Below are 72,089 nucleotides of genomic sequence, written 5' to 3' on the forward strand. Positions count from 1 at the left end.
TAATAATAATAATACTATATGCTTATTGTTATCTGATCAATGATGCTTCAGAGTACATCATTCGCCTGTAAGAAGGGTAGGGGCCAAAATGTAAACATGGTTTGGTGCAACAGACCTCTGTGTGGTGTGCTCCCTGCCTTGGTGTTGGTAAATGTATGGTCCTCAACACTGGTGTAGCTATAGGGGTTGCAGCGGTCGCAGTTGCAGTTGCAAGTGGGCCCCCCTTGCCAGTGGTGCAGTATATTACCCTTTATAAGATGCAGTGCATCTTATAAAGGTAATACTAGTGAGCGCTTCCATTATCTGTAACCAAAAATGTTATCTGCCAGTTAAAACTAGATAGCAAGACACCCTTTTTTATCTGTTTTCGGATTGTAGATTTATTTAATCTATTTCCTGAACATGTTTATAGGGGCGGCCATCTAGCCTGAGTTGTTCTTAACAGCATTTAGAAAGCATTAAGAAAATCGCTTTACGGCAGCCCCATGGGCCATAGAAACAATGGTCAGGAGTAGAGTTGAGCGAACACCTGGATGTTCGGGTTCGAGAAGTTCGGCCGAACTTCCCGGAAACGTTCGGGTTCGGCATCCGAACCCGACCCGAACTTCGTCCCGAGCCCGAACTCCATTGAAGTCAATGGGGACCCGAACTTTTCTGCACTAAAAAGGCTGTAAAACAGCCCAGGAAAGGGCTAGAGGGCTGCAAAAGGCAGCAAAATGTAGTTAAATCCCCTGCAAACAAATGTGGATAGGTAAATGAATAAAAATAAAAATAAAATAAATAAAAATTAACCAATATCAATTGGAGAGAGGTCCCATAGCAGAGAAACAGTCTTCATGTCATAGCAGAGAATCAGGCTTCACGTCACCCAAAACTGGAACAGTCCATTGTCATATATTTAGGCCCCGGCACCCGGACAGAGGAGAGAGGTCCCATAACAGAGATTCAGGCTTCATGTCAGCAGAGAATCAGTCTTCATGTCATAGCAGAGAATCAGGCTTCATGTCACCCACCACTGGAACAGTCCATTGTCACATATTTAGGCCCAGGCACCCAGGCAGAGGAGAGAGGTCCCATAGCAGAGAATCTGGCTTCATGTCAGCAGAGAATCAGTCTTCATGTCATAGCATAGAATCAGGCTTCATGTCACCCACCACTGGAACAGGCCACTGTCAGAAATTTTTAGGCCCCGGCACCCAGACAGAGGAGAGAGGTCCCATAACAGAGATTCAGGCTTCATGTCAGCAGAGAATCAGTCTTCATGTCATAGCAGAGAATCAGGCTTCACGTCACCCACCACTGGAACAGTCCATTGTCACATATTTAGGCCCAGGCACCCAGGCAGAGGAGAGAGGTCCCATAGCAGAGAATCTGGCTTCATGTCAGCAGAGAATCAGTCTTCCTGTCATAGCAGAGAATCAGGCTTCATGTCACCCACCACTGGAACAGGCCACTGTCAGATATTTTTAGGCCCAGGCACCCAGACAGAGGAGAGAGGTCCCATAACAGAGATTCAGGCTTCATGTCAGCAGAGAATCAGTCTTCATGTCATAGCAGAGAATCAGGCTTCACGTCACCCACCACTGGAACAGTCCATTGTCACATATTTAGGCCCAGGCACCCAGGCAGAGGAGAGAGGTCCCATAACAGAGATTCAGGCTTCATGTCAGCAGAGAATCAGTCTTCATGTCATAGCAGAGAATCAGACTTCATGTCACCCACCACTGGAACAGGCCACTGTCAGATATTTTTAGGCCCCGGCACCCAGACAGAGGTCCCATAACAGAGATTCAGGCTTCATGTCAGCAGAGAATCAGTCTTCATGTCATAGCATAGAATCAGGCTTCATGTCACCCACCACTGGAACAGGCCACTGTCAGATATGTTTAGGCCCCGGCACCCAGACAGAGGAGAGGTTCATTCAACTTTGGGTTGCCCCGCAATATAATGGTAAAATGAAAAAAAAAAAAGGATTGAATGAGGAAGTGCCCTGGAGTACAATAATATATGGTTAAGGGGAGGTAGTTATAAATGTCTAATCTGCACAAGGGATGGACAGGTCCTGTGGGATCCATGCTTGGTTCATTTTTATGAACGTCAGCTTGTCCACATTGGCTGTAGACAGGCGGCTGCGTTTGTCTGTAATGACGCCCCCTGCCGTGCTGAATACACGTTCAGACAAAACACTGGCCGCCGGGCAGGCCAGCACCTCCAAGGCATAAAAGGCTAGCTCTGGCCACGTGGACAATTTGGAGACCCAGAAGTTGAATGGGGCCGAACCATCAGTCAGTACATGGAGGGGTGTGCACAGGTACTGTTCCACCATGCTAGTGAAATGTTGCCTCCTGCTAACAAGTTCCGTATCAGGTGGTGGTGCAGTTAGCTGTGGCGTGGTGACAAAACTTTTCCACATCTCTGCCATGCTAACCCTGCCCTCAGAGGAGCTGGCCGTGACACAGCTGCGTTGGCGACCTCTTGCTCCTCCTCTGCCTTCGCCTTGGGCTTCCACTTGTTCCCCTGTGACATTTGGGAATGCTCTCAGTAGCGCGTCTACCAACGTGCGCTTGTACTCGCGCATCTTCCTATCACTCTCCAGTGCAGGAAGTAAGGTGGGCACATTGTCTTTGTACCGTGGATCCAGCAGGGTGGCAACCCAGTATTCCGCACACGTTAAAATGTGGGCAACTCTGCTGTCGTTGCGCAGGCACTGCAGCATGTAGTCGCTCATGTGTGCCAGGCTGCCCAGAGGTAAGGACAAGCTGTCCTCTGTGGGAGGCGTATCGTCATCGTCCTGCATTTCCCCCCAGCCACGCACCAGTGATGGGCCCGAGCTGCGTTGGGTGCCACCCCGCTGTGAACGTGCTTCATCCTCATCCTCCTCCACCTCCTCCTCATCCTCGTCCTCCTCGTCCTCCAGTAGTGGGCCCTGTCTGGCCACATTTGTACCTGGCCTCTGCTGTTGCAAAAAACCTCCCTCTGAGTCACTTCGAAGAGACTGGCCTGAAAGTGCTAAAAATTACCCCTCTTCCTCCTCCTCCTCCTCCTCCTGGGCCACCTCCTCTTCCATCATCGCCCTAAGTGTTTTCTCAAGGAGACATAGAAGTGGTATTGTAACGCTGATAATGGCGTCATCGCCACTGGCCATGTTGGTGGAGTACTCGAAACAGCGCAACAGGGCACACAGGTCTCGCATGGATGCCCAGTCATTGGTGGTGAAGTGGTGCTGTTCCGCAGTGCGACTGACCCGTGCGTGCTGCAGCTGAAACTCCACTATGGCGTGCTGCTGCTCGCACAGTCTGTCCAGCATGTGCAAGGTGGAGTTCCACCTGGTGGGCACGTCGCATATGAGGCGGTGAGTGGGAAGGCCGAAGTTACGCTGTAGCGCAGACAGGCGAACAGCGGCAGGATGTGAACGCCGGAAGCGCGAACAGACGGCCCGCACTTTATGCAGCAGCTCTGACATGTTGGGGTAGTTGCGAATGAACTTCTGCACCACCAAATTCAGCACATGCGCCAGGCAAGGGATGTGCGTCAAATCGGCTAGTCCCAGAGCTGCAACGAGATTTCGCCCATTATCGCACACCACCAGGCCGGGCTTGAGGCTCACCGGCAGCAACCACTCGTCGGTCTGTTGTTCTATACCCCGCCACAACTCCTGTGCGGTGTGGGGCCTGTCCCCCAAACATATGAGTTTCAGAATGGCCTGCTGACGTTTACCCCGGGCTGTGCTGAAGTTGGTGGTGAAGGTGTGTGGCTGACTGGATGAGCAGGTGGAAGAAGAGGAGGAGGAAGCTGAGTAAGAGGAGGAGGAGACAGGAGGCAAAGAATGTTGTCCTGCGATCCTTGGTGGCGGAAGGACGTGCGCCAAACAGCTCTCCGCCTGGGGCCCAGCCGCCACTACATTTACCCAGTGTGCAGTTAGTGAGATATAGCGTCCCTGGCCGTGCTTACTGGTCCATGTATCTGTGTTTAGGTGGACCTTGCCACAGATGGCGTTGCGCAGTGCACACTTGATTTTATCGGACACTTGGTTGTGCAGGGAAGGCACGGCTCTCTTGGAGAAGTAGTGCCGGCTGGGAACAACATACTGTGGGACAGCAAGCAACATGAGCTGTTTGAAGCTGTCTGTGTCCACCAGCCTAAATGACAGCATTTCATAGGCCAGTAGTTTAGAAATGCTGGCATTCAGGGCCAGGGATCGAGGGTGGCTAGGTGGGAATTTACGCTTTCTCTCAAATGTTTGTGAGATGGAGAGCTGAACGCTGCCGTGTGACATGGTTGAGATGCTTGGTGACGCAGGTGGTGGTATTGGTGGTACATCCCATGTTTGCTGGGCGGCAGGTGCCAACGTTCCTCCAGAGGCGGAGGAAGAGGCCGAGGCGGCGGCAGCAGCAGAAGAGGCCGAGGCGGCAGCAGCAGAAGAGGTAGCAGGGGGAGCCTGAGTGACTTCCTTGTTTTTAAGGTGTTTACTCCACTGCAGTTCATGCTTTGCATGCAGGTGCCTGGTCATGCAGGTTGTGCTAAGGTTCAGAACGTTAATGCCTCGCTTCAGGCTCTGATGGCACAGCGTGCAAACCACTCGGGTCTTGTCGTCAGCACATTGTTTGAAGAAGTGCCATGCCAGGGAACTCCTTGAAGCTGCCTTTGGGGTGCTCGGTCCCAGATGGCGGCGGTCAGTAGCAGGCGGAGTCTTTTGGCGGCGGGTGTTCTGCTTTTGCCCACTGCTCCCTCTTTGTCTTTTGCTACGCTGTTGGCTCGGTCTCACCGCTGCCTCTTCCTCCGAACTGTGAAAGTCAGTGGCACGACCTTCATTCCATGTGGGGTCTAGGACCTCATCGTCCCCTGAATCGTCTTCCACCCAGTCTTGATCTCTGACCTCCTGTTCAGTCTGCACACTGCAGAAAGACGCAGCAGTTGGCACCTGTGTTTCGTCATCATCAGAGACGTGCTGAGGTGGTATTCCCATGTCCTCATCATCAGGAAACATAAGTGGTTGTGCGTTAGTGCATTCTTTGTCTTCCACTGCTGGGGAAGGGCTAGGTGGATGCCCTTGGGAAACCCTGCCAGCAGAGTCTTCAAACAGCATAAGAGACTGCTGCATAACTTGAGGCTCAGACAGTTTCCCTGATATGCATGGGGGTGATGTGACAGACTGATGGGCTTGGTTTTCATGCGCCATCTGTGCGCTTTCTGCAGAAGACTGGGTGGGAGATAATGTGAACGTGCTGGATGCACTGTCGGCCACCCAATTGACTAATGCCTGTACCTGCTCAGGCCTTACCATCCTTAGAACGGCATTGGGCCCCACCAAATATGGCTGTAAATTCTGGCGGCTACTGGGACCTGAGGTAGTTGGTAAACTAGGACGTGTGGCTGTGGCAGAACGGCCACATCCTCTCCCAGCACCAGAGGGTCCACTAACACCACCACGACCATGTCCGCGTCCCTTACTAGATGTTTTCCTCATTGTTACCGTTCACCACAATAAGAAAAATATTATTCGGGCCAATGTATTGAATTCAAATTCAGGCCTTTTTTTACAGACACCTAACACTATCTGTCTATCTATTTAGGTACCGTATTACACTAATACAGGCACACCAGTAATGACAGATTTAGCTGAATATAAATTTGAGGCCTATTATTTAGGCGCTGGGTGACAGGTATACGTTTACAGACAGAATTAGACTTGGATCTGCACTGTAGTGTGTGTGTGAAGTTCTTGAGAATTACCCTATCAGCACCTTGAATCTAATATACCCTTTTAGGGATAGATTTAAAGTAGGCCTGATACAGCAGAAACCACTAATTTTGAGAATTGCAAAATTGGGAATTGTATTTCAACCCAGAACAAAAACTGTGCTTTGACGGACACTAAATAACTTGACCAGCTAAAACAGTAATGACAGATTTCGATGAATATAAATGTGAGGCCTATTTTTTAGGCGCTGGGTGACAGGTATACGTTTAATCACAGAATTAGACTTGGATCTGCACTGTAGCGTGTGTGTGAAGTTCTTGAGAATTACCCTATCAGCACCTTGAATCTAATATACCCTTTTAGGGATAGATTTAAAGTAGGCCTGATACAGCAGAAACCACTAATTTTGAGAATTGCAAAATTGGGAATTGTATTTCAACCCAGAACAAAAACTGTGCTTTGACGGACACTAAATAACTTGACCAGCTAAAGCAGTAATGACAGATTTGGATGAATATAAATGTGAGGCCTATTTTTTAGGCGCTGGGTGACAGGTATACATTTAATCACAGAATTAGACTTGGATCTGCACTGTAGCGTGTGTGTGAAGTTCTTCAGAATTACCCTATCAGCACCTTGAATCTAATATACCCTTTTAGGGATAGATTTAAAGTAGGCCTGATACAGCAGAAACCACTAATTTTGAGAATTGCAAAATTGGGAATTGTATTTCAACCCAGAACAAAAACTGTGCTTTGACGGACACTAAATAACTTGACCAGCTAAAGCAGTAATGACAGATTTGGATGAATATAAATGTGAGGCCTATTTTTTAGGCGCTGGGTGACAGGCTCAACTTGCCCCTGATGTAGTATATGGCCAAAAAATAACCACACTATTGATGGTTAAATGCACTTCATGACAGCTTGACCCTGATGTAGGATATAGCCAAAATATTACCACACTATTGATGGTTAAATGCACTTCATGACAGCTTGACCCTGATGTAGGATATAGCCAAAAAATTACCACACTATTGATGGTTAAATGCACTTTGTGACAGGCTCAACTTGCCCCTGATGTAGTATATGGCCAAAAAATAACCACACTATTGATGGTTAAATGCACTTGATGAAAGCTTGACCCTGATGTAGGATATAGCAAAAAATAACCACACTATTGATGGTTAAATGCACTTGGGTGACAGGCTCAGCTTGCCCCTGATGTAGTATATAGCCAAAAAATAACCACACTATCGATGGTTAAATGCACTTGATGAAAGCTTGACCCTGATGTAGGATATAGCAAAAAATAACCACACTATTGATGGTTAAATGTACTTGGTGGCAGCTTGTGCTGGCGCACCACAAGCTACAAAATGGCCGCCGATCACCCCAGAAAAAAGTGACTGAAAAACGCTCTGGGCAGCCTAAAAACACTGAGCAATTGAATAGCAGCAGTTCAATGATCCACAGCTGTAGATCGATCACTGTCTTAAGTCTTTTGGAGGAGTTAATCACTGCCTAATCTCGCCCTAACGTCGCAGCTGCAACCTCTCCCTACACTTGTATCAGCAGAGTGACGTGCAGCGCTACGTGACCCAAGCTTATATAGAGGCTGGGTCACATGCTGCACTGGCCAATCACAGCCATGCCAATAGTAGGCATGGCTGTAATGGCCTCTTGGGGCAAGTAGTATGATGCTTGTTGATTGGCTGCTTTGCAGCCTTTCAAAAAGCGCCAAGAATGCGCCGAACACCGAACTCGAACCCGGACTTTTACGAAAATGTTCGAGTTCGGGTCCGAGTCAACTATACAGTTCGGGTTCGCTCATCCCTAGTCAGGAGGCCACCTCATTGACTTCTATGGGAGATGTTTCTAGGCAGATGTGTCATGTGCAGAGGTCATTATACAAGGGAAGAATAGATAAGATTTGACAATCACCTATTGTGAGTGGTGGACCCTGTCTTATCTATACACAGAGGTGATATCTCCTTATCATTACAGGCATGATTAGAATGACAGATAAGCAGGTAACTGCAGTAAAGTGATCCGTACAGACCAAGCAGTAGTGCCTATTATTAGGCTTAGTGGCAAGTGTAAAAACTGCAGGATTTTATGGTTGTTGTTAAAATATAGATGCATGGAAAATTAAAAATAACATTAACATCAAAAATTATAAAAAAATATGTTAAACATAAAAATGTGATTCAACCCCTTCACGACATCCGCCATACATGTTGTGTCTTTAAACATGGCGCCCGCTTGTGCATGTAGCAGGCGCCATAGTCACTGGGTTTCTGCTGTCTAAGGCCTCTTTCACACGACAGTATGGCTTTTTCAGTGTTTTGCGGTCCGTTTTAAACGGATCCGTTGTTCCGTTTTTTGTTTCCGTTGTGTTTCCGTTTCTGTTCCGTTTTTCCGTTCCGTTTTTCCGTATGGCAAATACAGTATACAGTAATTTCATAGAAAAAATTGGGCTGGGCATAACATTTTCAATAGATGGTTCCGCAAAAAACGGAACGGATACGAAAGACATACGGATGCATTTCCGTATGCATTCCGTTTTTTTGTGGACCCATAGACTTTAATGGAGCCACGGAACGTGATTTGCGGCCAAATATAGGACATGTTCTATCTTTCAGCGGAAAGGAAAAACGGAAATACGGAAACGGAATGCATACGGAGTACATTCAGTTTTTTTTTGCGGAACCATTGAAATGAATGGTTCCGTATACGGACCGTATACGGAACGCAAAAAAAGGCCCGCAAAACGGTCGTGTGAAAGAGGCCTAAAACAGCAGAGACCTGCGCCACAAGTATGCGATCAGCTATACATTTCCCCCCTCAGATGCTGTGGTCAAATGTGACCACAGCATTTGAGCAGTCCGGAAGTGGAAGCCACACACTCTCGCTCCTGTAACAACGTTCTCAGGCTGAGATCAGGGAACCTGTTACAGTACACTAATAGCACGAAGCCTCAAAGAGGCTCCGGTGGCTATTAGAGTAATATACTATAACAGGCCACCAGGTGGCAGCACTGTATTGTTATATTGAAAATTAAGTGTTCAATGATGGCTATATAGCCATCAATGAACACAATGGGCAATCTAATGATAAAAATATAAAAAAATATAAAGTTCACCCCCCTTTCCTTAAAATAAAAATACTTAACCAATAAAAAAAATAAACATCATGGGCATCGCCGCATGCAAAAATGCCCATACAATTAAAATATAACAATATTAATTCCATACAGTAAATGGCGTAACAGAAAAAAAAAAACATGCAATTCGCCATTTTTTATTCACTTCAGCACCGCAATAATTTTTAATTAAAAAATTATCAAAAAGTCACACACACTTCAAGGGTATCACTGAAAAGTACAAATCTAAGTACAAAATTGAGCCCTCACACAGCCCTGTACACATAACTACAAAAAAGTTATAGGGGTCAGAATATGGTGACGAAAAAAAAAAAAAAAATTTTTCTCAAGACTTTTATTTTTTTTCATTATTAAAACGCAAGAAAAACTATACAAGTGTGGTATCGTTGTAGTTGTACTGATCTGGAGAATGAAGGTAACAGGTCAGTTTTACCGTATAGTGAACAGTGTAAAAAATAAATAAAAAACTCAGTCACAATTGTGTTTTTTTCCAATTCCACCCCATTTGGAATTGTATTCCCGCTTCCCACTACGTTGTATGCAACCGTAAATGGTGCCATTAGAAAGTATATTTTGTCCTGCAAAAAATAAGCCCTCATAAGGCTATGTGAACAGAAAAATTAGGACTCTGGGAAGGAGGGGAGTGAAAAACGAAAACTCCAAAATGGAAAATCACAAGGTTACAATAATCCACTTTCTGATGACACATTTCCTTTAAAACAGTTAGATTTGTATCTACCGTACTCATCTTTTTTATCTCACCTTCAGACATGCCTGACAGGAATGCCATGGTGGCAACTCCTATCCGAAAGGAGTGTGTAGTAAAAGCATGCTTTGACAAACCTGCCTGGCAACAACTGGAGGGCAACATATGACAAAATTGTTATAATGAGAAAGATGAACCATCTTTGTAAATGTACAGGGAGCCCTGTCTATGAGGCCTAACTTTCAGATAAAGCCATAGGTTGTACACTGGGCAAAAGGGGCCATTAATTGCGTATAAGAGAATGACCTGACTGTGTCTCTCTTGATCGGTTGAGCAACCAGGTCAGCACGGCATCAGACAAAAGAAGGACATTGGGGGTCATTTACTAAACTGAAATACGCCTAAATTAGGCGTATTTCAGGCGCAGATGTTGGTGCTCATGCCAGTTCTAAAATTGTGGGTGTGGCGTGGGTGGTGAAGGGGACGGACTGGCAGGCCCATCTCATTTACCATTTTTCTACGCCTGTTTAAGGCATAAAAATTGGCTAAATGTAAGGCAGCTGTCTTACATTTAGAACTGGCGCTGGATGCACCAAAGTTATGGAGAGGCCTGTTCCTCTTCATAACTCCGGCGGATCCACCTCTAGCTATGAGCCTTTATTAAGACCACCATATAAAATGCCATTCTTAATAAATATGCCCCATTGACTTTTAGCAAAACGCCCGGTAAGGGTGGGTTCACATCAGCGTTATGGATTCCGTTATGGCTTTCCGGTATAACATGGTTATAACGGAAAATAACGGAATCCATAAGATGGAAGTCAAAACGGAAGCCTTTAAGAGGCATTCCGTTTTGATCCTTCATAATACAAGTCTATGGGCAGCATAACAGATCCGTCCTGGTTTCCATTAGCAGGAGTCCAGTCCTGCATAACGGAAACAAGACGGATCCGTTATGCTGCCCATAGACTTGTAATATGACGGAATGGAAAACGGAAGCCTTTAATAGGCATTCCCTTTTGCTTTCCATTATAATAGAAGTCTATAGGAATCATAACGGATCCGTCTGGTTGCCTTAATAGGTATAAAGCCTTATGTAAAGAAAAGATAAGTGATGGATAAGGTGAAACTGGTTGAGACACTTTTAGGGACTTCGTCTAAATGTAACACTCTTAAACTATGAAAGAGGGGGGGTCCAGAAAGGGGCCCCCCATCCTGCAGTTCTTGCTCTAACTTCTTTTGCACTATGTCTGAGTGGTCCTTAGCTGATTTTAGGTTATCAGCAAAGCACGGGTCGTCAAAAGGGACAAAGGGGATCCAAAAATCCACACCTAAGTGTAACAGCGGCTTACCGCTTACCGCCGCAGTCCCGGGCGCCGTGTTCAGCTGTGATCTGCGGCCAGTACTTCCCATTTACCGCTGCAGTCCTGGGCTGTCTGTGTATGTACTGTTGTTCTGGGATCCGCTCCACAGTTTCCTCTCAGCCCTGGCCACAGAATGCTTGCGGCTTGTTTCCTGCAGCACTTCCTTAAGGCCCCTTTCACACGGGCGAGTATTCCGCGTGGCACCCGCACTGAATCCTGACCCATTCATTTCTATGGGGCTGTGCACACGAGCAGTGATTTTCACGCATCACTTGTGCGTTGCGTGAAAATCGCAGTATGCTACTCTTTGTGCGTTTTTCACGTAACGCAGGCCCTATAGAAATGAATGGGGTTGCGTGAAAATCGCAAGCATCCGCAAGCAAGTGCGGATGCGGTGCGATTTTCACGCACGGTTGCTAGGAGACGATCAGGATGGGGACCCGATCATTATTATTTTGCCTTATAACATGGTTATAAGGGAAAATAATAGCATTCTGAATACAGAATGCATAGTAAAATAGGGCTGGAGGGGTTCAATTTTTTTTTCAAATAATTAAACTCACCTTAATCCACTTGCTCGCGCAGCCCGGCTTCTCTTCTGTCTTCTATTTCGCTGTGTGCAGGAAAAGGACCTGTGGTGACGTCACTCCGGTCATCAGATGGTCCGTCACCTGATCTTTTACCATGGTGATGGATCATGTGATGGACCATGTGATGACCAGAGTGACGTCACCACAGGTCCTTTTCCTGCACACAGCAAAAAAGAAGACAGAAGAGATGCCGGGCTGCGCGAGCAAGTGGATTAAGGTGAGTTAAATTATAATTTTTTTTTTTTTTAACCCCTCCAGCCCTATTGTACTATGCATTCTGTATTAAGAATGCTATTATTTTCCCTTATAACCATGTTATAAGGGAAAATAATACAATCTACAGAACACCGATCCCAAGCCCGAACTTCTGTGAAGAAGTTCGGGTTTCGGTACCAAACATGCACGATTTTTCTCACGCGAGTGCAAAACGCATTACAATGTTTTGCACTCGCGCAAAAAAATCGCGCATGTTCCCGCAACGCACCCGCACCTTTTCCCACAATGCCCTTGTAAAAGAGGCCTAAGGGCCGGCGCGCGTCACTTCCTGGGCTTTATGGGTTAGATCACGTGACCTCGCTGACCAATCCTTGCCCTCCTGCACATATATAAGTGGCTAAGCCCCTTTTCCAGATGCCTCAGTGTCAAGGTCCTTGTGTTCTGCTAAGGTTCTTGATATCCGCTTGTGTTCCTGACTCGTACTTGTGTTCCTGGTATCTCCTACCAGTTTAATCCCTGCCTGCTTGCCTTGACTCTCCTGTTGCCGATCCGGATTGCCTGACCTGTACCTGTGCCACATGCCCTGACCTTTTGCCTGTCTGACTTCGCCTCTGCCTCATCCTTCGGTCCTGCACTGTTGCTCCTGGTAACTCCCTCGTGTGCCTATCCTCCTTAAGAGGTAGCGACCTGGTGTTCCCCTCGGGAAAGTCTATCCCCACCATCAGGGGTACTGTGAGGATCGAGGGGTTCACTTAGAGGAGGTAGGACACGTGGCACAGTGGGTTCACACCTGCTGGTTCGTGACAGTACACTGAGGCCATGGACCCCGCTAGTCACCCCAAGCCTGTCGTTTAGGAATTGTTACATGAAGTGAGGCGTCAGAGCGAACGTCAAGATATCATGATGCAGTTCATGCATAATGTTGCTGCTCGTCTGGATACCATGTCTTCCCCAGCTACTGCAGGTTCGCCAGTGTCTGCTACTCCTGCAATTCCCACACCGGTGAATCCTGATTTGTGTGCCGCTGGTGTGCAACTCCCTCTGCCATCACGCTATGGTGGAGATCTAAAAACCTGTCATGGATTCCTGAACCAGTGTCTTATCCACTTTGAGTTGCATGGGCAGAAGTTTCCGACTGAGCAGTCCAAGGTTGCCTTCATTGTGTCCCTGCTGTCTGATAAGGCCCTTGCTTGGGCAAATCCTATTTGGGAACATGGAGGTCCAGAGGCCACTAATCTGCAGTCTTTCCTGGCTACCTTCCGGCTGGTCTTTGAAGAGCCTGGCTGCACTTCCTCCGCTGCATCAGCTCTGCTGCGTCTGCAAAAGGGTTCCTAGTCTGTGGGTCAGTACGCCATCAAGTTTCGTACCCTGCATGTAACTTGCATGGAACAATGAGGCTCAACTGGCGGTGTTCTGGGAGGGCCATTCTGACTGGATTAAGGATGAATTAGCTGGTCGCGACAGTTGTCTACTCTGAATGACCTGATCACTTTGGCCACAAGGATAGATATGCGTTTCAGGGAACGTTCTAGGGAGGTCGCAGGCACCAGAAGACCACCCCGTTTGGTTCCATTATTCCAGAGGCCGGTTCTTCCTCTATTGTCCACCCCATCTGAAGGGCCCATGCAAATAGAGCACCTTCGATTGTCTGACCAGGAACGTTTAAGCCGCAAAGCAGAGAACCTGTGTCTGTATTGTTGAGGCAAAGCCCACTTTGTGTGTAATTGTCCACAGAAGTCGGGAAACACCAATGTCTAGGATCAGTTGGAGAGGTGGTCCTAGACAAAGAGAAGTCCTCTCCGAAACTTTCAGTTCTGGTGACTCTTTCTCACAAGGGAGTCACACTGTCTGTGCCTGCATTGTTGAACTCTGGGTCAGCCAGTAACTTCTTTCAGCAAGCAAGGTCCATCAGTACCGGCTTCCTACCATCCGTCTGGAAAGGCCTCTGTCAGTAGCTTCCATAAATGGACTGCCACTCCCTGAACCTGTGCTCTCTGTTACTATGCCCCTTAAGTTGCAAATAGGGGTTCTGCATTCAGAGATGATTTCCTTCTATGTGCTGCCAGTGTCTGTGAATCCTTGGTTATCCTTGGTCTTCCCTGGCTGTGTCAGCACATTCCAGTTCTGGACTGGCACTCCGGTCAGATTCTGCGTTGGGGATCAGTCTGCCTGCTTATCAGAGGTCTGACCTGCTTCCTCGCCTACTGTACCTCAAGACCTGCCTGGACTTCCACAGAAGTATGCCAGTTTTGCGGATGTCTTCAGTAAGAACGAGTCCGAGACCCTGCCTCCTCATCGTCCTTATGATTGTACGATTGACCTTCTGCCTGGTGCCACTCCTCCTCGTGGTCGAGTCTACCCACTCTCACTTCCTGAGATCCAAGCGATGTCTGATTACATCAAGGAGAATCTCGAGAAGAGGTTTATCCAGAAATCTACTTCACCAGCTGGTGCCGGTTTTTTCTTTGTGCAGAAAAAAGATGGATACTTATGGCCCTTTGTCCAAATACCTGTTCTACCTGTCCCTCTGGTGCTACCCACTAATGTTTCCTGACTTGACTGGGGCAACATCCTTTGAATGGAGACTATTCCGAGGGGTAGCAGTCTGGTAGCCCCTACAGCAAGGCTCAGATCCCCGTACAGGGATAAAAGGGTGAATGCCTGGGGTTTACTTGAACAGTGCCCGTAGCGGGTGCCCAAAGTCAAATCTGTTCAGTGGAACAGTGGGTTCACACCTGCTGTGTTATGACTTGATTGTAGATAAAAAGGTAAGAAGGCGGCACTCACCACTAAAGTAGTAAATCTTCTTTATTTTTCCATGTGGATACACAGTGCAGTTTCTAGGTAAAATTTCTCTCAGGGAGAGTGTCAAAAAAACTCCCAGCCATCAAAACTGCTCGATGAAATCATATCAGAAGAGTACTTGCAACCGTCTCACCATATATTTTTTTTAATTTTTTTTATGCTTAACACAAGATTTATTGAGAGCAAAAGAAAATCATAAATTACTGCTTATACTGCTAAATGTTGCAGGCAGAGTGGTACAGGAGAACTGCAGTATAAAGGAAGGCAATAACCTTAGAAGAGTAGTCATGAAATTGTCACAACCAGACAGCGGAGAAGCTCTGACAGGAGCTTTCCAGATCCTCCTCCTTGAGTTTCTTTGTTTTGGTTAAGTTCCTCATCTCGTTAGTCTATCTCAGCTGTCATGCAGTTGGACTGATTGCTTCCCTTTAAGTTCCTCCCTATAATGCAGTAGTGTGCGGCTTATACAACTCCCTGGAGTGTGTGTGCATGCTGTTTCTATTCCTCAGTCCTCTGCAAGATAAGTGCTGTTCCTTTATTTGTGATTTTCTGTCTGCTGGATTTTCAGGTGACCCTGACTCCCTCCGTGTCTTGTGTAGGGAGCCGGTGGTCGTGTCCCCTCACTATGGTAGGGTCTTCAGGTATTAGATAGCCGAGGTACGTGGATATGCGCCCATCCACCTTTGGGGTGTTTGCATAGGCTGAGCAATTAGGGAGAGTGGCAGGTCTCATGTAGGGGTCTCCCTTTTGTTCCTTAGTTGTGGATCCAGTGAGTCATTAATTGTATTGCATTGTCTTGTTTCCTGTACACCATCCGTGACATTATAAGCCGCCAAAACCGTCTCAAGCATGGATCCGGTTTCACTTTTGGCTGAGCGCTTCCAGGGTCTTTCATTGGAGGTAGCTGATCTCCGTAAGACTTTTTCTCAGTTTCAAGTGACCGGTTCAGCTTGCGTTCATGGAGTTTGTTCTGAGCCTAAGATCTCGCTCCCGGATACGTTCTCCGGGGGTAGTGAGTATTTTGTGCGTTTTAGAGAGGCTTGCAAACTCCATTTTCGCCTTCTTCCCCATTCCTCTAGTGATGAAGAATGGAGGGTGGGGATCATTATATCGCTGCTCAGGGGTAACGCTCAATCCTGGGCCTTTTCGCTGCCGGAGGGGGCACGGCCCCTCTGTTCAGTGGATGAATTCTTTTTAGCCTTGGGTCAGATATATGATGATCCGGATCGTATTGCTCTGGCTGAGTCTAGACTACGTCTGTTATGCCAGGGTAAACAATCCGCAGAGATATACTGCTCAGAATTTCGGAGATGGGCAGCTGATACTGGTTGGAATGATGCTGCACTCCGAAGTCAATTTTGCCATGGTCTTTCAGAGGGATTGAAAGATGCATTTGCCTTTCATGAGAGACCTATCTCCTTGGATTCTGCTATGTCTCAGGCCGTTCGTATTGACAGGTGTCTTAGAGAGAGAGGAGAGATCTCTCCTTCCTGTCCTACTCAGTCCCGGGACAGTGCAGCGGTCCCTTTCTGTGCGCAGGGGTCTCAGTCGCGGTCAGCCCCTTCTGAGCAGGAGCCCATGCAGCTGGGGTTGATTGCCTCTGACAATAGAAGATTCAGCCCGCATGGGAGGGTTTGTTTTTGTTGTGGAGGTATAAATCATTTGGCAAATGTTTGTCCCTCTAGGAGATTCAGGCAGTCTTCTGGGAGTAATAAAGAAACAAAGAAACTCAAGGAGGAGGATCTGGAAAGCTCCTGTCAGAGCTTCTCCGCTGTCTGGTTGTGACAGAAATACAATCATCAATAATGTGCAAAACCAAAAAACTGTCATGTTATCATTTAATAACTAACTAACTAACTAACTAACTAACTAACTAAAACTCAATTACAGCAGGTCTCAACTAGCACACGCAAGTAAATGTACAAAAACCAAGTAAGGCTACTTTCACACTTGCGTTTCACGGATCCGTTTGAAATGCATTTCAAACGGATCCGTCAATAAACTGACTAAACGGAGACAAACGGAAGCCATTCAGACGGATCTGTTCAAACGGATCCGTCTGTATTGCGGATCCGTTTGTCACGTTCGTTTCCGTTTTGCCATCCGTTTAGCGGATCCGTTTTGGAATGAGTAGCATCTCTAGGTTCCATCTTCATGTATTCAGATCCCTAGGGTTGTAATGCTCCTATATTTCTCCAGGGCTATCTTGTTGAAATTCAAAGTTGGTTTGAATATGGACCACACCTTTCGGACTCTTGTACACGACTACATGACCTTAAAGATGTATAGTGTTCGTTAGCGGGCCATATGTCCCTGATAGTCCTTGATCGTGCGTACGGGAGTACAGAGCATCATGATGCTGACCATGTTGTGCCGCAAACTGGGCTATTGTCCCGCACTCATATGATCTATTAGTGCAAGACTATATCCCCGCGGGCATAATTTCCCATGACCCGTTCTCTAGCATGATCTTGAACTCATGCAACTGCTCGGGCGTCATTGAGTCCATCAAACTGATCATGCTTAGCCCATAATGGTAGTTTGGGCTGCGTTGAAACGCCGACTCCGCCCCCTCCCAGCGGCGAATCAAGTCAGCACCAAACTCCATCTGATGTTGGGCAAAACCTTCTAGAGCGTCGGAAACGACCTCTACAAGGTTCGCATAATCAGCTCGATTTGGCCTACCGGATCTCTCCCCTTCTCACCAGGGCTCTCAAATTTTGGCGAAAACCTAAGAGCCTCTGTTGAGCGGAGGGATTCGGTAGGGGACCCAGATTATCCTGAGCCGATACATGAGGGACAGGAGGGCTGGCGCTGGCGATCTGTTCCGGTTCCGCCTCAGGAGGTTGTTCAGGCTCCCGAGTGCTGCTGGCACTTCTGTAGGAAAAAAATAAGGAAAGTTAGGAATTGTTCTTTAAATAAAACATCCATGTTCTATGCTATGTCTACCGTATACTATAGGGGGCTGGCCAAAACAGGGGAGCCAAATGCTCCGCTGTCTCAAACAGCCCCTTACACTCAGACGGAGCGAACAGTTGCCCCTCTGACTGTCGGCGGCTGGCCAAAACAGGGGAGCCAAACACTCCGCTGTCTCAGACAGCCCCTTACACTCAGAAGGAGAGAACAGTTGTCCCTCTGACTGTAGGGGGCTGGCCAAAACAGGGGAGCCAAACGCTCCGCTGTCTCAGACAGCCCCTTACACTCAGAAGGAGAGAACAGTTGTCCCTCTGACTGTAGGGGGCTGGCCAAAACAGGGGAGCCAAACGCTCCGCTTTCTCAGACAGCCCCTTACACTCAGAAGGAGAGAACAGTTGTCCCTCTGACTGTAGGGGGCTGGCCAAAACAGGGGAGCCAAACGCTCCGCTGTCTCAGACAGCCCCTTACACTCAGACGGACTGTAGGGGGCTGGCCAAAACAGGGGAGCTAAACGCTCCGCTGTCTCAGACAGCCCCTTTACAAAAAAATGTTTAACAGTTGTTAAAAATATTTACCTTCTTGGTGCCATCGCCTTTCGTAGGAACCCCAGGGCCGCCGTATGGATGTATGGGGTCCCTGAGGTTCCTCCGGAGACACCCGGGGCCTGAACCTCCTTGTTATAATCCCTCCTGAAGCGGTCCCGGATAGATCGCCAACGCGTTGTAACCTGTTTGACTATAGAAAAAATACATAAAATATTAAATCAGCATGATGAAAGGAAAAGAACAATATTAATGTATTAAAATAAATATTGTTTTACTTACCATATTTTTCCTGAGCCGCCGCATTTAGATCCCCCCAGGTCTCAAAAACTTCGGCACAGATGTCCCTCCAGAGCCGCTGGGTACGATGATGATCAGCGTGGTGGCGGTCGGAGTGGTCCCATAATGCTGGACGCGCGTCCACCAGTTGGATGAGGAGCAGGTTATCTATGGTAGGAACCCCGAACTCCTCATCTTCCCTGGTGGAGCCTACGGAACCCTGAAAAAAAGGAAATACAAAATGAAATGTAAATCCTAATACAAAATGCAAATGAAAACTACTTAATTATAGATTTACACGTCTAGATTTACACGCAGGCGGGATTAGCCTCAGGGTGAGGGCAGTGGCGGCCATCTTAACTGAATAGTGAAATTGCAGTTTTATGCAGACTGGTTGCTAAGGGCAAAGTCAGTCTAATAGTAACTGATTCTGGAATATCATGTTATTAGTAACTACATATATGAAAATTGAAATTAGGGTCTAAATGTGACAGTTATCCTTTAATTTTTTTTTTGTAGCTCGGACCTTCGTCCTCCAGCAGACTCAGGTATGTGGACCTTTACAAAAAGTAGTCAAGTACCTCTGATGTAGCCTATCATTGACATACAGTACTACAGATTGACACCCTACAAAATGTTCTACCCATATTTTTGCTGAATTTTAGCGGCAGACCATGTGACTGCTATGGGACCCAGGGCAAGAGGGGGCCCAGTCCTAGTTTGGATTATCACTTCTTCTACTGGAGGTGAAAACCTGGTCAGGACTCTACCCTCTAAGGCCTCTTGCACACGTAGTACGTGTGCACTCCATGGCAGTGCTGTGGACCGCAAATTGCAATTGCAATCCGCAATGCACGAACACCTACCGTGGGGCAGCCGCAGCGGATCGCGGACCCATTTACTTGAATGGGTCTGCGATTTGTCCGTTCCGCAAAAAGATAGGGCATGTTCTATCTTTTTGCAGAACGGAAGCATGGGACAAAACCCCACGGAAGCAATCCGTAGTGCTTCCGTAGGGTTCCATGCTTCCGTTCCTCACCATTCCGCATCTCTGGATTTGCGGACCCATTGAAGTGAATGGGTCCGCATCCGTGATGCGGAATGCCCACGGAACGGTGCCCATGTATTGCCCACGGTGCCCACGTTCGTTTGAAAGAGGCCTAAAGCAACAACTTTTAGCAAATGAGGCAGTGGAAAAATGACCCAAGGGTCATTGAAAAGGGCAGAAACCCTTCTGTCCTGTGTGGGGGGACTGGTTTGATCCTTGGCCCTTACTTCTCTATGTACGCTACTGACTACAAAGAAAAGAAAAAGACACTGTACTCTGTATGAATAATGTCTATAAACACCCAAACAGCTGGAGATCTGCCGACCCTGTGCCTGCCGCTGTCCCGCTATCCATGGTGTGCAAGGGCACCACATTTTTTACCTATCCCAGCAGCTGGTCCCTGCTAGCTCACTTTTGCTTTCCTGTAGTGCGAACGGCCGCCGCACTGCTGTGTCAGCAACATGCTGAAAGGACTCTTCTTGTCTTCCTCTCTCAAAGGGCCCAGTGTTCAGTTGTTTCAAATCTCTGCCAGCCAAAGGGAAGGAAGATTTCCATAACTTTAGGTTCCTAGCGTGATAGTAATCAACAAATGGTTAACAGATAGGGGAAACAAACTCCTAGAATGTCCCTTTAGTGGACACCCATAAATAATTACCCCAATAACGAGCTGACTCGCATATAACCTAAAATATATTTTAAAAAAATGAGTTGTTATAGCCCAAAATATGTGAAAAACATTAAAAAGAGGAATCACATCAACAAGAAAAATGCGGCAGTCCTGGGGAAATGTAACGTAAAAATGATATATACAGTATAATCCAGACACGCAGATATGACATAACACGGCTATACAGTAGAAATGCATGTGTCTCAACAGGGCATGTGCCATTTTATTTTTCTTAAATATTGCTAGAAGTGTAGCAAGAAGATGTTGAGGAAGATAATCAAAACTACCCGTAATAACCGCAATAATCACAAGAGGATTATATATCTGACACTGCGGACGTGTGAATGGACCCTTAGGCTGGGTTCACACTTGAGCGAATTTGATATGCGCGTTTAACGCGCGTTTTTGTCGCGCGTTTTTGTGCACGTTTTTGTCCATGGTGAACGCTCGTATTACGCGCGTTTGTGTGATTGACAGCAGTGTCCTATGGCTGCAAACGCGCGACAAAACGCCCCAAAGAAGCTCAAGAACTTGTTTGAGCGTAGGGCGTTTTTCAGTAAAACGCTCAAGTGAGAACCAGGGCCATAGGGAAGCATTGGTTTTCATGTGTTGAGCGTTTTACAGCGCGTTTGAACGCGCTGTAAAACGCTCAAGTGTGAACCCAGCCTTAGTCTAAGATCTACCATTGCACCAGGTCATTTACTGCACATCATAAACTCATACAATAACCACACAAGGAAATCATATTGTAACAAATGTAATACTTTATTTATAATGACCATAAAACATTTTACAAGCATTTGAGTTAGCTTCATGCTATGGAACCTAGCGTCACAATGTTTAACAATGTTTAACAATGCAGGACTGAGGGGTGAGCCTGGGTTCAGCTTCCGGACCATATAACAACATTTTTATTAAAATATGTGTATACTGCACTTGATTATTATCGATCAAGAGGGTTTACAGCATTGTCATAAATTGTTAGATGGAACTTGCCTAAAATGATATGTTTAGGAGGGTAACATTAGTATGAATAACCATTGGTCTGAGAATTTAGGCCTAGAGAAATAAGATGACTGATGCTTCAAAAAATTAACCCTTGATTTGTAGTTTGTTTTGTATTTTGTTTTGGTATCTCTACGATAAGAAATCTAAAAAGGGGTCTAATTTGTTAAATATCCTGTATGATAGCTACCCTCATTAGATTGCCCTACAAAAATGTAATAACAAATGAATACAGATTTTACATTATTATAGCTTATCTCAGTGCTCTAAAAACTTTGAATGGGGGGATTTTGATTGGATTATCCTTTAAAGGATATGGACACTTTTGGGATTTTTTATTTTTTTTGAAATACATGTACTTTTGTCTTTTAAAATATTTCAACAATTCATCTTCTGTACATTTATTCTCCTATGTTCTAGGCCACTTAGTCTTGTTAAAGGGTTTGTCCGGGCTTTTATTATTAATGACCTATCCTCAGGATAGGTCATTAATATTAGATCAACGGGGGGTCCGACAACCAGCACCCCCACCGATCAGCTGTATGAGGAGATGGCGCACGCAGTACACACGTGTCATCTCCCGTCTCTCTTCCTGTTCACTGCTGCTGTTTATGGCAAACACCATAGACAGCAGCAGCGGACAGGACAAGAGAAGGGAGACGGCATGTGCGCACTGCGAGCACCGTCTCCTCATACAGCTGATCTGATATTGATGACCTATCCTGAGAATAGGTCATCAATAGTAAAAGCCCGGACAAACCCTTTGAAGGTGTTGTCCGGGGTCAGAGCTGAACTCGGACATACCAATAATTTCACCCAGGCAGCCCTCCTGATGTTAGCATTGGAGCATGTCATGCTCCGATGATCTCCTTTGCCCTGCGCTGGACCACGCAGGGCAAGGGCTCTTTTATTTACAATAACGCACTGCTGGGCGTAGGCTTCCGCCCGGCAGTGTGTTCTGTGACGTCACCGACTCTGATGGGCAGGCTTTAGCGCTGCCCTAGCCATTTACTAAAGCCCGCCCATCAGTGCCGGTGACATCACCGGGCTCACTGCTGGGCGGAAGCCTCTGCCTGGCAGCCCCATGGAGAGCCCGCTACGTCACCGGAATTTAGCGCAGGGCAAAGGAGAGCATTAGAGCATGAACTGCTCCAATGCTCAAGTCAGGGGGCCTGCCTGGGTGAAAATGGGGATATGTCCGAGTTTAGCTCTGAACCCAGACAACCCCTTTAAGTGTGAAATCCCTCAGATGAGTTCTTTGACAGCTGGCACAGTCTGTACCCCCTTTCTCAGCTATAAAGCTGACATTCTTTTTCATTTAAAGGGAATCTGTTAGCAGTTTTGATCATACTAAACTGCTGACAGCACTGTGTAGGGGCTGGGGAGAGAAGTGCAAACATTTCTGGAGCTTTTATTATCAGTAGTGACATTTTATCCTGCTATTATTCTTGCATATTCTTCTGCAAGTGCACTGGAAGCTGTACTTCCTTGTGACGTGCTCTCTGCATTGACCTGCTTCATAACCCCTCCCATCTATGTGACCGCTGCAGTATACAATCGGGGAACTACTACTGTACAGCAGTCACACAGAGAGGAGGGGTAGTGAAGCAGCGGAGTGCAGAGAGCAGAGATCACGCCTCCAGTGCACTTGTAGGATCAGAATCTGAACAAATAAAAGTTCATAATAGCTCCACAAAAGCTAGGTTTGTACTTGCTCTCCCCAGTCCATAGCTGGTGCTGTCAACAGTTTAGCATGGTCAATACTGCTGACAGGTTTCATTTAAAGGGGTAAAGGGGTGTTCTACTACAAAATAGCTGTTGGGTGGCCATCAAATGGGGAAAAAAATACACAAGATTACATTACCCGCTGTTATCCCCTGCTGTTGCTGTTCCAACTGTGCCCAGGTCCCTGCTGCTCTCCACTTTCTGCTCCTGACTCAACACAGCAGGAATTGGCTGGGATGCTGTGCAGCGAATCACTGGCTGCCTGGATCCCCAGCTATTTCTCACAGTGTAAAGACTTCAGCAGGAGGTGGAGCACAGTGAGGACCTGGGCAGCGTGGTCAAAACGGCAGTGGCAGGAATCCGTGAAGTGATTATTTTAACCAATAACCCCTTAAGGACCGCCACTGTACATGTATGGCAGCAGTCCCCAATTTACACACCAGACACCCGGATACATCAATACTGATCACAGACTTTAAATCCCTCACATGCCATGGTCAATTGTGACCACAGCATCTGAGCAGTGTCCTGGAAGCATTGCTCTACCAGGGCCTGAATGCCCCTCCACACTAAGATCGAGGGAGCAGTTCATTTTCTATGGCAGCTTTGGGCCTTCTGAAGTTCCTATGGGTCCTCCTTGCGTGTGCCTATACACTCATTTTTGTCGCTTCACCTCCCCTAAATAATTTAATAAAAAGTGATTAAAAAGCTATACACACTCCAAACTGGAATCAATAAAAATTACAGATTGCCCTGCAAAAATGAGCCCTCACACAACTTTTTTTATATTTACATCCATGGAGCTAAGGGGTTCAGAATATGGTTATGCAAATAAAAAAACACATTTTTCAATATTGTTACTATTTTAACTATTAAAACACAAGAAGAACTATATAACTGTGGCAATCATGACCTGGAGAATGAAAGTAACAGGTCAGTTTCACCACATAGGGAATACCGTAAAAACAAAACCCATAAAACTATGGTGGAATTGCATTTTTTTTCAATTACACCCCTTTTTGGAATTTTTCCGAGCTTTCCACTACATTTTATGCAATAGAAAATAGTGTCATTAGAAAATACAACTTGTCCCCAAAAAACAATCCCTCACAAGGCTATGTGTTTGGAAAAATAAAAAAGTTATAGAGTAAAAACAAAAAAAAATAATGCAAAAACAGAAAATCACTAAAAGGGTTATATGACCACCTGACAGACTTTTTTTGTATTGGAATACTCCTTTAAGTTTATTGTATTTGGTTGTAAATATGTCAACTTAGATTTTTGTTTAGATTTGTGCTTTAGATTTTACACTGAAAGGGACTGAGCAGCCTGAAATTTATGAGAATGATTAATATCTTTTGTCTGATATAAAACATGTTGGACGTGAACATGGTATATTTGGAGATATATTTTAATGTTAACTAAACATGAGATAAAGCTCGAAGATTTTACTCCTGTACTGGACATGTTTGTACACTGAATTATCTACAGGTTGGAACGGGTTCCAGGAACGGAGATCTATCTCTGGCGAGCTGGCGTAAGTTCTCTTTGTTGCAATGTATGAGACTATATTTTCGCTACAGAAGACAAACAATAAATGGTTTTTAATAAACGCCATTTAGCCAAAATACATAGAATCCAGGAGAAAACATGCCCCTGAAAGTGTCCATAGCTTTAAAGGTCATCTTAACACTACAGTCTGTGTATATTATAAATGCAAATCAAAGGACAATAGACTTCAAGAGTACATAGTCTTAGCTTGGAAGGGTTATTAAAGTGCAAAATGACAGAGATGACACAGAATTATGTACATAATGTATACATTTACATATGTTCAGTTTGGCTGGATATTGTTCACAAGAGCCCACACTTCACCCCGGCATCTTCGGAGTGGTCACAGTTGTGTACATTCCAGTGAATGTAGGAGCACTGTAATAGGGAACTTTCATTGCCATGACACTTAACATTGTCAAGGAAAATAGTGCCAGTCCCCTGCCCATACCATGCTTCTCCCCATGCTTTTACTGCTGCTCCACAGCCTACAGAACGACAGACCACTTTTGCAGCCTTTAGGTCCCATGCGTCATCACACACAGTGCCCCACTGCAGTAAAAAAAAGATTTCCAGGCGACCTTCACAGCGATGGCTTCCATTCACTAAGCGCATGGACCCTGGTGAAACAGTGGAAAACCTGTCAGTTTCTAATTATCTTCATTCTAAAAGCTGCACATTTTAGTCAACTAGAATACCAGAACCTTGAAATGAAATGCATTTTACCACTAGGGAGCAATTCCACCTTTGGTTATCTTCTGACATGTCGGATATTGGGATCTATAGAAATTTTCTTCCTGCACTGGAACTAATAGAAGTTGCAGCTCACAGACATGTCAGTAGATCATTTCAGGTGAAAGCCCTTGAATAATTTTAGAAGTGCTATTGTCTCAGAATGCTTGTAAGGAGAGACTTGTATAAAGACATATAAAAAGGAAAAATACATATCCTCCCCTACTGTATCCTTCTCCCTTCCCTTAGATTGTAAGCCCTCATGGGCAGGGTCCTCTGTCCTTCTGTACCAGTTTCTAACTCGTCTTGTTCACGCTTATTGTACTATGTATGGATACCCCATTATTATATGGAAAGTGCCATGGAAGGAATGGCGCTTTAATTATAAATAATATTATTAATATATTAAAGGGGTTTTTCAAGTCTTTCTTACTGATGACCTATCCAGAGGACAACCGGGACCCCCTCCCTGCCAATCAGCTGTTTGAGATGGCAGCAGCGCTGCTGTGAGCTCCACAGTCTTCTCTCTGCTTTTCCTAGGCCAGTGATGTCACATTCATCGATCACGTGGCCTAGGAGCAGCTCAGTCCCATTCAAGTGAATGGACCTGGGCTGCAATACCAAGCACAACCACTATACAATGTACAGCGCTGTGCTTGGTGAGCTAAGAGAAGGCTGCGGTGCTCACAGGAGCGCTGGTGCCTCCTCAAAACAGCTGATCGGCGGGGGTGTCGGACACCCACTGTATCATATACTGTATATCTATAACTTTCCCTATATATACTGTGGAACTGCTTCTCCTTGTCTCCCTGCCTTCTATACTGCCTGTCAATGGTGAATGCTGCCTGCCCGCTCTCCTGTATCTCCCTGGTGGATAGTTAGTTACTGAGCATGCCGGGGATATAGAGCACAGATGGGGGGGGGGGGAGAGGCACCTGATACTGGCACATGGGGGGGGGGAGGGGTTGGCTGGCACCTGATATTGGCACATGGGGGGGAGAGAGGCACTTGATACTGGCACTTTTTTTTGGGGGGGGGGGGGAGATGGCACTATGATACTGGCACATGGGTGGGTTTGGCACTATGATACTGGCACATGGGGGGAGAGGCACTTGATACTGGCACTTTTTTGGGGGGAGATGGCACTATGATACTGGGACATGGGGGGGTTTGGCACTTGATACTTGCACATGGGTGGGTTTGGCACTATGATATTGGCACATGGGGGGGAGAGGCACTTGATACTGCCACTTTTTTTGGGGGGAGATGGCACTATGATACTGGGACATGGGGGGGGAAGAGAGAGGCACTTGATACTGGCACATGGGGGGGTTTGGCACTATGATACTGGCACATGGGGGGTGGGTAGGAGAGAAGCACTTGATACTGGCACATTGGGGGGATGGGAGATGGCACTATGATACTGGGACATGTGGGGGGGGAGGAGAGAGGCACTTGACACTGGCACATGATGGGGGGGCATCTATGGGGACACTTACTGGCACATTATTGGGGGGCATTATGGGGGACACTAGGCCGGCAGCCTATCAGAGGCCGGACACTGAGGGGCATCTACTGGGGCACTATATATGGGGCATTTTATACTGGTACATTATGGGGGGCACTAGCAGGAAGGGGGGAGAGGAGCACTATGGGGGAATTTACTGGAGGCACTATATAGGGGTATTTTATACTGGGACATTATGGGGGCACTATGGGGACATTAGCTCAACTGGGGGCATTACAAGGGGGTATTTTTGCACTGTCACATTATAAGGAAAATTATTTCTACTGGGGGGGCATTATGGTGGGCTTTATTACTCCCCGATGGTATGACCCCCTAGTAGCAGCACCATCCTCTCCCTGCTCTGCTATCCCTCTGCCCCTTCTCCAAATCCTTATTATGAAATCTTTCTCATTAGGATAAAGCACAACATCAGCTCCACCGAGCCCCCGACCAAAGTGTGGAAGTGGTGTCCGAGATCCCCAAGGGTCAAGTAACTGTAAGTTTTCATATGAAATATGTTTATGTTATACACATATAGCCTACACTGTGCCACACAATATACAGTATACCGCTACACTGTGCCCCACAATATACAGTATACCGCTACACTGTGCCAAAGGAGTGGGGTTTACACAGGAGGAAGGAAGTGCAAAGCACGCTGGGGGGGCCCTTACAAATATTTGCTGTGGGGCCCAGTCACTTCTAGTTACGCCCCTGATACGGCTGCTTTCTCCCTCCCCCTGAAGCTCTACCTCCTGAGATTGGATGCTGTGTATAACACAAGTCTCACAGGCTCACCCGTCGGTGCATTTGGAGTAGAATTCCATTATAGCAAAGGCAGAATGGTATTAAAGTAAATATAATGAATTAAAACTCCAGTAAGAAATAGATAATCAGGTACCTGCCATACATATATGGAGGGGATTGAGCCTTAGTAAGGGGGTAACCCAGGGGGCCGACTTAACCTACTGTACACAAACAGTCCAAGGGAAGGTATTTGATGCTGAAATGGAGACTTATATGCTTAATAGTTTATATTGCATACATACCATCTTTTGGAGGTGTTGCTGATTTAGTTGTCACATCAAAGCTGCTTCCTTTGGGAAGCAATTCTGAGTCTCTCAGACCTAATGAATGTAACATATGGTTATTCTTAAGACTGAGGAAAGAGAAAGGAAAAGGTGAAGTAGACACATGGGAGTATAGGAGCAGACAATTGGTCAACCAAACAATGCTCTTTTCATTTGATGAATTGTTTTGTATCAAGGGAATCAGAGCCCTGCCTGCAAATTGATGGCCCTGACTTAATAACGGGGGACAATTTAAAGGTTGTCATTAGATTTGTGTATTGTTGTAAAGGTATCGTCCTGTGCGCCAAATTTATGAAAGTGACGCACAGCACTTGTTGAATTTAACACAACCAACTATCATATTCTGACTCATTTTCACCTGCCACAGTTACAGCAGGACAGGAGTGGAGAGCAGTGGAGGCAATTTTTTTACGACTTTCCCTATGATAAAAAAACGCCAAAAACCAACATGCTTGATAATAATGCCCACAAAACGGCTGTATTTCTGAAACTGACTTAGGCCAGCTTCACACTAGCGTTAGAGATCTGGCAGGCTGTTCCCTGTCGGCATAGCCTGCCGGATCTCTAGCACTAGTGTGAAGCTAGCCTTAACAGGGGCAAAAAATAACTTTGGCCTGTTGTAGACTATTTATTAATGGGTTATACAGGTAAGGCTAGTTTCACACTAGCGTTATTGCTGGATCCGGCAGGGTTCAGCAAAAACGCTTCTGTGAATGATAATACAACCATCAGTATCCGTTATAACGGATCCGGTTGTATTATCTTTAACATAGCCAAGACAGATCCGTCATGAACTCCATTGAAAGTCAATGGGGGACGGATCCATTTTCTATTGTGTGAGATTGTGTCAGAGAAAACGGATCCGTCCCCATTGACTTGCATTGTGGGTCATGATCCGTTTTGCTCCGCATCCCATGGGAGAAAGCAAACCGCAGCATGCTGCGGTTTGCTCTCCGGTATGAAAACGGAATGCATTTTGGAGCATTCCGTTCTGTTCAGTTACGTTTTGTCCCCACTGACAAAACGGAAGCGTTTTTTTCCGGTATCGAGACCTTGTGACGGAACTCAATACCGGAAAATAGAAATGCTAATGTGAAAGTAGCCTAAATTGACAGAATTGTCACATTTTACTCCAAAAGGCAAAACCTGTTTGATAAATCAGGGCCTATGTTTGCACAAGTATGCTTGAAAGAACGGTTGCTTGTAACGTGATTAAAAAGCGGCACATGACCGTAACTGTGGGACTCTTCTTATCCTCGAATCCTGATCGGCATAATTTGCGTCAGTAGCAAGATAGATTACAAGTCTGATTTCTATTGTAGTGGGTTCATTTAAAGGGAAAGCGTTACCTGATATTCCCCTATTAAACCACAAGCATAGTTAGATAGCTGTAGGTCACCCTAATAGAACATTTTTTCCCTTCCTGAATGGAGACTCTGTTGCTGAGCTTTAAACCTTTTTTTTATAATATGCAAATGAGCTGTTAGGTGCAACAAGGATGTCACCGATGCTCTCAAAGTTCTGATCCTTCCATCACCCAGTTCCTTCCTCCCGCTTTGATTGACAGGGACCAGAAGGTGGCTATGTAATCTCATTCGGCCCTGTATTCTTGCTCATACACTGTTGTTTTAGGTATCGGTGCATGTACAGTACAGCCAATTTATGCCCTGGCAAGAATCAGAGCTGTACTGTGCATGCACCCATACCCAAAGCAGCAGCATATGTTTGAGCTAGAATAGAGTTGATCTCGAATATTCTAATCGCAAATTTTTATTGCGAATATTGGCACTTCGAGAATTTGCGAATATCTAGAATATAGTGCTATATATTCGTATGCTCAAATATTCTATTTTTTTTTTCATCTGAACCCATGATCCCTCACTGCTTCTTGCTTGTGGGCCAAGTGAAGGCTGCAATATCTTTGACTTTAAGAGTAGTGTTGATCGCGAATTTTCGCAATTAAGAAAATAATGACTAGAGATCACGAATTCTCGAATATGTGACGAATGTTCGCCCAAATATTTGTGAAATATCACGAATTTGAATATTGCCCTTGCCGCTCATCACTGTTTGAGAACACAGGGCCAGGCAGGGATGCTTGAAGAAGCGGAGCTTTGATGCGATGAGAGCAATGATGATGCCCTTGTTGCACCAAACTGCTTATTTGCATATTATAAAAAATGCTCTTATCTCATCACCAGAGCCTTGGATTGGGAAGGGGAAAAAACTTTAGGTGATATATATATGGTTTGTTATGGAGGTCCCTAGGGACGGACCCCCTTTAATCACTTTATGGCAGCCCATATTAACCTGAACTTGCCCCTAACACCACAGAGACACTACAGACTGTAGTAGGCTGCGGCCACATTATGTTTCAGGTATGCATCTGACATATAAAAGAAAAATAACATATTCACCTTGACATATTACACCTGCATCTTCATGATGTCCACAATTATGTTGCCCCCAACCTAGGTTGAAGCATTCGATTAGGTCTTTCTCTGTACCAACACAATCTACATTATCAAGGAGGATGGGACCACTGCCATAGCCAAAATAGCTAAGAGTTGTAGCCACAATGGCAGGACCACAACCCATCTGCTTGCAAACCACCTGCGCATTATTGTAATCCCAGTCATCATCACATACAGTTCCCCAGGTATTCTGATAGAGGACTTCCACTCTTCCTTGGCAGCTGCTGTTTCCATTTACTAGTCTAATGCTGCCACCTGGTGGAGAAAAAGTAAAAGCAATGAATTCAACAAAATATCAGCATTGTTCATATTTCCAGTTTTAGCATAATTAGTGTTAGGCTACTTTCACACTAGCGTTTTTTTCAGATCCGTCATGGATATGCAAAAACGCTTCCGTTACAATAATACAACCGTCATGAATGGATCCGGTTGTATTATGTCTTCTGCAGCCATTGAAAGTCAAAGGGGGACGGATCCGTTTTCTATTGTGCCAGATTGTGTCAGAGAAAATCGTCCTCATTGACTTACATTGTGTGCCAGGACGGATCCGTTTGGCTCCGCTTCGTCAGGCGGACAGCAAAATGGTGCAGGCAGCGTTTTGGTGTCCGCCTCCAGAGCGGAATGGTGACTGATCGGAGGCAAACTGATGCATTCTGAGCGAATCCTTTTCCATTCCGAATGCATTAGGGCAAAACTGATCTGTTTTGGACCGCTTGTGAGAGCCCTGAACGGATCTCACAAACAGAAAGCCAAAACGCTAGTGTGAAAGTAGCCTTAAATTATTGTAAATCAGTATTTTATTATTTAAATTATATCACGTTTATGTAACTGTATAACTATTAAAATGCAACCCTACAGTACCTTACTTTCTAACCTCATGGAATATTTTACTGTTTTTTGGAAAGAAAACCCATGTCTTTATTTTTGTTTTTCATTTTACATAATGTACTGAAGCCTGGATGGGTGTACAAAATGCAAGACAGGATCTGACTATTATGATAACGCTGTACATTGCCTACTTTATTTTACCATTATCCTATGTAGGTAATTGGCAACTGTGTCTTGGGAAATTGAGGTATGTTTAAATTGATTTATAGTGATTGCAAAAATAAAAATTAAAAAGCTTAGTCAGGCTAAAAAAGAGTCCATTAGATATCCTTGGTGACATGATAATTGATCTGGTGACCATTACAGCAATGGTTGATATTTATAAGTCTACTACAAGCCCTAATGTGCATAAGCCATTGTCTGGATATTTCTCATGCGACTTAAAAAGAACAGTAACTCTTCATATTTAGACATTGACATTTCAGTTACATTTCTTTAAAAAAAATGTTTTAGAAAAGACATTAGTTAACATAACCTATTGAATGTAGTTAATTATAGTAGTTAATTGTAGTTAATTATAGCATAGACACATTTGAAGACCACTACACTTAGGCCTCTTTCACACGGGCGTCATGGATTTGGGCCGGATAAGATGCGGGTGCGTCGCAGGAAAATGCGTGATTTTTCCGCGCGAGTGCAAAACATTTTAATGCGTTTTGCACGCGCGTGAGAAAAATCGGCATGTTTGGTACCCAAACCCGAACTTCTTCACAGAAGTTCGGGTTTGGGTTAGGTGTTGTGTAGATTGTATTATTTTCCCTTATAACATGGTTATAAGGGAAAATAATAGCATTCCTAATACAGAATGCTTAGTAAAATAGGGCTGGAGGGGTTAAAAAAAATAAAAAAAATTTAACTCATTGAAATCTATGATGGTTTTACTACTTTCCTATGGAGCCCTTGCCTGTAATACGGCTCATTAGGAAAGTAATAAAATCATACTATGCAGCAGCCTCCTGTCATTTGCAAAGACAGGGGCCGCTGCACACAAGCTCCGGCTCCTCCGATCGCCACATGGGGGAGCCGGAGCATAAACGAAAGCGATTTTTTTTTTGTTTCCAGTGCACTCAGGTGGTGATGGATCATGTGACGGACCATGTGATGAGATCAGTGACGTCACCAAAGGTCCTTTTCCTCCTGCAAAGCAAAGAAGAAGAAAGAAGAGAAGCCAGGCTGCGCGAACAAGTGGATTAAGGTGAGTTAAATATTTTTTAAAATTTTTTTAACCCCTCCAGCCATATTTTACTAAGCATTCTGTATTAAGAATGCTAATATTTTCCCTTATAACCATGTTATAAGGGAAAATATTAATGATCGGGTCCCCATCCAGATCATCTCCTAACAACAATGCGTGAAAATCGCACCGCATCCGCACTTGCTTGCAGATGCTTGCGATTTTCACGCAGCCCCATTCACTTCTACGGGGCCTGCATTGCGTGAAAAATGCACAAAATAGAGCATGCTGGGATTTTCACGCAACGCACAAGTGATGGTGAATGGGTCCGGATTCAGTGCGGGTGCAATGCGTTCACCTCACGCATTGCACCCGTGCGGATATCTCGCCTGTGTGAAAGAGGCCTTAGCATCTTAAAAGGGTTTTTTGGTTTTGACAAACCATGATTAGATTTAAAGGGCATATGTCAGCAGATTTGTACCTATGAAACTAGATGACCTGTTACATGTGCACTTGGTAGCTTAACTCCTTCACGCCCAGAGTTTTTTTTTGCGTTTTCGTTTTGCGCTCCCTGCCTTCCCACAGCCATAACTTTTTTATTTCTCTGTTCACATAGCCATTTGAGGGCTTGTTTTTTGCGGGACAAGTTGTACTTTCCAACGCAACCATTTATTTATTTATTTTTGTTTTGAAAAGTACTTTATTCTGATTGTTGAGCAGAAAAATACATAAGGTGTGAAGCTTTTATTGGGTGAGATGGCTTTTTCCACTTCAGTATATGAGAACAAGCCTATTTCTGGAGTGTATTTTGGAAAAATCAGCTTATAAAATTCTTTAATGGAGATCAGCTCTGAACAAAAGTAGTAACCAAGTGTTTTTATATCGTATTCGTCTGTTTTACGCACAGAAATACACTGCATAGTTTGCCATGTGAACATGGGAGGTCTCATGTTCTTCTAATATTGTAAAGTTACATTTTATCAATTTCTGTATTTAGCAGCAAATGTGCAAGATATTAGGAAAAAAAGGTAAGAGAAAAATACGGCTTACTTTTCCTCCCAGGCTGAAAAAATCTGGTTGTGAGCAAATCTGTCTCAGGAGAAGGTGGACTTCCTCCCCATGTAACTATGAAAGGAGAAAATGCACAGTAAGTTGTATCTTATACAATATTCCATTGTAATAAGTATAAGAAAGAATATCTCATTTACCTGTGGCTGTGTCTGTAAATGACCCTGCAGTGTCATGAGCTACAGGACTGGTGCTTAAGGCTGTAGTTGAGATTCCCAGACCTGGACAACAGTAACATTAATATTCAATAACAGAAGAGAGCTTAGTGGAAATGTACATATTTGAGGCTATATGCAATTTAGCGTTTGATCAATGCTATCACCTTTCCTATCTACACATTTTGCCTGTAATAGTCATTTTCTAGATCCATGGTACCCAAACTATAGCCATCAATGTGGCTTAGAAAATGAAATGCTGCAGGCTGGATGCGGGCATTATAGAGATAATGCATAGACAGTAAGTAATTTCTGAAAGATGTTCCTATTTAGCACTGCTGATGCTATACTCAAGCAGGGTCTATGCAAATGCTTACTTAAGGGAGTGTATAATAAGAAAGTGACCAGATCACAAAGAAGCAGCACTTCAAATATACAGTGTTATGTTTCAGCTCATCTACAGAGCAATTTTCATCCACTATTGAAGAGCTAAAACATTGCTTTGTAACACTGGTTGAATCCCTTCATAACTTTATTTTATGTTTAAAGTGCTGTTTCTTCTTTGTGATCCAGTTTCTAAAAGGTAGAGTCTGAAGTCTACAAGTTCTGGAAGCATGACACCCACTTTCTGAAGAAACCCTAAATACTGTGATGTTCCACCTCTCTGGTTTCACAATTTGTTTATACAAGTATTTTTTTTTTTCAAAACTGTGTTTTACATGATAATTCAAATAAAAACATCTGGTAATATTCAATTTTGACACTAGGTATTAGAGCAGTCACAATAGGCTGACGCTTTCTGTTTTCTATACCCTACTTGTTAGCTTTTCTGTACAGATGGGGACAGAATGAGCAATGTCATCTCATTATCTTTAGAGGGTGGGTGGTAATGACTGGTCTACTGTACCGGTAGAGACTTAGATAAGCAAGAATAGTACTATAAACATTCTTTTACCACCAGATACAGTTGACAACATGGCTTACTTGTTATAAGGATTGTGGTTTAACCCCTATGAAGGTTCTTAAAGAAGAAGTAGAGCAGAAAATAGATTAAAAAAAGGATATTAATGAACTTATCTTCCATGGTGCCTAAATAAGAGACATTTTCAAATGTTTGCCACCATAGTTCTTCTTTTGGATTACTTTTGGATAGGCAGGCTTTGCAACTTGGGAACTGTCTTTCCATATAAGATTGAATAAAATGGTGCTGATCAAAAGTTTAAATATTTGAGACCTTTGCTCTATATGTGTCATTTACCAGCACAGATGATTCCAGCATCTTCATGGTGGCCACAGTTGTGAATTCCCCAGCCAAGACTGTAGCAAGCTGTTATGTATGCCTCTGACCCATCACAATTCACATTGTCCAGTAGTATTAGACCAGTTCCATACCCAAAGTAAGCATTGCTTTTGTAGTCCAGGGCTTCACCACAGTTAATTTGTCTGCATACAACAATTGCATCCTTCATTCCCCAATCATCATCGCATATTGTACCCCAGTTACCCTTGTAGAAGATTTCTACTCTCCCTTGACAGGAGTCAGCTCCATTGATCAACCTTATACTGCCATCTCCTAAAATGACATGCAAGCAAAAATCATTGTTAGGAAAAAGAATATAAATAATGCAAACCAAAAATTAACAGTAGAATTTTACTTAAACCCTGTTTTTTTCAGAGTTAATAATGAATTGAAAGGTACATATATACATCATATGGGCAAAAGTTTGTGGATATCTCTCCTCCTTTCGACATGTATGAAGAGCTGTTGTAGTGTTGTTTGGCTTAGCAGACATTTTCTGTGTGTCAAGAGTTAGCAGAAAACAGAAAGTGTGGGCCCCCACAGCATTGGAACGGGAGCAGCAAGGGGTTGATGAGATATCCTCTTTTTAACTTGTACACCTTTGTAAACCATTCACTTCCCCATAGCCAGTTCTCTGCAATGGTGAACCTCCGTTCACTACAAACCAACCAAGAGAAATAATTTTCTGCCCTGCTTGTCAGGGAAGAATCAGAGTCTCTCTAGTATAACAGCAGTATAGCTGAGGAGACTCCCATCTACAAGAGGAGGTGAGAAGTGACTATACTGTCAGAAGGCAGAAGGGGAAGGAGACTGATTCTGTCCAGAGCTTACCCACAGTTGCACAGATTAGCAGCACCAAGAGGGAAAAATAGAAGCAAAAATATTAAAATGGTATTTTATTTAAATGCTAGAAACCCGGTAAATTACTGTCACCCAGATTTCAACCTTCTCTCAGGACTTTTGGCATGACTAGTATATTGTCAATTCGTTCTCCCTGCCCATACCTCATTTCCCCAATAAGACACAACAACATAGGTGGATTTTATTGGCCACAGCAGCCATTTTATTATTAAACATAAATAACATAAATATTAAATAATATCGTACTCAAGGCCTTCCCACCTGAAGGCCTGACACCAGAACCTTACCAACCTAAAACCTGACTTGAAATCACAGTCGGGGGGGGGGGTCCTTGAAGCCCCGCATACCTGAAGGGTAACTACCCTGCCCCTACTTCAAATTACTTTTAGCTGTTAAACGCCAGCTCAGAGGCCGAACCGGTAACCATGGGCAACAACGAGGGCAGATACCCGCCATACGCCACTTCATAAATCAATCCCTGGGGAGTCCAGAGCCTCCTTTGGCTCCCTCCCCACCACGCCAGAGCCACCATAACCACAAACTCCAAGGACCCCCCACCGCCCACGACCCAAGGGGGGTACCACCGCACCCCCTTGCATCCCGCAACACCCGCAAAGCCACCTCAATCCCGTTCTGTAACCCTGCGCACCACAAATCAATGCCCACTGCATTGAGGTGCACCCCATCACTTCTCCAAAACGCCCCTTCCCCTGCCTCAAGCTCCCTGTGCCTCACGACAACACCGCCATTCCTCGCCACAAAACGTCCCACCGCCCTATTGACCTTTTTTCCTTGCCTTGTTCAGTCTTTCCACCGACCTGGCCTCCCTCCAATGCTTTCTCGGCACAATGTCAGACCAAACCTTCACTACGTCTGGAAACTGCGCACACAGCCGAAGCAGATCGAACTTTATATCTTTTGTGAGCTCCCGGCAGGGGCGCACACCCAAATCGTTGCCCCCCACATGCAACACTAAGACCCCTGGTGAATCATCCAATCTTGCAAACCTGTGGAACTCTGGTAGCACTCGACTCCACAGCATGCCCCTCAATCCCAACCACGTAATCACCGCTACGTCTCTTGAAAAACTCAGTTGCCTTCTATCCGGCCTGACATCTGCCTGCAACGCCCCCAAAATACATAGGAGTGGCCCATAATCCAAACCAGACAAGCTGCACCACCTGCCAAATACAAAACATAAAGTCAACAATAGAAGGCCCCCACCCCCCCTCCAACCTGACTCATCCCCCCAAGCCAACTACTCTCATAACAACGCCGGTCTGACGTACGACCATCACCCAATCCGACGAGTAACATCGTCCCCCAGACCCCTACGAGCCGCCTCAGTAGCCGCCCCAATACGGAATGAATGACTCCCAAATAGCGAGGGGTCCCTACTCAACTGTTTTAAACATTCTCTTAAAACAGCTATGAACTGAAAACGAGACAAGAATGATCCGTCCTCATGAACCAACAACGGCCCCTCTACCCCAACTCCCCGTACCCCAAACTCCCTAAGACACCGTACAGGGCACGCAGCCAATCTCTCCACTGGAAACAAAACCACTCTACATACCCATGCCAACTGGTCAGTTTTCAACCTCCTGATACAAAACTCAATCCTATCGTGAAACAAGACCACATCTTTTCTTCGCAAACCCCCAGCACGGCACCTGCTTGGGCTAACCAATTCCCCAATACGCAATGCCCCAAAAAATGCTAGAGAAAAAGCCAACTAAACAACCTCTCTTCCACTACTGACCCACAAACTTGCCCCAACTGTACAATCAGATCCCCTAACAACTCAAAGGAGACCGGCCGGTGCTGATCCCCCCCGGACGACGACCTCCTACAACCCTTTAGCGCCCAACAAAAAAATTTTTTGGAACATCTTGCACATCCCGGCTCCTGCAACCAAACGCCACCCCTGCCATAAACTTGTTCATCCTGGATACTGACCATCCCTCCTCTCTGCAATGCCCCACAAACATCAGCAACAAAACCACGTCCTCCAGCCCACACCCCTGAAAACTTTGCTTCCTTGTAACCCACAGGTCCCATGCCTTCTCGTACGCCGCCCAGGTACCTGACGCCAATGACCCCCTCACCAACTCATCTACCGACCAAATGCCAGATTTCACAATTCCTGAGGGAAGCCTGTTCCTTCCACGTCCTCCTCTGGTGCCAGCACCTGAAACCAGTCCCACTGGAAACGAGACAAAGCATCCGCAATTGAGTTATCCACCCCAGGAACATAGGCCGCGACTACCTAAGCATTTAAAGACAGACAAACCAAAGCCAGGTGCTTCAGCAAGCGCACAACCGGCGGTGACGAGGCCGAAAGGTGATTATTGGACTCTACCTCCCCCAAATTGTCGCAATGGAAGCACACTTTTTTATTCTGGAAAAAATCCCCCCAAATAGCCACCGCCACAGGCAATGGGGAAGAGCTCTAACACCAGATTCTTCACCTAACCCTCATCTCTCCATTGCGATGGCCACTTCCCCACGCACCACCAATCTTGCAAATAAGCCCCGAAACCAAACCCCCCCCGCCGCGTCCGTAAACAAGTTGAGACCCGCTGCCACCATCACGTCTGCCATCCAAAATGAACGCCCATTATACGTCTCCAAAAAGGACGCCTACACCCCCAAATCATCCCGCAGCTCCCGTTGGAGCCGCACAAAATGATGAGGGGCCTGGACTCCCGCTGTTGCCCTAGCCAACCTTCTACAAAACAATCCACTCCATAGGCATGATACGGCACGCGAAATTGAGCTGCCCTAACAACATAAACCTCGCCCTTTGCTGCGTCGTCCAGACGAGGCTCCCCTTTATCCTTAGCCCCCTCCTTCTCTCCTTCCTTATCAACACCGCCCCCGACGATTCACTAGCCGCGCTTCCAGCCGCCTCCTCCCCCGTCACCCCTGTCCCACTATTACCCGCTGGTCCAAGCCCCGGTAAACCCCAGGCAGGCAACAGCACACCGGCCCAGTCCCTACAGGCCCCTTAACCAAATCCTGCAAACCCAATAACAACTCCCCCAGACCACCTGCGACAGCCGCCCCAGGGCCCCCCAACTACCGGGGCATCCCCCCAAGACAAGAAACTGTTAAAGGGAAATCCCCATGTGTCTCACCTAGCTGTGTGGACGCTGTGATTCCACCAGCCGCAACGTGATGCAGTGGAGCTTGACCGGCGCAGACCTCTCCTCTGGATGTCCTCAGTTCTTCAGCACCCCCTGTGCCCTCCACTGCCATTGCAGTCCTCCAAGCCTGCTTTGCCACTAGGGGCCGCCACCGCAGGGGATGATGACTCCTCCAAGCCAGCCACGTGCTGCCCGCCTCTATCCTCCAGCACAGGGCTGCCTTCTTGACCCCGCTGTTCACCCAGACTCGACTGAATCGCCCTCCCACGCCGGACACGCTCACCCCCGCCTGGGGCAGCTGCCGATCCCGGTCCTGCGTCCCTGCCGTCTGCTGCTGAGGAGGAGACGTCCCCCTCCCCGGGTCCCGCCTAATGGTAGGATTCCTCCCGGCACGCGACCGCCGGGCCACTGCGCTCCTACCCACGGCGCATGCCAGAGGGTCCCTGGAGGGGCTCCTGATCTGGCGCCGGAGGCCTAGTCGAGACTAAGGCGCGCCGGGTGCCTAGTCCTTTGCTGCCGGCAATGGGGGGAAGCTGTGGCACCTGCATCCCCCGACCACGGCAGCAATCCTTGGATGGACTCCTGCAACCACTCCATCCCTCTGCTCACCACTGCAGCCCTGAGCTGCACCAACAGCGCTTCCACATCGGACATCGTCGCCCCCTCCTGCCCACATGTTAACCCTTTACTAGCCTTCCTTCCCATTTCACTCCCTTCAAACCTAGTCATGCCCAGCCTTTCCCCAGGCTTTCAGCCCCAGGTCCGGCCTGCATTTGAAAATGATTCATCGGATAACACTTTCAAGTGACATATGACTGTGAGGACAATCTCAGGCATCAGTAGCGACACACAACTTTTACATCAAGAATGGTAGAACAATAATGTGGTGGCAGAATACCATAAAATATTGATTTATGTATTGTTAAGTGAATTAGAGCTGAAAACCTGAGGCCAAAAAATCTGTGGCAAAACAAAACCCATACTAAAAATCAGCACAAAAAAAAGCAAAACTTCCTGGTTCATTCTCTTGATTAAAGGGGTTGGTCCATCTAAGACATTGATGGCATATCGCTAGGATATGCCATCAATGTCAGATAGGTGTGGATCCCAACTCTGGGACCTTTCCTATCTCCAGAACAGGCCTCCTGAATTGAAGGAGCGTGCCCAGGTATTTTCGGAAGGTCTGCAGGAAATAGCTGAGCCAGCGCTTGTAGAAACAAAGGCCTGCGCTTGGCTATTTGAATTCTCAAGAGGTGAATGGAGGGTGGCCGTGCTGGAGTCATCAATGTCTTAGATGGGAATACCCCTTTAAGCTCCACTTTCTGAAACACTTGTAAAACTTGTTATTCAGTTGCATAGTCCAAATAAATCTATACTTCTCGTGTCGCATTTTTGCAGAGAAAACCCATGATTTTGACCAAAATTCCTCTCTCTTTTTCCAATTTAAAGGTATGTCCACACGGACAGAAGAGATCCAGATCCACAGCAGCATATCTGCAGAGTTTAACAGTGCCATCAAAGTGGATGAAATTTAAAAAAATATTATAATAATAATGCAATATAAACTCTACAAGCTAAGTTGACAGGCGGTGTAGATTATAAATCCCCAGCATGTCAATTTATGTTGTGGATATTCATCATGGATTTCACTCTTCACAATGCAGAAGATGAAAGCTACAATAAATCAGCGGCGGAATTTCCTCTGCAGATTCACAGCAAAATCCACAGAGGATTTTTTTTCCAGTTAAAATGTCAGGCTCGGACTTGCCCACCGGAGAGTCGGTGAAATCCTCGGTGGACCCCTTGCCTGTCTGCCTATACTAGTCAGCGGCAACTCCAGCAGCCTGCTGACAAGAGCTGTTGTAATAAACAGCGCAGCATTTACCATAGGCACAGCGTGTATGTAGCAAGCAGCCAGATGATCATGCCTGTCATCCAGCTGCTTGTCTTGTATAGCTTGCACAGTGCTGCGGAGCAATCTTACTCAACTATGGGCCCTGCCTCCTGACCTCTGCTCTCACTACGTGCATCCGTCATCCAGACACTGCAGGTAGAGACATAGAGCTCTCCTGCCGCACCTGTTACAGAGCTGAGCAGAGCGCAGAAGTTCAGTGTGGGAGAATGTGATGACAGGGCAGGAGAAGAGCAGCAGGAGGCTCTTTTTAAAATAAAGCTATAAAAGTGTGTTCAGCCAGGCCAGTCCCCAAGTCCCTAAAATTATGGAAGAAAAGGTATTTACTAAAAAAAAAAAAAAATTGCTCATATTTTTACTGTTCCCCTCTCTGAAAATTACAACTCCCAGCATGCCCTGTCAGATGCAGACCTTCAGGACCTGTTTAGAGTTGTAGTTTTCCTCACTGCAAAATGCCATACTCCCAGGGCCGGACTGGGGATAAAAACCAGCCCTGGAAAAAGTTGCATACCAGCCCCAAAGCGTTGCGTCATTATTTACTTGTTTATAAAAGGGGAAAGCATTCATTGTAAACACGTGTGTAAACACGAATATGAACTTTGCCCCACGATAGCTCTTTTGTAGAACCCCATTGTTCATATTACCGTTTTACTGGCTAGGGCAGCGCTAAATCCCGGCCATCAGTGACGGTGACGTCACTGGGCTTCCTGGCAGCCCCATGGAGAGCCCCGGTACGTCACCAGATCTTCAAAAAATGCCTTTGCCCTGCGCGATTTAGCGCAGGGCAAAGGAGAGCATCGGAGCATGAACTGCAGGGGGGCTGCCGGGGGGAAAATGGAGGGACGTCCGGGTTCAGCTCTGAACCCGGACAACCCCTTTAATTTATACTCAGATATAGTCCTCCTGTAAGTACCTGGCCTTCCCCCTCTTCCTTACCCCCCCTTCCCCTTCTGTCCCCCTTGAATGTATGTCAGCAGCAGCACCAGGAGAAGGACTGGAGCTGCAGGCTGCACAGGGACAAATGAGTGACTGGCAACCCCTTCCTGCTGTCACAGAGTTGCTGGATTCTCCTGGAAAAGTTGTTGAAGTGCAGCTGCCTGGAGGTGGTGGGCTCCAAGCTTCTCACAGCCACTCTGACCATCATGCATGGAGTTTCAGCTGCCTGGAAGTGACCTCCAGGCTTCTATGTATGAAGGCACAGTAGACTGCTGGGAGCTGCCTGTGTGGAGGCTGAGCAGCCTGCTGGATGCAGAGAGCTGTGTGATCACTGTCCCCTCCTGTACAGAGAGCAGCAAGGGACTCTCCAGGAGTGGCATCAGCTGGGCAGATCAGCTTCTAGGATATGGGCTCCATGGGCCCTCTGTAGCCCTCACATGCTTCTTTATGCATCACAGCAAGGAGATGATTGGGGCAGTTGACAGCAGGGCTCTGGCTGGAGGTAGCACTTTGTGAAAGGTTGTCACACAGGTTGTCAGGGGCTGGGAGGGGAGAACATCTTGGTGTGTAACCTGGTGTCACTGTGCTGTACCAAGGATCTGCTGGGCATGGTGTCTCCACAGAGGGCAGGGAATCAGATAGACTGAGGAGGGCTTGTACTTTGGAGAAGAATATGTGGCTTCATGTGACAGAGCAGAGGAATCGCACAGAAGAGTGTGTGGATGAGGATACGTCGTGTCTCCAGGAGCTCTGCCCCTGACATCTCCAAGTGACAGACACTGCTGGACCCCCCTGGCACCCTGCACACAGAGCCTTCCTGTATGTATGGCTGGTGCCAACTTGTGATCAGATCTGACAGTCTGAAGCCAGGAAGCGCTGCCACCCTGTCCCCAGGTCTGCTCTGTGCATGCACCCGGAGCCCTCTGTGCCCACGCCGGTGATGCCATGTCCCGCAACTATAGTGGAGGTGATGTGGGAGGCTCTGGATAAAAAGCAGCTCTGGAGGTAAAGGTAGGGGCAGGGACCGTTACTACGGGTCGGGGCAACAGGGTGCTGTTAAACTCCAGTAGAGGGGACGGGCTGCTTTTCCTGGGCACCAGTGACACTGGCAGGGGCAGCGGTGTGGGACCGGAGGGGGCTTGCAGGAGAGCCGCCGGGGGAAGCAGGGAGCTTGCATGAGCTTATTGGGGAAGCCGCTGTCGTACAACAGCAGCCAGAGCTGCCGGAGGAACGTGAAGTACCGGAGGCTGCATAACTACCTGTGCAACGTGCTGGAGAGACCCCGGGGCTGGGCATTTGTCTACCACGTCTTTGTGTGAGTACCGGACACCGTGCTGCTGTGTATAATGCACCGCCACTCGCCACATGTGGGCATGGCCCTGGCATCCAATACATATCAGGGAAAGCTATACTGTGCATTTATATTGTGTGCAGGGTGCCAGGGGGGTCCAGCAGTGTCTGTCACTTGGAGATGTCAGGGGCAGAGCTCCTGGAGACACGACGTATCCTCATCCACACACTCTTCTGTGCGATTCATCTGCTCTGTCACATGAAGCCACATATTCTTCTCCAAAGTACAAGCCCTCCTCAGTCAATCTGATTCCCTGCCCTCTGTGGAGGCACCATGCCCAGCAGATCCTTTGTACAGCACAGTGACACCAGGTTACACACCAAGATGTTCTCCACTCCCAGCCCCTGACAACCTGTGTGACAACCTTTCACAAAGTGCTACCTCCAGCCAGAGCCCTGCTGTCAACTGCCCCAATCTCCTTGCTGTGATGCATAAAGAAGCATGTGAGGGCCACAGAGGGCCCATGGAGCCCAGATCTTAGAAGCGGATCTGCCCAGCTGATACAGTCTCCTGCAAACTGGAGACTGTATGTACACTAATATACACTACATAACCCTGACAGCCTGCACAGTCACATGTGGGCACAGCCCTGGCATCCAATACATATCACAGAGAGCTATACTGTGCATTATAAGCTATACTGCACAGTATAGCTCTCTGTGACATGTATTGGATGCCAGGGCTGTGCCCACATGTGACTGTGCAGGCTGTCAGGGTTATGTAGTGTATATTAGTGTGCATACAGTCTTATAATTTATAAGACTGTATGTAAATAATATACACTACATAACCCTGACAGACTGCACAGTCACATGTGGGCACAGCCTGGCCCCTTCTTACCCCCAGGGCTGTTTACATCGGCGGCGACGGCATACACAGGGGTCGGGCTCTGCTTCCGGTCTGCGGCCTGGGCCCGGCATATTTGAATCTGGTAAGGCGGCGGGAGCCTGAGGCCACTTAGGAAGAGAGGGGCGGCCACACACAGTCAGGACAGCCAGCCAGGCCGGGCCAGGAGGATCACGGGCTGCCGCTCACAGCGACACCAGGTGGTCGGAGGGAGCAGTGCCGCTCCCACGGAGGCCGGCCTGCTGGCCGGCTCAGCTCCACCCACCTGCCAGTGCGCCACCACTACAATGCATCAGACTGAGGCTAGCTTTCGGATTCGGCCCGCCGGCCGCAGAAAAAGTGCAGGCACATCTTAAAGCGGCCCCAGGGCCGGCGGCCCACCGGGAAATTTCCCGGTATCCCGGTAGGCCAGTCCGGCCCTGCATACTCCTAGGCCTATTCACACCATGCATACAATGATAGAAGCTGCGCTGCATTGAATGGAGCTAAGCCATGAAAGGACACTGCGTGAAAAGTGGACATATCTCTTCTTGGGACAGTTGCGGGTTTAACCCCTTTCAGGACAGGGCCATTTTCCGTTTTCTCATTTGTTTTTTTACTCCCAGCCCTCCCAGAGCCATAACTTTTTTATTTTCCATTCACATAGCTGTATGAAGGCTTGTTTTTTGTGGGACAAGTTGTACTTTATAGTTGCAAACATTTTTTAAATGGCGTAGAATTATAAAAAAGAAAAACACTGTTCCACTACAGTTTTATGAGTTTTGTTTTTACATAATTTTCAATGCGGTAAAACTGCCTTGCTACTTTCATTCTCTGGGTCAGGATGATTACATCTATACCACATATGTTTAGATTTAATATTGAAAAAAAAACTTTGGAAAATATATTTCTTTCTTTGCATAGTCATGTTGGCACCAATAACCTTTTTGTTTTTATGTCTATGGAGCTTTGTTAGGGCTCATTTTTTCCTGGACAATCTAGTTTTTATTGATACCATGTTGGAGTGTGTACGACTGCTCACTTTTTATTCAAATTTTTTTTTTTACTTTTATTTTTTTGTTACACTTTTTAATAATTCCCCTAGGGAACTTGAACAAGAAATTATTAGATTGCTTCTGACATAGACTCCAGTTCATTAGCATTGGAGTCTATCAGAGTTTCAGGCAGGGTCTTCATAGGAGCATGGCTACTGCATCCTCGGATCATTCAGAAAGACCAAGCGCCATCTGGGTACCCTGATCCCCACTAGGTTTTTGAGCTCCCAGATGTTGTAGTCACATTTGACCATGGCATCTGAGGAGTTAAATTTGTGTGACTGACATTATTGTCAATTACATACATTAGCCCTTGGTGTCTGCTGTTTAAAAAAGCAAGCACTTAGTGGCTATAGCGCCTGCTGCTCTTGCGAGCTGGCACCATCTTTAAATATCCGACTCACAACGTATATTTAAAGGGGTTTTCTGAGACATTATAACTGATGACCTACCCTGTGGCACTCCTGTGAACCCTTCCCTGTGACGTTCTCTGTGCTTTTTCTTAGCCAGTGACAACACGTTCATTGATCAAGTGGCCTAGGAGCAGCTCAGCGCCATAGAAGACAATGGGCTGAGCTCCGATATCGAGCACAGCCGCTATACAATGTACAGCACTGTGCTTGGTGAGCTGTGAGGAGGCTGTGGCGCTACTGCGATCACCGCTACTGCTGATCAGAGGGGGTCCCCGGTGTCATATCCCCACCGATCAGATACTGATGACCTATCCACAGGATAGGTCATCAGTAGTAAAATGTTTGAAAAACCTTTTAACTTTATTGGAGTGATAAAGACCCTATAGGTGTAGATACCTGGTAGTGTATAGCATATTCACTTCAATAAACTTATCCTTTTGAATATGCCAGCAAACATTTCCTTCACTTTGGATATTGGGCGACTGGGTGGTTCATCTAGGACATGGAATATCCATGTGTGAGTGCTGTCCAAACTACTGATTGTAAATAACAGACACAGTTATGAACTAAATAAGTTGCTTAATGGGAAACAATTTGATATAGTGCAGTGCACAATACTGTTATGTTTAGCACACTGTATTGTGTGCTAAAATGCATACATTCATGTGTGTGAGATTGAAAAATGAACAAGTAATATCTCCAGCTCTAGGGTGTGCCCCCAAAATTAATTCCACTAGTGGGCCCTAGGCACCCCAGTCAGACACTGTAAAAGGTCACTATGCAGTGTATAACATTGTATAATGTTAGCTACTGGGGGCACCAATAGAGGCACAAGGGCACATAATAATGGATGGTTACTTACGTAGAACATTCTGTGAAGGTTTTGTGAGCTGACCCTTATTACTAGGTGTGGGCAAAATCTCTGAAAGAAAAACAAATATGATATAGTGACAACATATGTATAAAATATATTTAACAGAATAGAATTGCTGGCAGGACAGACAAAATACTGTTGATGTTAGGTTGTGTTCACATGATGTTTTTTTTTCAACATTTAACATACATGTTGGGAAAAAAGGATGCAAAAGCATGGTATATTATTCTTTTCAATCTTGCAGAGATCAGCGATAAAAGTGTAAGTGGAACTAATCCTTTTTTACTGTAGAAACCAATGGTGACAGATGCCACTGTCTGGCATCTGTTGGTGGCATCCGTTTAATGAATAAACCATGTGTATGTGTTAAATGTGGGACACAAAACGTGACATGAACACAGCCTAAAGTATTGTAAACTTGATTAAGACTTAAAACCCTGAACAGTTTCTGACCCCAGTGATCAAATACGGATGGCAATCAATGTTTAAGTCCCAAAGGACCCCTTTAATTATATTTTTCATATTTACTGTACATATAACCACCAATCAGGTTGAAAGTAACTGGAAATACATTTCCATATGTATTATGCATTAACATTGTCTACATATAAAGAAGCAATCAGCCTTTTAACCATTTTCCATGACAGACCGGAACCAAACCTTTTTACCATTACAGGCGACGGCGACATCCTCATAGTGGTAGCAGTTATGAATCCCCAATCCAAGGCTCCTGCACTGACTCAGCACTGATTCTGTCCCTTTGCAGTCCACATTGTCCAAATAAATAGGTCCAGTGCCTTGGCCAAATGAAAGTCGGTGAGTCACAACGATGGCTTGACCACATCCCAGCTGTCGACAAACTACATTGGCATCTACAATGTCCCAGTCATCATCGCAAACTGTTCCCCAAGTCCCATTATAAAAAACTTCAACTCGTCCTTGACAGTGGTTCTCCCCATTCACTAGTCGAATATCTGGAAGTGAAAACATATGTATGACAACAGTTGGTATGATCAAAGGTAAAATGTTTTTCAGCTCATTTCATCAAACCCAAATACTGGAGATGTTATCATGTGTGAACATAGAAGGAATGACTCACTCTTGTAAAAATGGGAAAATGAAGTAAAGGTATTGACAAAACATATTATAATAATAATAATAATAATAATAATAATAAGTTGAACTGGATAGCTCTAAGTCTACTCCAGAATATATGTACATACAGTATACTATAATATGATGGAAGAAGCCACAACACAACCACTACTCCCACCTCTTAAATTGCAAGCTCAAATGATTTTATTCTTCCATTGAAAGAAAATTGAAGAAAACTATTGTAGAGACTGTATTGCCCTTGTCTTTTGCCTTTTATCCAATCTATTATTTTCTTGCTTCTTTTTTTGTAATTCGCAACTTTCTTATGTTATTTACTATAAAAAGATCAGTTTTGCAGTTAAAAAGGTTAAAATGTTTTTTTGGAGTATCAAAATATGATAAGTATCACTCCCCTGGCACCTCTCTCCTCCCTTGGCACACTTCTGGATTATGAGATAACATCCATATTGTTATTGTAGCAGTCAATCACCATCAGAATGAGACAACAAGGGGTGCAAAGAGTGCCATGGGGGGCACAGAGAAAAAATAGAAGAGAATGGTGTGTATGTAATGAGATAATCATTTTAGGAAGGCTATTATTTTTTACCCTCCAAAAGAATTCACAATATCATTTTCTGTAGATGTACTGTATTTTACCCTATATCACTACTATGGTAACTTGTATACAATTATTAGTAGATTTGGAAAAGCAAATTAGTTTAGCTTGATGATTAAAATATCAGTATTATTTCTGAACTAGATAATAATGTAACTGAAAAGAAAATCATATAAAAGTTGAATCAATTCCAGACTGGCTCACAACAGGGCAAGAAGGCATATACTATATAGGAAAAATCATAATGAGCAAAATCTTTTGTTTGTTAAAGAAGTCTCCTAGGATTTTAATATCAATGACCTTATTCATCAATATTTGAGAGGTATGAGTCTGACTTCCAGCTCTGATACTGACCAACTGAATGAAGGGGGTGTCAATACTGTACTTGTGGTTGTGGCTGGAACTGTGGCTCAGTTCCATTCACTTGAATGGGAGTGAGCTTCAGCACTAGGCGCAGCTAAAACTCTATGTATGACACTGTGCTTGTGTAAACAAAGAAGACAGCACATTGCTCACTAAAGCATTGCATCCCCTTCATTCAGCTGATCTGTGGGAGGTGGCAGGAGTCACCAATCAAATAGTGATGATCTCTCCCAACAAAATTATTGTCCCAGAAAACCCTTTAACCCCTTAGTGACCAAGCCTGTTTGGGCCTTTATGACCAAGCGTTTTTCTTCCTTTTTTTATGGTCTCGTTCCAAGAGCTATAACTTTTTTATTTTTTCATCTATATAGCTTCATGAGGGCTTGTTTTTTACGGAACAAGTTGTAGTTTTTAATGGCGCCATTTTGGGGTACACATAACTTTCTGATTAACTTTTATTAACTCTTTCTGGGAGGGAGATAGGGAAAAATAGCAATACTGCCACTGCGTTTTTACATTATACATTTTTTGGCGTTCATTTTTCGGTACAAATAACATAATATCTTTATTTTCTGGGTCAGTACGATTACAGTGATACTAAATACTTATAATTTTGTTTACGTTTTACTACTTTTTTTGCAATAAAACACCTTTTATTAACCAAAAAAATAATTTTGCATTGCCACTTCACAAAACCCATAACTTTATTTTTATTTTTTATATGGAATTGTGTGAGGGCTTGATTTTTGAAAGACGACTTGTATTTTTCATTGGTATGATTTTGGAGTAAATGGCGCTTTTTGATCGCTTGTTATTACGTTTTTTTTCGGTGGAAACTAAGAATAAATTTGAAATTCAGTCTTTTTTTATTTTTTATTTTTTACGGCGTTCACCATAGGGGATAATTTATGTAATATTTATGTAGTCCCGGTCGTTACGGACGCGGCAATACCAAACATATGGGGGATATTTTCTTTTTGCAATTTTTTTCATTGAAAAGCGTATTTTCAATGGAAAAAAAAACATATTTTTTTATTTTATGGAATTTTTTTTATTTAATAAATGTGTATTTTTTTTCTATTTTTTTTACTACTTAATAGTCCCACAAGGGGACTATAATATACAGTATTTTGATTGCTTTTAAAATGTAATGCATTATCTCTATAATGCATTGCATTTCAATAGCAATGCTATTCGAACATTGACCAGCAGGCTGCGCCAGAGAGGCACAGCCTGCTGGAAGTAACGGAAGAAAGGCTCGGGGCCCTGATCGGAAGCAAGGTAAGCTTCCCAGCACATCAGCACCCCGCGATCGCATTTTCGGGGTGCTGATGGGAGACAGAGGGAGTCCGCTCCCTCTGTCACCACTTTACATGCAGCGGGCGCCATTGCGCCCGGCATGTAAAGGGTTAAACAGCCCGGATCGGCACTCCTGCCGTTCCGGGCTGTTAGAGCAGGGACCCGGCTCTCATGTGAGAGCCAGGTCCGCGCTCCCCGCTGCACTGGGGAGCCGTGCAGCGCTTAAACTGGGCCGCCGTAAAAACGCGGCAGCCCAGCCTAAGGCCCCTTAGTGACCGCCGTAAAAACACGTATGGGTGGTCACTAAGGGGTTAACCTTGTGACTGTGAATGTGGGAGCTATGCAGGATCATGCCAATTGTTTATTGAGAACCTTTTCATGCACCACTGGAAGGTCTGTCTCTATGGCACAAATGGCCAAGATCTAGAGATGAAAGTGATCATTTTGTATTGAACAGATTTTCTTTAAATTAGAATTTCTCATTTCTCTGTTACATTCTACACAAAACACAAGTTATTCAGACACTTAAATATACTGACAATAGCCTAATGCTGTGCACCATGCACAATTTCTCATCTACACCCTCAGCGTCCAGACAAGGTGATTGTAGCTGTATTTCTGGTAACCATCTACATTCTATTATGAAGAGTATCTAAGCAACAAGCGCAGACATGAAGAGGAATCACTTTGAAAAACATCCCCTGTGGGCCCTCTGCATTTAATTAATATATAAGAAAATGTCCACAAACAAGGACAAGGATCTTTAATACACCACAGATGTCTCTGTTAGGTGACTTGAAAAAGTTTCACAGGAAGATATCCATTATTATAATTTTCAGAAAGCACCATCTGAGCATGAACATAAAAAACTGTATGCACATGGAAAGAAGGGATGGATTAAGGCTTAGAACTAAGAGTATCTACAGTGTAATGCAATAGTTTGGGCACCCCTGGTTACAATTACTGTTACTGTAAACAGTTAAGAAAGTTGAAGATTAAACGATCTCTAAAAGGCATAAGTTTGAGATGACACATTCTCTTTGTATTTTAAGCAAAAAACTATTTCTTTTATTCATCTTTTACATTTTCCGAAAAACAAAAAAGTTATAGGGCTTGAAGTAAAAGTTTAGACAACTTAGGCTACTTTCACACTAGCGTTCGGGGCTCCGCTTGTGAGATCCGTTTAAAGGCTCTCACAAGCGGCCCCGAACGGATCCGTCCAGCCCTAATGCATTCTGAGTGGATGCGGATCCGCTCAGAATGCATCCGTCTGCCAGCGTTCAGCCTCCGCTCCGCTCAGTGAGCGGACACCTGAACGCAGCTTGCAGCGTTCGGGTGTCCGCCTGACCGTGCGGAGGCAAACGGATCCGTCCAGACTTACAATGTAAGTCAATGGGGACGGATCCGTTTGAAGATGACACAGTATGGCTCAATTTTCAAACGGATCCGTCCCCCATTGACTTTCAATGTAAAGTCAAAACGGATCCGTTTTTTTTTTTGTTCATGGTTATGCAAACGGATCCGTTCTGAACGGATGCAAGCGTTTGCATTATAGGAGCGGATCCGTCTGTGCAGACACCAGACGGATCCGCTCCTAACGCAAGTGTGAAAGTAGCCTTACATGGTTAGTACCTGGTAGCACCCCCTTTGGCAAGTATCACAGCTTGTAATCACTTTTTGTAGCCAGCCAAGAGTCTTTCAATTCTTGTTTGAGAGATTTTCATCCATTCTTCCGTGCAAAAGTTTTCCAGTTCTGTGAGATGCCCGGGCCGTCTTGCATGCACTGCTCTTTTGAGGTCTATTCACAGATTTTCAATGATGTTCAGATCAAGGAACTGTGAGGGCCATGGAAAAGCCTTCAGCTTGCACCTTTTGAGCTAATTTGAGGTTGCCATTTCCTCAGTTTAAAATCTAATTAAGATATGGCAGTTAACAAGAACAGTGGAAGGCAGGAGAAGCTCTGGAAGACTGGCTCACAACAGGGCAAGAAGGCATATATAGGAAAAATCATAATGAGCATAATTAAGAATAATCATAATTAAGAAATGTCAGTTAACAAGAAAAGTGGAAGGCAAGAGAAGCTCTGGAAGACTAACTAGAATTTAACAAGATATAGCTGCTTTAAGGATTGCTTGAAAGGCAAATCAGAACCCCCGCTTGTCTGCAAAAGATCTTTAGGAAGATTTAGCAAACTCTGCAGTTGTGGTACATTGTTCTACTGTTCAGTGGCACCTGCACAAATATGGCCTTCATAGAAGAGTCATCAGAAGAAAACCTCTCCTGCGTCCTCATCACAAAATTCTGTGTCAGAGGTTTGCAAAAGAACATCTAAACAAGCCTGATGCATTTTGGAAACAAGCCCTGTGGTCCGATGAGGTTAAAATAAAACTCTTTGGCCACAATGAGCAAAGGTATGTATGGAGAAAAAGGGAACAGAATTTCATGAAAAGAAACACTTCTCCAACTATTAAGCATGGGAGTGGATCCATCATGCTGTTATGCCACCGGATGTGGACCCACTGTGCCACTGACCAGCTATACCTTGGAGGTGCCTGCAAGTAGGGCCAGCAGCGCAGTCGCAGAGCGCTGGACTAACACATGCTTTGGGGTTTGTTGGAGCCGATGTCCTGAGGAATATTTTACGGGTGGAGAGAAGAAAGGATACAATGAAATTCCAGCAAATTCTGGAAGCAAACATAACATCAACTATGAAATAGCTGAAGTTGAAAAAAGGATGGCTTCTATGAATGGATAATGATCCTAAACACACCTGGAAATCAACGATATACTTCCTCAAAAGACACAAGCTGACGGTTTTACTATGGCCCTCACTGTCTCCTAATCTGAACATCATTGAAAATCTGTAGATGGACCTCAAAAAAACAGTGCATGCAAAAAGGTCCAGTAATTTCACAGAACTGAATGACTTTTGCAAGGAAGACTGGATGAAAATCCCTCAAACAAGAATTGCTTTGCTGGCTACAAAAAGCATTTGCAAGCTATGATACCTGCCAAAGGGGGTGCTACTAAGTACTAATCATGGAGGAAGCTCTACGTTTTGCTTCAAGCCCTTTTCCTTTTTTGTTATTTTGAAAATATAAAAGATGAAAATAAAAAATAAATGTTTTTGCTTAAAATACAAAGGGAATGTGTCATCTTTAACTTTGTCTTTTGGAGATCATTTAATCTTCAACTTGCTTAACTGTTCAAAGTAACAGTAATTCCAGTTATTCTGACCAGGGGTGCCCATATCTTTGCATGCCACTGTACATGCATAAAGCTTCATTAACCTTTCAATAAACTTTGTATTAATCAATAGTACAGTGTACAAACATGAGGGATAACAATGAGGAATTTCTGGCCATTATATCACTTTTATCTGGCATTGTTAGCAGTTTTCTGCTGTGTACGCTGAATGTGTAGTTTGCAGTTCTCTCAGACATGATGGGTGAAGACTAGCTGCCATCTACTACAGACAGAAAGTAGAGGAGAATTTGCTTCCTAACCTTCTCTTACTCACTCAAAAGTATGCCCTGGGATCATGGAGGGCATTACAGAGAAGTACTGACCTGTATGGTTGTGAATAAAGCACTTAAGAAGTTTATATTTCATTCCATGTAGCTCCTCATTCTGGCCTATATTCATACATTGCTATCTTGGAATATTTTCAAGATTTGTCAATTGTTTGGAACTGTTTTGGATGTAAGTTTGATACCGATGGATGTACAACTCCCATTTTGCACTTTAGTAAAGAGACACTTGTTTATTTTCTACAACAGACCTTGTTACTAACTCCAACACCGGCTGGAACATCTACATCTCTTGCCTTGCACCTATAAAACACTCATAACACCAGTGGCACCCAAGCTATCATGAGGCAGGATCCCCAACATCTGGAAGTGTCCAGAGGGAAGAACAGTGTGCCATCCTATTACTGGCCTGGCCCTAGGGAGCATTGGTGTGAGGACTGCCACTGTGAATAATTATTGCAGCAAGAGCCACTACCACTCCCATCTTCCACTCCAGCTCCTCTGGGGCTTGCGGCACATCCATCAGCCTCTACAATCCCCCACTACTGCCATTCTGCGGCTTACCAGTTCAGACTTCTCTCCACATTCTGATAGTGGATCTGCTGTACATTCAGGAAGTGCCATGAAAAGCCTCCCCAGCCAATTACTGGTAGAGGTGGGTCACTGCTGCAGCTAATGATTGGCTGAGCAGACATCAGTCATTTCCCTCATGTTGAGCCAGAACTAGGAAATGGAGAGGGACTGGTAAGTGCTGGCAATGAGAAAGAAGGGGATTTGTGAGGCTAAGCATAGCTTCTTCTTTTTTTTAACCCACTATGAGCCATATATAAAAAAAAATACAGCTGGACAAGACCTTTAAAGGGTTTACTCAGGATTAGAAAAACATGGCTACTTTATTCCACAGACAGTGCCATGTCTGTCCATGGATTTTGTCTTATACTGTAGTTCAGCTCCACTGAAGTGAATAGGACTGGTGTGGTGTTTTTGGAGCAAAGCAGCAATGTTTTTTTAATCGTGGACAATTCATTTAACTCCTTGCCGACGCAGGACAAGAATTGTCATCCTAACTAGCCGGTACGTAACGCATTAGGACGAGCATTCTTGTCCTGCGGTTAACCGGCCATTCCTTACTATTACTATTACTAACAGCCGGGCTCCTGCTGTATCCACCAGAATTGGTGAAAACACTGATGCCAGGGAATTAACCCCTTATATGCTTCAATCAATGCTGCGGCATATAGGAGGTTGGCAGAGGGAGGGGGCGATGGTGGGGTCCCGATGGTTGCCATGGCAGCCCCAAGCCTTGCAAAGTCCTTGGGGACTGGCAGCTACTGAGGCCTATGAGGCTTAAAAAGCAATGGCAGAGTTGCATGCTTTTTTTTATCCTGCTTCCATAAAAGCTGTGGAGGTCAAAAAATTACTTGACGTGTGTAGTTTCCAAAATGGGGTCACTTTTGGGGGGATTCTACTGTAGGGGTACTTTAGGTTCTCTTCAAGATCTGCTCTCCAAAAATCATATAGTGCAGTTTCCATTATGAACCTGCGATGTGCCCATACAGCAGTTTATTACCACAAATGGGGTGTTTCTGTAAACTGCAGAAACAGGGCAATAAAAATTTGGGTTTGTTTTGCTGTTAACCCGTGCTGCTTTATGGATAAAATTGATTAAAATGTAAAATCTGCACACAAAAAAGGTACATTTTGAAATTTGGCCTCTATTTTCCTTTAAATTTTGTGGAACATGTAAAGGGTTATTCAGTTTTGAATAACTTGAGGGGTGTAGTTTTTAAAATGGGGTTATTTATGGGTGGTTTCAACTAAATAAGCCCCACAAAGTGACTTCAAAACTGAATTGGTCCTTAAAAAACTGGGTTTTGGAAATTTTCATGAAAATATTTAAAATTGGTTCTAAAATGACACTTGCAAAATGATGCCAACATAAACTAGATATATGGGAAATGTGAAGTAATAACAATTTGCTGAGATATCTCTATCCATCTTAAAAGCAGAGAAATTCTAATTTTAAAAATTGCTAATTTTTTCAAATGTTCTGTAAGTTTTGTTGAAATATATCGACTTAAATTGCTCCAAACTTATTTCCACATGAAGTGACACATTTTCAAAAAAACAGCCTAGTCTTTAAGGTAAAAAATGCCTGGGTCCTTAAGGGGTTAAAATTACAAGGGGTAATCCAGTGAAAATGATCTTCTGATGTGTTATATGTACAGTATATATATATATATATATATATATATACACAAAGGTCATTTTGGTTACACCTATGTTCCCAGCCCACCACTGATTTAGAGAATGAAAGGGCTCCTTACAGCATTCAAATCCTGTGGCACTGCTTAGAATGTAACAGAAATCTTTGAGCAGTGCCAAAGGGGTTTGTTGTATATACAGCCTTTTCATTCTGGAATTCATTGGTGGTCTGAGATCAGACTTCATCTCACTTTGTCTGTTACATAAGAATAGTGGATCATCCTTTTTAGTGAATTTTTACTTTAACCCTCAGTTTTGCCCAAGCTTTGTTCGTGCTTTGAGAAATGGACCTAACAATTCAGCCTGAACAGAGCTTAGGCAGTAGGGTAAGGGGGAGAGGGCTACTTTAACCCTTCATATCTCAGGCTATGTAGCACGTGGAGATGTGAGCCTAATCTTGTTTGAAAGCTGATAATCTAAGCTTTAAAACAAGACCAGGATTATACATTGGAAGATATAGACTTTAAAAATTGGGTCAGAAGTGAAAGCAGCTGAAACCTGCTTTCCCTTAAATTCATCAACATGATTCTTAGTTTTTGGATGCGCTTGGCCATGAAGTTTCAAGAATTTTAATTCCTGAGTATTATGTAGGTGTCCATACAAACTCTCTCTAAGGTTGATCAAAATGGATATTTTCAACTAAAACGATCAGTTGGAAAGTGAATTTTGACAAAGAACTTAATTTTAGCCAACAGATCACATACTGTCATCATCTGGAAAGAAACCAACTGTGCTTGGCATTTTTGTTCAATAGTCATTAGTCCATAAACCATCTTTCTGTGAAAGAACATTCCCAACAACCAATATGGACTACAACATGCATGTCGCCTGCATCTAGGAAAGGCAGCCAGATGACATTATACACTTCACCCTGTTTCAGGAGTTCATAAATAGACAAAGAATAGCAAGCATACAATAGCAGGGATATGCAATAATAGCTAAGCTAGAGCAGGTTTAGTGGTAATGTAATCTTACCTGCTTCTTCTCTTCTCATCACTGATATCATTTCTATAAATAAAAAAAACAACCCATCATGTAACATTTAGAGAAACTAATATATACAGATTACACACAGTATTTTTGTCTGACCTACATCTAATACACATCTACAGCTCTTACACAAAGTAACTGTAATTTTATTTCTGCAGCAATAGTTACTTTAAATTATGTTAAAAGGGTTGTCTGGAACTTTCATTCTGATGACTTATCCTCAGAATAGGTTATCAATATCTCATCGGTGGAGATCTGACCCCAAACGGTCAGCTGTTTGAAGATAGCTTCTTCCTAGGCCTGTGTCACTACAAACATCAGTCACATGGCCTTTGTACAGCTCAGCCTCATTTCAGTGAATAAGACTGACCAATGCCAAGCATAGCTTTTATGCAATGTATAAGTGTTACAACCTCTTTAAATAACTAATTAGTCGGGGTGCTGGATGTTTAACCCCCATAATCAGATATTGATTACCTATCTTGAAGATAGGTCTTCAATATTCAATTCCTGAATAACCCCAACATGCAGACCAAGCATGTTAGAATATAAGTGCTTTACCAGTTTTAATCTCATTTAGATCATGCCAAATTTTCTTTTGGGGGAGTGGGATTTTATTTTGTTATTGTATGTAATATTTTATTCTCGTATATACTGGTATATAACTGTACATTTGTAGATTGTCATCAGGGCCGTCTTTAATATTGATTGGACCCTGGGCAAAAATTTACTTGGGCCCCCTGGATCCCGCCTTCCCACACCTTAGCAGGCAATCACGCCCTCCATAACAACATCAACACATCTGGTAGAGTACAGTGAATGACTGTAAATACTTCCAGTTCTGAAGACTCCAGCGGCTCAGGATCAGTGCTCTGGGCAGCTGGGCTCAGGCTGGAAGTGGGCACCGCTCTTCAGGAATAAGACCGGGGCTCGGCTCACCCTAGTGTTACAGTGCACCCCAGCACCCCACAGTATGCAGTATAGCACCCTATAGTATACAGCAACCCACAGTATGCAGTATAGCACCCTATAGTATACAGCACCACACAGTATGCAGTATAGCACCCCACACTATACAGTACCCCACAGTATATAGTAGAGCAGTATAGCAGCCCACAGTATACAGCACCACACAGTATACAACACCTCACAGTTGAGCAGTATAGCACCTCCCCGTATACAGCACCCCAAACTATACACGATACAGCACCCCACACTATACAGCCCCCACAGTATACAGCCCCCACAGTATACAGTACAGCAGTATAGCACTCCACAATATACAGTATACAGCCCCCCCACAGTATGCAGCCCCCCACAGTATACAGTACAGCAGTATAACATTCCACAATATACAGTATACAGCCCCCCACACTATACAGCCCCCCACACTATACAGGCCCCCACAGTATACAGGCCCCCACACTATACAGCCCCCCACAGTATACAGGCCCCCACACTATACAGCCCCCCACAGTATACAGGCCCCCACAGTATACAGGCCCCCACTGTATATAGGCCCCCACAGTATACAGGCCCCCACAGTATACAGCCCCCCACAGTATACAGCCCCCCACAGTATACAGCCCCCCACAGTATACAGGCCCCCACAGTATACAGGCCCCCACACTATACAGGCCCCCACACTATACAGGCCCCCACACTATACAGCACCCCACTATACAGTAGTTTACAATATATTAGCATAACAGCCCCTGTCACCTTTTTCTGATGTAATCTTCACAAAAAAATCTCCACAGTTAAGGAAAACTTCTGTCACAACACTTCTGGTAGGACCTTGATGACCTCATAGCCATGTGACCAGTAATATTGCTAGGTTACTGGTCACATGGTGATGATGTCATCTAAGGTCCTAGAGAATCACAGCTCACAGTACGCTGCCTGGAGTGCCGGCAGGCATGGCATGGCAGCACCCCCTGTGTAGCTGACAGCCTGACACCCGGGGCAGTGGCTAGCAGGGCTCAGAGGCAGCTGCCTTGGACCCCCCAGGAGCAACTGGGCCCGGGGCAGCTGCCCCTTTTGCCCCTTGGTAAAGACGGCCCTGATTGTCATGCTAAATATAAAGGAGTCAAGGGGAGTGTCTTTTCTGCTGTAGTTCATGAGGCGTGTCTTTTTCTACTGGGGCTCTCTCCCTATCACAGCTCCGGAGGCAGTTTATCAATGAGCCGGACAAAGAAATAAGAAAAAGAACAAACAGCAGGTGGCACTATACAGATCCATTTTATTGAATAACTAGGTAATAGACTTGAGCGAACCCGAACTGTAAAGTTCGGGTTCGTACCGAACTTTAGGGTTTTCAGCACCCGGACCCGGACCCGAACATTTACGTAAAAGTTTGGGTTCGGTGTTCGGCGATTTTTATGGCGCCAATCAACAAGCGTCATACTACTTGCCCCAAAAGGCATTCACAGCCATGCCTACTATTGGCATGGCTGTGATTGGCCAACTGCAGCATGTGACCCAGCCTCTATTTAAGCTGGAGTCACGTAACGCCGCCCGTCACTCTGCTTGGATTAGTGTAGGGAGAGGATGCAGCTGCTGTGAAGGAGAGATCAGGAAGAAATCTTATCAAGAACTGTTTTTTGTACTCAGTGATCTACAGCAAAAGTGTTTTGTGGGTGCAGTGCACAATTTTTTTAAGCCTGCCCTGAGCCAACTACTGCTGAAAACGAAGTTTTTTTCTTCAGATAGTCAATATCAATACCTGATAGGCAGCCATTTTATGCAACGATAGTGCACCAGCACAGGCTATCTGCATGTCTGCAAGTCCAGAAATACAGCTTTGGCATACTGGGGTGAAAAAAGCCTCTGATATACTGCACATCTGGGATTAGACAAGCATAAGTGACTGTCACATTTAGGACAGAAATACAGCTTTTTGGTTAGGGTGAAAAAACCCTCTAATATACTGCACATCTGGGATTAGACAAGCATAAGTGACTGTCACATTTAGGCTATAAATACGGCTTTTTGGTTACTGGAGTGAAAAAACCCTCTAATATACTGCACATCTGGGATTACACGTGCATAAGTGACTGTCAGATTTAGGCCAGAAATACGGCTTTTAGGTTACTGGGGTGAAAAAACCCTCTAATATACTGCACATCTGGGATTAGACAAGCATAAGTGACTGTCACATTTAGGCTATAAATACGGCTTTTTGGTTACTGGGGTGAAAAAACCCTCTAATATACTGCACATCTGGGATTAGACAAGCATAAGTGACTGTCACATTTAGGACAGAAATACAGCTTTTTGGTTAGGGTGAAAAAACCTTCTAATATACTGCACATCTGGGATTACACGTGCAAAAGTGACTGTCACATTTAGGCTATAAATATGGCTTTTTGGTTGCTGGAGTAAAAAAAGCCTCTAATATATTGCACATCTGGGATTACACGTGCATAAGTGACTGTCACATTTAGGCCATAAATACGGCTTTGGCATACTGGGGTGAAAAAACCCTCTAATATACTGCACATCTGGGATTAGACAAGCATAAGTGACTGTTACATTTAGGCCAGAAATACGTATTTTTGATTACTGGGGTGAAAAAACCCTCTAATATACTGCACATCTGGGATTACACGTGCATAAGTGACTGTCACATTTAGGTCAGAAATACGGCTTTTTGGTTACTGGGGTGAAAAAACCCTCTAATATACTGCACATCAGGGATTAGACAAGCATAAATGACAGTCACATTTAGGACAGAAATACAGCTTTTTGGTTAGGGTGAAAAAACCCTCTAATATACTGCACATCTGGGATTAGACAAGCATAAGTGACTGTCACATTTAGGCTATAAATACGGCTTTTTGGTTACTGGAGTGAAAAAACCCTCTAATATACTGCACATCTGGGATTACACGTGCATAAGTGACTGTCACATTTAGGCCAGAAATACGGCTTTTTGGTTACTTGGGTGAAAAAACCCTCTAATATACTGCACATCAGGGATTAGACAAGCATAACTGACAGTCACATTTAGGACAGAAATACAGCTTTTTGGTTAGGGTGAAAAAACCCTCTAATATACTGCACATCTGGGATTAGACAAGCATAAGTGACTGTCACATTTAGGCTATAAATACGGCTTTTTGGATACTGGAGTAAAAAAAGCCTCTAATATATTGCACATCTGGGATTACACGTGCATAAGTGACTGTCACATTTAGGCCATAAAAATGGCTTTGGCATACTGGGGTGAAAAAAGCCTCTGATATACTGCAAATCTGGGATTAGACAAGCATAAGTGACTGTCACATTTAGGACAGAAATACAGCTTTTTGGTTAGGGTGAAAAAAAACCTCTAATATACTGCACATCTGGGATTACACATGCAAAAGTGACTGTCACATTTAGGTCATAAATACGGCTTTGGCATACTGGGGTGAAAAAACCCTCTAATATACTGCACATCTGGGATTAGACAAGCATAAGTGACTGTCACATTTAGGCTATAAATACGGCTTTTTGGTTACTGGAGTGAAAAAACCCTCTAATATACTGCACATCTGGGATTACACATGCAAAAGTGACTGTCACATTTAGGTCATAAATACGGCTTTTTGGATACTGGGGTGAAAAAACCCTCTAATATACTGCACATCTAGGATTAGACAAGCATAAGTGACTGTCACATTTAGGCTATAAATACGGCTTTTTGGTTACTGGAGTAAAAAAAGCCTCTAATATACCGTATTTTTCGCCCCATAAGACGCACTTTTTCCTCCCCAAAAATGGGAGGAAAATGCCCCTGCGTCTTATGGGGCGAATGCTGGCAGTTTTACATCGCTGGATGCGATGTACGGAGCGGGGGCCGGGGGAGGGACTGGGAGGAGGAGCTGGGGGCCGGCAATAGCGGTGGGGCGGTGCGGTCACTGTACTATAGCCCCGCCCCACCGCTCCGGTATTCTAATATAAAATGTATTATTGAATTAAAAGTTATTAAACATGCCCCCCTCAATCCTAATAGTACCGTATATCCTAATTGCTTCTGTATAATGCCGGCAAGCAGGCCGGGCGGCCGGCGCGTCACTCACTGACGTCACTTGCCTGCACCGCCTCCTTTATGAATGAAGCAGGCGGCGCAGGCAAGTGACGTCAGTGAGTGATGCGCCGCCCGCCCGGCCTGCCTGCCGGCATTATACAGAAGCAATTAGGATATACGGTACTATTAGGAGTGAGGGGGGTATCACGGTCGGCGTGGCTATCACATACGTGACACAGAGGGAGGGAACGAGGAAGGCCCTAACCAAGTGAGAGGGAAGATGGTGACCCCTGACTCACCTGGCGGCTGGCACCTGGCTGCCCTGACGTCCCTAGATGGGTTCCTCACCCGTACGCCGATCACGTGCCTAAAGCCCTGGCTTTCCCTGAGCTGAGCCCTAGGTAGTGAACAGGGCGATGGGAACACTAGTCCGCACCACTACGTCTAAGGGAAAACACCAAGGGGAGGACAGACAACACAGACTCAACATATATTCCCAGGTGGGCGACAACAGGAGACAACAATAAACCAAACAGGGATCCGGAGGGTAGCACACAGGAACAACAACCAGGATTAACCACTCCAGTGGGTCAGTATAGATGTCCAGGCAGGAAGCTCTATAACTGGCAACTAGAGAAGTGTGAGGGGAGAATATAAGGAGGTAGGGAGTGGCAGACAAGAAACAGCTGAGGAGGAGAAGCTACGGATCCCTGAGAGAGACAAAAAGGATAGCAAGGCAAACACAGAAAACAATAACTAAGAAACACCGTGATCTTTAGATATAGAGCGCGCAGCCACCCGCTGCGACTTCCTGACCCCGGGTATAACGGAGTCAGACGTGGCTCTTGATACCCTCGTGACAGGGGGCATGTTTAATAACTTTTAATTCAATAATCCATTTTATATTTGTATACTGGGGCGGGGGGGGGGGCACACGGAATCTGTGGATGGCACAGTTAAGGGGTGGGGGTCTGTGGATGGCACTGTTATGGGCTGGGGGGGGTCTGTGGATGGCACTGTTATGGGCTGGGGGGGGTCTGTGGATGGCACTGTTATGGGGTGGGGGGTCTGTGGATGGCACATATATAACACTGCCATCCACAGATCCCCCCCCCCTGTAACAGTGCCAGCCACAGATCCCCCCCCTGTAACAGTGCAAGCCACAGATCCCCCCCTGTAACAGTGTCCGTCATCCACAGATCCCCCCATAAGTGTCAGTCATCCACAGATCCCCCCATAAGTGTCCGTCATCCACAGATCCCCCCATAAGTGTCCATCATCCACAGATCCCCCCATAAGTGTCCGTCATCCACAGATCCCCCATAAGTGTCCGTCATCCACAGATCCCCCCATAAGTGTCCGTCATCCACAGATCCCCTCATAAGTGTCCGTCATCCATAGATCCCCCCATAAGTGTCCGTCATCCACAGATCCCCCCATAAGTGTCCGTCATCCACAGATCCCCCCATAAGTGTCCGTCATCCACAGATCCCCCCATAAGTGTCCGTCATCCACAGATCCCCCCATAACAGTGTCCGTCATCCACAGATCCCCCCATAACAGTGTACGTCATCCACAGATCCCCCATAACAGTGTCCGTCATCCACAGATCCCCCCATAACAGTGTCCGTCATCCACAGATCCCCCATAACAGTGTCCGTCATCCACAGATCCCCCCCATAACAGTGTCCGTCATCCACAGATCCCCCCATAACAGTGTCCGTCATCCACAGATCCCCCCCATAACAGTGTCCGTCATCCACAGACCACCATTAGTTCCAAACCCACCAAAAGCACACCTTGTGGTTAAATTATTTTTTTTTTATTATTTTCCTCCCCAAAAACCTAGATGCGTCTTATGGGCCGGTGCGTCTTATAGGGCGAAAAATACGGTATTGCACATCTGGGATTACACGTGCATAAGTGACTGTCACATTTAGGCCATAAAAATGGCTTTGGCATACTGGGGTGAAAAAAGCCTCTGATATACTGCACATCTGGGATTAGACAAGCATAAGTGACTGTCACATTTAGGACAGAAATACAGCTTTTTGGTTAGGGTGAAAAAACCCTCTAATATACTGCACATCTGGGATTACACGTGCAAAAGTGACTGTCACATTTAGGCCATAAATACGGCTTTGGCATACTGGGGTGAAAAAACCCTCTAATATACTGCACATCTGGGATTAGACAAGCATAAGTGACTGTCACATTTAGGCCAGAAATACGGCTTTTTGGTTACTGGGGTGAAAAAACCCTCTAATATACTGCACATCTGGGATTAGACAAGCATAAGTGACTGTCACATTTAGGCCAGAAATACGGCTTTTTGGTTACTGGGGTGAAAAAACCCTCTAATATACTGCACATCTGGGATTAGACAAGCATAAGTGACTGTCACATTTAGGACAGAAATACAGCTTTTTGGTTAGGGTGAAAAAACCCTCTAATATACTGCACATCTGGGATTACACGTGCAAAAGTGACTGTCACATTTAGGCCATAAATACAGCTTTGGCATACTGAGGTGAAAAAACCCTCTAATATACTGCACATCTGGGATTAGACAAGCATAAGTGACTGTCACATTTAGGACAGAAATACAGCTTTTTGGTTAGGGTGAAAAAACCCTCTAATATACTGCACATCTGGCATAAGACGTGCATAAGTGAGTGTCACATTTAGGCCACAAATACCGCTGTCATATAGAGTTTAAAAAAAATAATTGAGTGCATTACCCTACATCAGGGTTTTTATTGGCGGTTAATTATTTTTAACAGACTTAACCACTTTTTACTTTGCTTTGTAAATGCTAACTATGAGGCAAACATCTAATAAGGGACGCGGTCATGGTCGTGGTGGTGGTTTTGGTGGAGCCTCTGTTGCAGGGAGAGGACGTGGCCGTTCTGCCACAGCTACATGTCCTACTGAACCTACTACCTCAGGTCCCAGTAGCCGCCAGAATCTACAGCGATATTTGGTCGGGCCTAATGCCGTTCTAAGGATGGTAAGGCCTGAGCAAGTACTGGTGCTAGTCAATTGGGTGGCCAACAGTGGATCCAGCACGTTCACATTATCTCCCACCCAGTCTTCTGCAGAAAGCGCACAGGTGGCGCCTGAAACCCATGCCCATCAGTCTGTCACATCACCCCCATGCATATCGGGGAACCTGTCTGAGCCTCAAGTCATGCAGCAGTCTCTTATGCTGTTTGAAGACTCTGCTGGCAGGGTTTCCCAAGGGCATCAACATAGCCCTTCCCCAGGGGTGGAAGACATAGAATGCACTGACGCACAACCACTTATGTTTCCTGATGAGGACATGGGAATACCACCTCAGAACGTCTCTGATGATGACGAAACACAGGTGCCAACTGCTGCGTCTTTCTGCAGTGTGCAGACCAAAAAGAAGGTCAGGGAGGAAGACTGGGTGGAAGACGATGCAGGGGACGATGAGGTCCTAGACCCCACATGGAATGAAGGTCGTGCCACTGACTTTCAGAGTTCAGAGGAAGAGGCAGTGGTGAGACCGAGCCAACAGTGTAGCAAAAGCGGGAGCAGGGTGCAAAAGCAGAGCAGCCGTCGCCAAAACAGTTTGCCTGCTACTGGCCACCGTCACCAGGGACCGAGCACACCAAAGGCAGCTTCAAGGAGTTCCCTGGCATGGCACTTCTTCACACAATGTGCTGACGACAAGACCCGAGTGGTTTGCACGCTGTGCCATCAGAGCCTGAAGCGATGCATTGACGTTCTGAACCTTAGCACAACCTGCATGACCAGGCATCTACATGCGAGACACGGGCTGCAGTGGAGTGAGCACCTTCAAAACCAAGAAAGGGCTCAGGCCCCTCCTGCTCCCTCTTCTGCTGCTGCCTCGGCCTCTTCCTTCGCCTCTGGAGGAACGTTGGCACCTGCCGCCCAGCAAACAGAGGATGTGCCACCAACAACACCACCTCCGTCACCAAGCATCTCCACCATGTCACACGGAAGCGTTCAGCTCTCCATCTCACAAACCTTTGAGAGAAAGCGTAAATTCCCACCTAGCCACCCTCGATCCCTGGCCCTGAATGCCAGCATTTCTAAACTGCTGGCCTTTGAAATGCTGTCATTCAGGCTGGTGGAGACGGATAGCTTCAAACAGCTCATGTCGCTTGCTGTCCCACAGTACGTCGTTCCCAGCCGCCACTACTTCTCCAGGAGAGCCGTGCCCTCCCTGCACAACCAAGTATCGGATAAAATCAAGTGTGCACTGCGCAACGCCATCTGTGGCAAGGTCCACCTAACCACAGATACGTGGACCAGTAAGCACGGCCAGGGACGCTATATCTCCCTAACTTCACACTGGGTAAATGTAGTGGCGGCTGGGCCCCAGGCGGAGAGCTGTTTGGCGCACAACCTTCCGCCGCCAATGATCGCAGGGCATCATTCTTTGCCTCCTCATCCTACTCGGCTTCCTCCTCCTCTTCTACCACCCTCTCATCCAGTCAGCGACAGACTTTCACCACCAACTTCAGCACAGCCAGGGGTAAACGTCAGCAGGCCGTTCTGAAATTAAGTGACTGTCACATTTAGGCCATAAATACAGCTTTTTGGTTACTGGGGTAAAAAAAGCCTCTAATATATTGCACATCTGGGATTACACGTGCATAAGTGACTGTCACATTTAGGCCATAAATACGGCTTTGGCATACTGGGGTGAAAAAAGCCTCTGATATACTGCACATCTGGGATTAGACAAGCATAAGTGACTGTCACATTTAGGACAGAAATACAGCTTTTTGGTTAGGGTGAAAAAACCCTCTAATATACTGCACATCTGGGATTAGACAAGCATAAGTGACTGTCACATTTACCCTCGATCCCTGGCCCTGAATGCCAGCATTTCTAAACTACTGGCCTTTGAAATGCTGTCATTCAGGCTGGTGGAGACGGACAGCTTCAAACAGCTCATGTCGCTTGCTGTCCCACAGTACGTCGTTCCCAGCCTCCACTACTTCTCCAGGAGAGCCGTGCCCTCCCTGCACAACCAAGTATCAGATAAAATCAAGTGTGCACTGTGCAACGCCATCTGTGGCAAGGTCCACCTAACCACAGATACGTGGACCAGTAAGCACGACCAGGGACGCTATATCTCCCTAACTGCACACTGGGTAAATGTAGTGGCAGCTGGGCCCCAGGCGGAGAGCTGTTTGGCGCACGTCCTTCTGCTGCCAAGGATCGCAGGGCATAATTCTTTGCCTCCTCTTTCTATTCGGCTTCCTCCTCTTCTTCTACCACCTCCTCATCCGGTCAGCGACAGACCTTCACCACCAACTTCAGCACAGCCAGGGGTAAACGTCAGCAGGCCGTTCTGAAACTAATGTGTTTGGGGGACAGGCCCCACACCGTGCAGGAGTTGTGGCGGGGTATAGAACAACAGACTGACGAGTGGTTGCTGCCAGTGAGCCTCAAGCCCGGCCTGGTGGTGTGCGATAATGGGCGAAATCTCGTTGCAGCTCTGGGACTAGCCGGTTTGACGCACATCCCTTGCCTGGCGCATGTGTTGAATTTAGTGGTGCAGAAATTCATTCACAACTACCCCGACATGTCTGAGCTGCTGCATAAAGTGTGGGTCGTTTGTGCGCGCTTCCGGCGTTCTCATCCTGCCGCCGCTCGGCTGTCTGCTCTACAGCGTAACTTCGACCTTCCCGCTCACCGCCTCATATGTGACGTGCCCACATGCTGGAGAGACTGTGCGAGCAGCAGCAGGCCATAGTGGAGTTTCAGCTGCAGCACGCACGGGTGAGTCGCATTGCGGAACAGCACCACTTCACCACCAATGACTGGGCCTCCATGCGAGACCTGTGTGCCCTGTTGCACTGTTTCGAGTACTCCACCAACATGGCTAGTGGCGATGACGCCGTTATCAGCGTTACAATTCCACTTCTATGTCTCCTTGAGAAAACACTTAGGGCGATGATGGAAGAGGATGTGGCCCAGGACGAGGAGGAGGAAGAGGGGTCATCTCTAACACTTTCAGGCCAGTCTTTTAGAAGTGGCTCAGAAAGAGGATTTTGGCAACAGCAGAGGCCAGGTACAAATTTAGCCAGCCAGGGCCCACTACTGGAGGAGGAGGATGAGGACGAGGATGGGGATGAAGCATGTTCACAGCGGGGTGGCATCCAACGCAGCTCGGGCCCATCACTGGTGCATGGCTGGGGGGATACGGAGGACGCAGACGATACGCCTCCCACAGAGGACAGCTTGTCCTTACCTCTGAGCAGCCTGGCACATGCTGCAGTGCCTGGCTACATGCGGCAGTGCCTGCGCAACGACTGCAGAGTTGCCCACATTTTAACGTGTGCTGACTACTGGGTGGCCACCCTGCTGGATCCACGTTACAAAGACAATGTGTCGTCCTTAATTCCCTCACTGGAGCGTGATCGGAAGATGTGCGACTACAGGCGCACGCTGGTAGACGCGCTCCTTAGAGCATTCCCGACTGACGCCGGGGGACAAGTGGAAGCACAAGGCGAAGGCAGGGGAGGAGGAAGAGGTCGCCAACGCAGCTGTGTCAGCGCCAGCATCTCAGAAGGCAGGGTTAGCATGGCCGACATGTGGAAAAGCTTTGTCACCTCGCCGCAACAACCGGCCCCAACTGCTGATATGGAGCATGTTAGCAGGAGGCAGCATTTGAACAACATGGTGGAACAGTACCTGTGCACACGACTACACGTACTGACTGATGGTTCTGCCCCATTCAACTTCTGGGTCTCCAAATTGTCCACATTGCCAGAGCTTGCCCTGTATGCCTTGGAGGTGCTGGCCTGCCCTACAGCCAGTGTACTCTCTGAACGTGTATTTAGCACGGCAGGAGGCGTCATTACAGACAGATGCAGCCGCCTGTCCACAGCCAACGTGGACAAGCTCACGTTCATTAAAATGAACCAGGCTTGGATCCCACAAGACTTGTGTGTACCTTGTGCAGAAGAGACATTTATACCACCATCAAACATACATTCTTGTACTCAAGTCAAGTGCAATGATTCTTTGTTTTCTTTTTTTTGTATTTGTCCCAATATTTTGGGGGCTACCTACCCCAATAAAAAATAAAAAAAAACATTGTTGGCTACCTCCTCCATTGCTGCCTCCACCTACAACACCACATTCACCGCCTCCTCAACCTCCGACTCCATATCCACCTCCTTCTCTGAGTTGCAGGTTAATAATTTGTAATTTTTTGTTATTTTATTTCATTTTAAGTTATTTCCCTATCCACATTTGTTTGCAGAGCAGTTGCCATGCTCTTAAGCACATTTTACTGCCTTTTACATCCCTCTAGCCCAGTGATGGTGAACCTTTTAGAGACTGAGTGCCCAAACTTCAACCCAAAGCCCACTTATTTATCGCAAAGTGCCAACACGGTAATTTAACCTGAATTCTACAGTCAAACATAGTATATCTTCCATGTACTCTATCATTTACCTATTATATCCTGCCTACACTCAGTGCGCTGCCTGTGCTGTTCATAGCGAGCCCTGCGCTGATGAAGGGCAGGTAAAATCTAAGTCATATTAGTGTGCCATAGACTTTTTCCAGGGTGCGGGTGCCCACAGAGAGGGCTCCGAGTGCCGCCTCTGGCACCCGTGCCATAGGTTCGCCAACACTGCTCTAGCCTTTTCAAGGACTATTTTAGAACCATTTTAATACAAAAAAGTGCAAATTTTAGTGCCCTAAATTGAAAAAATTCTTATTTTCAATTGTCGGGTGACATTATACCATTTTTGGCGTATACAAACCCCTGATGTGCCTGGGTGACAGGGGCCTAAATCTCTCAAAATCCTCTGTTGTATTGCTGGGTGATATGAACCACCTTTTGCCGTGAATGAACCCCTGCTGTGCCTGGGTGACAGGGGCCTAAATCTCACAAAATCCTCTGCTCTATTGCTGGGTGACAAGAACCCCCTTTTGCCGTGAATGAACCCCTGCTGTGCCTGGGTGACAGGGGCCTCAATTTTTCAAAATCGTCTGTTGTATTGCTGGGTGAGAAGAACCCCCTTTTGCCCTGAATGAACCCCTGCTGTGCCTGGGTGACAGGGGCCTAAATCTCTCAAAATCCTCTGTTGTATTGCTGGGTGACAAGAACCCCCTTTTGCCGTGAATGAACCCCTGCTGTGCCTGGGTGACAGGGGCCTAAATCTCTCAAAATCCTCTGTTCTATTGCTGGGTGACAAGAACCCCTTTTTGCCGTGAATGAACCTCTGCTGTGCCTGGGTGACAGGGGCCTAAATCTCTCAAAATCGTCTGTTCTATTGCTGGGTGACATGAACCCCCTTTTGCCGTGAATGAACCCCTGCTGTGCCTGGGTGATAGGGGCCTAAATCTCTCAAAATCCTCTGTTGTATTGCTGGGGTGACAAGAACCCCCTTTTGCATTGAATGAACCCCTGTGGTGCGTGGGTGACAGGGGCCTAAATCTCTCAAAATCCTCTGTTGTATTGCTGGGTGACAAGAACCCCCTTTTGCCGTGAATGAACCCCTGCTGTGCCTGGGTGACAGGGGCCTAAATCTCTCAAAATCCTCTGTTGTATTGCTGGGTGACAAGAACCCCTTTTTGCCGTGAATGAACCCCTGCTGTGCCTGGGTGACAGGGGCCTAAATCTCTCAAAATCGTCTGTTCTATTGCTGGGTGACATGAACCCCCTTTTGCCGTGAATGAACCCCTGCTGTGCCTGGGTGATAGGGGCCTAAATCTCTCAAAATCCTCTGTTGTATTGCTGGGGTGACAAGAACCCCCTTTTGCCGTGAATGAACCCCTGTGGTGCGTGGGTGACAGGGGCCTAAATCTCTCAAAATCCTCTGTTGTATTGCTGGGTGACAAGAACCCCCTTTTGCCGTGAATGAACCCCTGCTGTGCCTGGGTGACAGGGGCCTAAATCTCTCAAAATCCTCTGTTGTATTGCTGGGTGACAAGAACCCCCTTTTGCCGTGAATGAACCCCTGCTGTGCCTGGGTGACAGGGGCCTAAATCTCTCAAAATCCTCTGTTGTATTGCTGGGTGACAAGAACCCCCTTTTGCCGTGAATAAACCCCTGCTGTGCCTGGGTGACAGGGGCCTAAATCTCTCAAAATCCTCTGTTGTATTGCTGGGTGACAAGAACCCCCTTTTGCCGTGAATGAACCCCTGCTGTGCCTGGGTGACAGGGGCCTAAATCTCTTAAAATCCTCTGTTCTATTGCTGGGTAACATGAACCCCCTTTTGCTGTGAATGAACCCCTGCTGTGCCTGGGTGACAGGGGCCTAAATCTCTCAAAATCCTCTGCTCTATTGCTGGGTGACAAGAACCCCCTTTTGCCGTGAATGAACCCCTGCTGTGCCTGGGTGACAGGGGCCTCAATTTTTCAAAATCGTCTGTTGTATTGCTGGGTGACAAGAACCCCCTTTTGCCCTGAATGAACCCCTGCTGTGCCTGGGTGACAGGGGCCTAAATCTCTCAAAATCCTCTGTTGTATTGCTGGGTGATAATAACCCCCTTTTGCCCTGAATGAACCCCTGCTGTGCCTGGGTGACAGGGGCCTAAATCTCTCAAAATCCTCTGTTGTATTGCTGGGTGACAAGAACCCCCTTTTGCCGTGAATGAACCCCTGCTGTGCCTGGGTGACAGGGGCCTAAATCTCTCAAAATCCTCTGTTGTATTGCTGGGTGACAAGAACCCCCTTTTGCCGTGAATGAACCTCTGCTGTGCCTGGGTGACAGGGGCCTAAATCTCTCAAAATCCTCTGTTGTTTTGCTGGGGTGACAAGAACCCCCTTTTGCCGTGAATGATCCCCTCCTGTGCCTGGGTGACAGGGGCCTAAATCTCTCAAAATCCTCTGTTGTATTGCTGGGTGACAAGAACCCCCTTTTGCCCTGAATTAACCCCTGCTGTGCCTGGGTGACAGGGGCCTAAATCTCTTAAAATCCTCTGTTCTATTGCTGGGTAACATGAACCCCCTTTTGCCGTGAATGAACCCCTGCTGTGCCTGGGTGACAGGGGCCTAAATCTCTCAAAATCCTCTGTTGTATTGCTGGGTGACAAGAACCCCCTTTTGCCGTGAATGAACCCCTGCTGTGCCTGGGTGACAGGGGCCTAAATCTCTCAAAATCCTCTGTTGTATTGCTGGGTGACAAGAACCCCCTTTTGCCGTGAATGAACCCCTGCTGTGCCTGGGTGACAGGGGCCTAAATCTCTTAAAATCCTCTGTTCTATTGCTGGGTAACATGAACCCCCTTTTGCCGTGAATGAACCCCTGCTGTGCCTGGGTGACAGGGGCCTAAATCTCTCAAAATCCTCTGCTCTATTGCTGGGTGACAAGAACCCCCTTTTGCCGTGAATGAACCCCTGCTGTGCCTGGGTGACAGGGGCCTCAATTTTTCAAAATCGTCTGTTGTATTGCTGGGTGAGAAGAACCCCCTTTTGCCCTGAATGAACCCCTGCTGTGCCTGGGTGACAGGGGCCTAAATCTCTCAAAATCCTCTGTTGTATTGCTGGGTGACAAGAACCCCCTTTTGCCGTGAATGAACCTCGCTGTGCCTGGGTGACAGGGGCCTAAATCTCTCAAAATCCTCTGTTCTATTGCTGGGTGACAAGAACCCCTTTTTGCCGTGAATGAACCTCTGCTGTGCCTGGGTGACAGGGGCCTAAATCTCTCAAAATCGTCTGTTCTATTGCTGGGTGACATGAACCCCCTTTTGCCGTGAATGAACCCCTGCTGTGCCTGGGTGATAGGGGCCTAAATCTCTCAAAATCCTCTGTTGTATTGCTGGGGTGACAAGAACCCCCTTTTGCCGTGAATGAACCCCTGTGGTGCCTGGGTGACAGGGGCCTAAATCTCTCAAAATCCTCTGCTCTATT

The 72,089-nt window shown here is 45.8% G+C and overlaps 1 protein-coding gene across 1 annotated transcript; it reads right to left on the reverse strand.

The window, feature by feature from the left end:
- Window positions 1–24,583: 24,583 nt before the first annotated feature.
- SSC4D (scavenger receptor cysteine rich family member with 4 domains) lies at window positions 24,584–56,207 on the reverse strand. Its single transcript, XM_040422278.1, has 10 exons — window positions 56,189–56,207; window positions 46,714–47,019; window positions 46,034–46,093; window positions 38,957–38,968; window positions 34,628–34,942; window positions 33,355–33,435; window positions 33,197–33,271; window positions 30,028–30,339; window positions 27,569–27,646; window positions 24,584–24,900 (listed from the first exon to the last, which is right to left on the reverse strand). Exons 1-10 carry the CDS (start codon window positions 56,205–56,207, stop codon window positions 24,584–24,586), a joined length of 1,575 nt encoding a protein of 524 aa, XP_040278212.1.
- Window positions 56,208–72,089: the final 15,882 nt, after the last annotated feature.

Source organism: Bufo bufo, chromosome 3, assembly GCF_905171765.1.
Source record: "Bufo bufo chromosome 3, aBufBuf1.1, whole genome shotgun sequence".
NCBI classification, from domain to species: domain Eukaryota; kingdom Metazoa; phylum Chordata; class Amphibia; order Anura; family Bufonidae; genus Bufo; species Bufo bufo.

Excerpts from the sequence above, each read along its gene's own strand:
- SSC4D (XM_040422278.1), bottom strand. Across the intron at positions 27,647-30,027 it reads TGCAGGTGTAATATGTCAAG|GTCTGAGAGACTCAGAATTG; the intron begins GTGAATATGTTA and ends TACATTCATTAG. Across the intron at positions 24,901-27,568 it reads AGCAACACCTCCAAAAGATG|GGTCCATGCGCTTAGTGAAT; the intron begins GTATGTATGCAA and ends CTGTTTCACCAG.